Source organism: Xiphophorus couchianus, chromosome 14 (genome assembly GCF_001444195.1).
Source record: "Xiphophorus couchianus chromosome 14, X_couchianus-1.0, whole genome shotgun sequence".
Classification (NCBI taxonomy): domain Eukaryota; kingdom Metazoa; phylum Chordata; class Actinopteri; order Cyprinodontiformes; family Poeciliidae; genus Xiphophorus; species Xiphophorus couchianus.
In genome coordinates this window covers 15,324,801-15,385,748 of record NC_040241.1, presented here as the reverse complement: position 1 = coordinate 15,385,748, position 60,948 = coordinate 15,324,801, and the positions used below count along the sequence as shown (strand labels likewise).

Here is a 60,948-nt window from a genome sequence, read left to right as displayed (position 1 = left end):
TAATACACTATCGACCCACCTAGACATGCTTTGTCAATGGAAGGTGCCGCCATACCAGATTCTCTCCGGGTGGTATTGATGCAAGGGCACCAGAGGAAAGCAGTAATGGATACATAGCTGACAATAAGAACCTCAGCCAAGCTTGGTGAGCAGGAGAAGAGGATTTTATTTTTCCATATGTGCTATCCTATAATCTTATAGCTCCTCAAGGGGACTATACAAACCATCCTTACTGGCCTTTTTCTCAGGCCACATCCCACAGCCTGACACAGGGTTCAGGTTTCTATTTTAGTTCCGGGGTATGATGGATTATTTTCCGGATCTTCTCCTCCTCCAGTCCCCAGCCCTGCATCCTTGGCTGCCATTCTGATTTGCCAAATGAGAATCCATAAGTTTATATTTGTGAGTTCAGAATTAGAAATGGTTGATGGAGAGGAGATTTATTTTAGCACTTTGCTGTCCTCCCTGATGGCTTCTCTGTCTATAAATAGCTCCAGAAAGCCACGTCAGGTGTTTGCGTGTTGGTGATGATGCCAGAACCAGTTGTCCAACTGTTTCAGTCAATTGAATACAAAGACTGTGTGAAATGAATGAAAAGGATAACTTGCAAGTTTGGATGAGAATGAGTCCTGTCAGAACAGCAGAGTACTTTCTCATGTTTCCTGAATGAATATTTTTGATAAAATAGTAATGATGCCTGTATGATTAAAGACCACTAATTTGAAGGTCTATGAATGCAAGTTTTGTGTACAATACAAGAATGTGGGGGTGTGCACATCCATTTTACTTTATTCCAGTAACATGGCAAAATGCCATTCAAAAACAAGTGAGAAAGGCAAGTTTTACACTATTGGGATTTTTATTGTTTTATTACTCATTTATTTTTTTTTCTCCATTGTGACAACGATAATCTCTGCATGATGTTTACAAACGCCAAAAGCTAAAAGTATCTGTTCCATTGAAGCAATAATAAATATCAATCTCTTAAAAAAAAAAAAAAAAAAAGACTTTGATTATTTTGTTCCATTTGGCAATTTGGGCCCTGAAGGAGCCAAATATATATATTTTTTTAGATCTGTATTTGAAATGCTGCTCTGAAACCATAAAATGCTTTCATTCCATCTGGATTAAGTCAGTGATATAATCTATTCCTAGAAAAGACCTTTATAAATTTTATTGCCTTATCATCACTTTTGATGTGAGAAAGGTAAATACCGCAAAATATCACCTGCCATGTAGCATACAATAAAACCTTCAAACTCTCTTTAATTTCCTCATGATGGCTACCAATGAGCCAGATGTTGTGGTGATGGATTGAGATGAAAAAGACAAAGTCCAAATAAAATATTTGAAAGACCATTGGCAAGCCTACTTGAAAGTCAGCTATTATAGCTCAATAATCTCTTCAGGATGTCCTAGAACTACTTCTAATATTTGTAAAACTAATTAATCTAAAATCAGCATTGCTGCAGCTCATTGTACACTTGTATTTGCTGTTTTAGTCAATTCCATGAAAAGTAATTGACTGATTTCTCCACACGTCTCTATGATGTTGCACGGGAACTGTTTATGGTCTGTGGCATTTATATTTTTTCCCTGCTTTTTCCTGACCTCCTCTGAAGCCTATAATAGCAGTTTTTATCGATCAATGGTAAAACATGAGGAGAGGAATGAGAACAAAACCTTAGCAAGTTGGAATGCATCTCTGAAAGGAAAGGCTTCATGTTTCTCCACAGTGACAAGAATCTAAAAATTGCTTAATGCATACACAAGTAGAAAAGCTAGAGAAAAGGTGTCCAGCATATGACAGTCCCTCTGCGTTGTGACGTGTGCAGCATTGGTAATCCAGCAGAGGTCAACTGTGATGGTAGGTCAGGACTCTCTAACCAAGTCAGCGTCCCTTAGGGATGCACTGGTGTGTCCCATGAGAGATGGACGGATGGATGGATGATATCAAAGTAGCGGAAGGAGCTGACAACTTCAATTCCTATCTGCCACGAGTGCAGCATCAGCAAGCGTTTCATTCACTAACCTATTTTGGTCTGCATCCCAATGTTATTTATTTTTTCTCACTCTGCTGGCCACCTCCTATATCAGCACGTTTCAATCAGCAGACGCAGAGGTTACATCAGGCAGGTGGTGTTTAGCCCTCATGCGGCGGCACCCACCGGACTTTTCTCTTAATCTGAAAGGCTGAGTGATGAGTCAGCATGAAGAGTGTGAGATGTTGGAGTGAGGAGTCTGGCTTATCGGGGTGTCAGCCAGCAGCTGGGGGCTACATGCTGAGAAACTCTCACTGGCAGCAAGGAAAAGGATTGGCTTCATTAAAACATCCCGACGTTGGTGACATCAGAAGTTCGGCTGATAAACCAGCTGCAGGAAAGTGTGAGGATGCGACTAATATCTTTTCTTACAAAGGACAGAGTAGGAGCATATTCTCTACTTTGAAAAGTGGAAATTCAGTTTCTCCCAAAGCTAAATAGTTGAGATGGCCTGGTCGATGTGAGACATGTTCAGGAACTCCATCTAGGTCAAAATTAATGTTAACGTTCAAACATTTTACCATGTATGTAATTTTGTTTTATCCTGTCCTGAGAGCTTGGGCAATCATTACATTGCGTCTGGTTTACCTTGCAGTATGAAGGCAAATGTGTATATTTCTGTATGATGTGTCCAAAGGAGCGAACTTAGTCATTGTCTTAAGTTTAGTTGTGAAGGTGGTTGCAAAGGCACAGGGTGGACAAGCACCTTCACCAACTTCAGGAGTAGCTCCCTGAAGTTAGAAGATGCATAAAAAAGGCAATTGCTAAGATGGACTGAGGTCCAAGATAGGCTGAACCAAGAGGCAGACAAATGGCAATAACGAGGAAGCTAACCAGACAACTGAATGACTCATTCTACCCACCTAGGCAGTTCATGCCCCAGCCCAACTAAATCAGGGGACCCATCCCAGGCGCCACCGGGATAAGAAGGTTGAAGCTTTCCAATTCCTTTGAGTATGACTAAGCCCCAAGTGAAGGAGCAGCTCCTCAGGTGTGACGCTAAAAACAAAACACAAGAGCCTGTGACCATGTGGCAGACAAGGGGCAAGACTGATCAGGCTGCCCAAATCTGACCCCTGTTGCCTCATAAGTCCACATTTTTACAGTACACATCACAGATCTCCTATCCCACCCTACTGATGAAAGCTGAATAAAATATCTTGCAACCACAGAGAAACTGGGTTTGAACACAATGATACCTGAACACCGCAACAATAAATTACTTGTGGCCCTAACATAACCCATCCCCCATAAAAAGGCCCACAAGCAGCCAACAACCCCTTACCTCGGACAGACAGATCAGGATAAAACTCAGGACCCCTGGCACCCAAGTAAGGATCAAAGCTCCAGATCAAGCCCACTCATGTTCTTTGAGGTTGAATTTCCCCATTTGAAAAATGTTCCGCTTTGACAAGCTATCCAAGCAAACCCCTAATTTATATGGATTTGTGTTTTTTAAAATATTTGTTATAGCAAATGACAGGATGCCCCAAGGAAACAGCTGGGTCTCCTGAATGCTAATGAACTTCAACACAAAGCTCAGAGTTCAGGGAATACGAAAGGCGAGTTTGATTGTTGGAAGATCTCCCCTCGCTCAAAGTTTTTCTTCTGCTCTTTACTCACTTCTCTTTCTCCTCTCTTATTCAGATGAACTTCTTGAATATCATAAATCTTAACACAAAAATGTCTCCCAAGCAGAGTGACTCATCTTGAATTATACTCTGCATCTTATGCAACCAAGCTTTTAGCATAAGTGTAAATTCTTCAATGAAGAAGGTCATTATTTCAATAATAAACGTGAATCTAAAGGACCAAAACCTACCTACACAAAATGATTAAGATGGCGGTAAACAATTTCACCTCCTAGTTTCAATCTACAATGTGATAGGCAAGTTGTAAGGGTGACGTTTGAAAATCTTCTCCATCTTGATGGGATTTTGAGGATAAACTCGTAAAAATTTCTAAGCGGCTAACTGAAAATATTGAGTGGAAGAGACTAATCAAATGATCCCAAAAACTTGTCAAGGTTATGTGGACAGATGCAATGCTAAATTCAATTTTACACTGTCGCAGCTTGAAGGCAGATTGAGAATCCCCAAATAGAGTTCAGGTCACATGCAGCTGCTGCAGTCACCTCACTTCAACCCTGCAGGTAACGCCTCACACTCCTCTGACAAAGTTCCTTTGAGTTTAAATAATAAAAATGTTTTGAATCCGTAACATTAACTCCTCTGTTCTCTGTGTTTATGAAATATTTAATGTATATCACAGTACTTGCTAGTTGTTATGATTTTTGTGTTGTTGGTTTGAATAATTAAGATAATAGCAGCAAAATACAGTATTTACAAAAGGAGGAAATGCGTCAAAATTAATCAAATAAGAAACGAACAGAAACCTGAACTGAAAACGATCATTATCTTCGTCACCCCTTGTTTGGCCTCTTCTTAGCATCCGTCATGCCTTCTGTATCTTAAAGCAAAGCAGCAAACTTTAGAGGTCAGAAAAAAATAGACAGGCAAATATATCCACATATGTGTACATACACCTACTATTATTATTACTATTCATCTTAATTTCATCTCTTCTTGTGAGCAAGATTCATATCTATAAGTATCTCTTTCCCAACAAGCTCTATCAAAAATGCATAAAAAGTTATATGGAAGTTTTGAGGGATCATTTGAATCCTTTTGACTATTAGCCATCCACAGCTTTTCTAGGAGAACAATCAAAAGGTGAAGACTGCAATTTTTTTTAAAAAAGGAGAAATTTGTATATTTTTAGAGGATTTTAAAAAATAAGAACCTGCCACCAGAAGACCCGAGGGTTCAGGGGGGGAAAAAAAGAAAAACAACAAAATTAGATGTATCTTATCTCAAAGTGAATGATGCCGACAAACGAGGTCGGTGACACAGATTAGAGATTTGCCTTTGAGATTGAGCGCACATCAAATGATAAACGGATGGGAAACAAACAAGAGCGCCACAGTTGGTTAGATTCAGAGGGAAAAATACCACAAGTTGGAGTGAATCTGATTCTGAAGTGTGATTGAGTTTGACATGAGGGATATGCAAAGTTGCACATAACGTGGGCGTGTGTGTGATCTTTTGGGGAATGCTTGCCCATGTCATTAGTATGCATAGGAATGTGACTGATGACTTTCATTAACGGAAGTGCACAAGGATTAGGCCCCCTTCAGTGTTGCCGGTGTTCACCTTTACTTTACTCTAATGATTTTCTCCCTACATCCTTCCTCAAGGTTGACCCTGTCACTCCAACAGCCTTTCTTCCTTTTTTTTTTTCTCTTCCAGTTTCTTTCTAACCAACACACACAAACACAACTAAGACCCCCACACACATTCAAACCCCCAGTTTGGATTTAAATAAGCTATGCTGTTTGAGTGTGTGTGCTTTGGGTAGGTAAACAAAGCCAGGCTCCTTTTATTATCAATGAAGCATAACCAAATCGATTTATAAACGGACTTATGTGCTCACAGGAACGCCGGTATCCCCAGAGCGATTAACTCCCACAGCCATTTAACTCTTTGGATACATAACTTCCATTTCTGAGTCGTTTGGGTTACTGGCGAAAGGTGGGATGAAGTTGAGGGAGTGAGAAATTAACTTCATTTGGCCTCATGTGTATTCATTCCACACGTGCGCATAGGTGTGCGAATTTGTTTGGGGAAAAGTCTCAGCTGCGCCACGCAGGTAAACCCTCGGAGATGCACGCCGAGGCAGAGCGTGGAGAGGAAGAGCGAGCCGGAGAGGAGGAGGAGGAGGGGCTCTGGGGAGGGCGGAGGAGTGAATTTCGACATGTCATTTCTGAAATTGAGTTTTGATAACTGACAATTTGTTCAGCTAGTGAAATGTCAAGAGTCCAAAAAGATTGATGAAGTGCATAATAGATGTCTCAGATTGACTCGCCGCTGTGGGCTTGAGTCCCACGCAGACCACCAAAACGATACAGAAATGAGATCTTTCGCACATACCCCCCCGCCCCCCTCCCACACACACACACGCACGCACACCCGACTGCCAAAGAGCACCTCTGATAGAAAAAAACTGCTCCACGTCAATTTAGTTGTGGTAGATGTGATTTCTGCCTGAACACGGAAGTGTCATTCAAATGATGGTGGCCACTGACTGGGAGCTTGTAGATTTATTAGGGCTCTGAGTTGTTGTAATGCTTCATGTAGTTGTGTGTGTGCTCGCGTGTGTGTGTGTGGGATCACATTAGGGTAGGCTATATTTTTCTGATTACCAATGATGTGCTCTGCGTGATCATCATGAACTTGAGGAATAACCTGCTGCAGGTTTCACAGCTGAAGTCAAGTGCTTACAGCTGTGATTGTTTCTGTATCTGCAGCGGTTTCCAACACACTCTGGTGGTTAAGCTTTGGGACTCTCTTTCTATCCTTCATTTTGCATGTTTTTTTTTCTGAAATAAGCCATCAATCAAGTTCTCAGACTGACAGTGCATGCATTGCTGAATCAACGCAGATTGAGTACATGAAATATCTTAATATGTGGTTGCTAAGTCTAAACTTTGAGACCATTCAACCCTTTGCTAAACTCTAATCTACAGCTGAGTTAGCTGTATGTTGTTTCCTTACAACTTTATTGTTGTAAGTTTTGAGATGGAAGCAAACGCTGCACCTGTCATGAGGCATACTGATTGATAAAAACAAGCTGTTGGGTTTTGTACATCATGAGTTGGTGCCGAATTGGCTTAAAATCTTGAGTGTGCCTGGACAAAATTGTCTAAGCTTATGATGTCACTCTTAAAGGACATTCTTCGCTAGAGTATATCTTGACTGGGATGATACCTTGAAATGAACAAAGGCCTTTCTGAGACCAGTGTCTGGAATCAGATGATTTTAATCTGTAGATGGAAAATAGCTGCCAAACTTGATGGCTGGCATTTTTTGATAAGTATCTCAAACAGACTTAAAGTTCTTCAAGTAGCAATTTGTTGATGTGTGTCTGTCTTATAGATATGAAATAAAAAGCTAGGATTTTCCCCATAGCAGATCCTTGCAGGAAGTGTTGCATTAATTACAGGGTAAGAAGTATGGTACAATGTAATGTAATGTAACAAAAATATGAGAAACATCACATCAAAAAAATGACATTTGTGTGCTTAAAGGTTCATTAAACATTTAATTAAAAGGTTTTTGCCATTTGTCACATATATTTTCTTCAAACTGCCAGTGTTCTCTAAGGTAACATGAACAAATGTTGAAATATGTATTAGCTAAGGGTCTTGTGGTGTGAAACTCACAAGCTGCAACATATGCAAATAAAAAGCTAATTTATGGTCATGGTTAGAGAACATATCCTCATTTTAGTGAAGGCAAAATTTTAAAAAGAGATGAGCAGAGCTTTTCAAAGCTGAACAATGACCTCAGCATATGAACATCTCTTAGCTCTGTTATGAGCCGCCTCTAATTTTATTTGTCTTGCTAAAGGATGCAGCTCACAAAGGTCACACCCGTCATGAAAACTAAGGTGTGTACAGATTTTCTCAAAGGTGACACTCACCCTCCTCCCTGCTTAGCTTAAGTATGTTAAATTTTGTAAACGGAGAGGTCATTTAAAAGTCAGTTCCAATCATTGAACGAAAGAATCTTTTGACTCGATGACATAAATCTGTTATGCCGTGGGTACGAATCCACAGTGAACTGAACAGCCAGCCTCCGTAATGTCTCACTTTAGGGAAGAGGTCCAACTTCGGCTGTTATCAGGGATGTCCTTTGTGAGGTTGTGCGGATGCAGCACTCCAATAAGCCTTAAGGATATTGGGAGCCATCCAGGAAATCTATTTGACATAACAAAGGCGTTTTGAAGAGCAAAGGCAAACAACCTTGACAGCACTGAAGAAGTAACTTTTTCTAGTTCATTTTTGCTTTGGACGTTGACTCATACGGGCACAGTGGTGCAGCTGTTACTGAAAGAAGATGATCCCAATTCCATTTCTTCAATTGACAAAGAAAAACTGAATGAATTTTTATATTTATGGAATATAAAAGAGCAATAAAATACATATGTATGATATGACATTTGAAGATCAAATATCAGGACCAATTATTGGTTAAATATGCTAATTAATTTTACAGTTAGTAATGTAATGCCAACAAGTCATTAAATAATGAGAAGAAAAGATAAAAGATTCTGTCCCTAGACATTCCTACACAGTTAAGCAGATAAATGCAGTGCAATTGATTTGTTGCATTTCATGTTGAAAGCCCTTTAGAAATGTTTTTGCACAAGAAAAAATTCATTCTGCTTGAGATTTAACATGCACAACCAAGCATTACCATCACTGAATACCGTCTGTATGTAACACTATAAACTCAGTCAGCTAGCTTGAGACGGATTCAGGAAAAACAAATTCATTGCTAATGATTAGTTGCTGCAATAACAGAAATATCGATTTGCAAAAGCTTGGCATTTCGTTATACTTTTGAAAAAATACACATATATTTTCCTGGTTCTGAAGAAATTATCCAGTTCTCTTGTAACTGCTACTTCAAACCTCTACTACAACAAAAGGAAGTCAGACTTCTTTCACGCCACAACTGGAGCTGTACTGAGATCTAACAGTGTGAACAGCTGCCTCCAGGACAGCATTTTAAAAAAGTGCATATTTCGCAAATTTGATGTGCACGTGTGGGGCGGTCTTTATTTCCACACATGTAGAAACTCTCATACTTTAAAGTAACACCCAAATAGAAAGTAGGTAAAACCTTATTAATACAGCACCATGTAATGAAATACAGACCAAATAGTGCTTCACAATTAACACCAAACAGGAAATGTGAATCAGAAGCATATTTTAAAAAAACTGCTTTTGCTGATCTCAGCACAAAAGCCACAGAAGTAAAGGCTTTGTCTCCTTTTGTTTTCAGTTTGTTCTGGGGGACTGTCGGCAGAAGCCGAATTTGGGATGGAAAAGTTCTCTGATGCCCATGAAGATCTCTCCAGGTAAGAACAAGAATCCAAACATGCACTCTGAAATGAATCAGGAGCCACTGTAGTTACATTAGCAGTTGAGTCACATGTGAGCCGAGTAGTTGCCTTATGACAACCTGCATTCAGTCTAGGGGGGTTTTGGACAGACGTGTTAATTCATTATCATAATCTAGACATAACGCACAAAAGCCATATTCTAGTTCAGGGTGAGAAACAGTGGAGCTAAATAGTTTGGTAATTACCTTATAACCCTTCTTAGATTGACAGAGGGCAACAATTGCTTTTCTGAGTTATTTGTTGTTGTTTTTCAGCCCTGGCATTGTTGAAGCATAAATGTGTGCTTTTAGAGAGGTAGGTGTTGACATTATTGGGAGTTTTCATTTTCCCCATTCTGCAAGTACTTTTGAAGGGGAAAAAAACCCAAAAAAACTTTTTGCTGTTGTTGGAAAAAGAGAAAGCGGAGACCCATTTCTGTTAAAGATCTCACTGTAGACCCTTTGATTTTGTCTACTTCATGCAAAAACAGAATAAGCAGTTTAGAGCAGAGGAGCTTGTGCCGCTCCCCTTATCTGCCGTCGATGCCTCTGATGACTCTTGATTGAAATGCCAGCTCTGAAGTTCTGTGCTCAGCCACACGTGTAAACGCCACATCAAAATGTAACTTATTCCCTCAAAGCGCTTGTTTTCTCTCCCCAGGCAGCTGCAGATTAGTTGCTTCAAATTCTGAACGAGTGCCTTTGTGAAGAAAGCTGTTTTTCCAGGAGATGCGTGTGGAAAAATTGGCAAGCGAGCATTACTATGTATAATGAATTTTGTTGTTATCCACATATTTGAGCAGCGACGGGGGACGCACAGACTGAATTCGGAGCTCGTAGAAAACCAGGGACAGCATGTGGATCACTTTTAACATTTACATTCCAATTCAATTTACTCAGCTGGAATTATCTGGTTCCCCTTCATGGCTGAGATTAATTCAGCTTCCTTGTTGTTCATTTCTAGGTTTAATAACTTAACCCGAAGGTATTCTTGTTTCATTGAACAGAGGACGTTTTCTGCGCTGTCTTCGCAGTTGTTTTTGTTTCTTGCCGATTTCAAATTTGTCCGTTTTCCCTGTGCACCAATACATTAACAGTCTTCTGAATATCACAGCTTTCACATCTCAGCAGGGCACCAGAACTTCACAAGACAATTGGGCTTTGTAGAAAGTTAAACATCACTTCTCACAATTTATTTTTAGAGTTCTTTAGGTTCATTCCCATATACAGTACTGCGTAAAAGTCTTAAGCCCGTTACAGTTTCTTTATATTTAGCTTCTAAGTAGCTGGACTTTGTTCAACTTTTTTAAAGTTGTCTTGATCAATAGATTGCCGTGGTTTGCATCTTCCTTCCTTGTGTTCATCCCTGGAGAAATGACAGAGACCACTACTGTGGTGTGTTTATGGTTATTTAGTTTATACTGTCATGTTAGGTTTTTTGATTCAAATGGCATTTTATGTTATAATCCCAACGCATGTTTGCTGTGTTCCCTATAAGGCTTGTGGAAAACTTTAAGCTGGACTCATGACTTATAGCTTCCGTTCAACAATGACTTTCTTCTTGTCACAGTAATAAAGATTGCTGGTACGATTGCTGGTTGTCCTCAGAATAGCTCTCTTAAACAGTGCGCCATGGCATATAAAGCTTGGAAAATTGTTTTATAAACAAATCCCTGTTTTAAACTTCTTCTTACCTGTATTCTTGATCTATCAGCTGTGTCCATTGGTCTTCATCACAATGTTTCTTCACAAATGTTCTCCAACAAACCTGAGGCCTTGAAAGAAAAGCTAGATTTGTCACTGACACATTACACACAAGTTTGCTCTATTTTCAGAGAACATGTTTCCCCTGGATTTTATTGAAATGCCTCAGACTGAAGAGGGCTGAACATCAGTACATTAAACACCCCATTTTTAAATCAAATTTTCCCTCAATTTCTAATGACGCTCGATTTGTCTTCTCCATATTGGCACAACTTTGTATAAAATAAGAATAAAATGCGCTGAGGTTTGTGCCTGGAATCCAATAATACGTTAAAAAGTTCAGTAAGTTTGAATATTTGAATAACTCTGCAAGTAAAACTACATGCAAGACATATTCATAAAATTGGAAATCACAGAACAAATTATAAGCAGAAACTAGGACATCTGTTCATTCATGTCTTCTCAGAGAGGAACGATGTGACAGCTGCTTGTTGCACTATGCTACTTCAAAGGACTTCTTGGTAAGTGCACACAGCCCGTTTCCAGGTGTCTGGAGGCCTCGGAAGAAGTCGTCATTTGTTTCATAGGTGGTGCGAAGCACGTCGGGGTCGCTGGCCCCTTCTCTGCCACCCCCTCATTAAGATAATTAAACTTTCTCAGCCTGCTGCACACAAATGGGGAATTTCAGCAGCCCCTCCAAGTTGTAGAGATAGTCTGCAAATTGCCTCTGATTCGCCACCTGATTGTGCTATGATTATGTTGTCACTGGATGCTGTGATTATGATGGCCTGTAATTGCTGGTGTGCATTAGCTGCTGCACGAAAACCCACCTTCCCCGATCCTTCTGTCGACCTGTCTCTCTATCTATTGACTTGGTCTCAGTCCATAAATCTTAGGATTTTTCGCCTCACTCTGTCAAGACTTTTGGGATTTTTATTTTTTTTGTTTTTGTCGTCCTAAACTAATTCAAACAAACACAAAACGATTCAAGTTGTGGATCACTTTGATGTTCTTTCATGCAGGGCTGCACGCTCTTCTAAGAAGCTGTTTGAAATTTGCACTTCTCAGTGTACTGTCAGCCCTCTGTTGATTTCAGAGCTTTTGCCACAGGACAAGATTAATCTACTTTATTTATTTATTTTTTTCATTTTCTATTTCTATTTGAATTGCACTTTATGATTAAACATCTTGTTGTTTCTTTTAATCAGCATATTTGCTTTTTAGAACTCATGAATCTTACCTGAGTTACATAATGACTCAGCTTGAGGAGTGTCAACCTTTTTTTCAATGAAGTGTCATTTCGGGTCTTGATTTACAAGATGTAAATCAACGCACGTGCGCCACTGATGCGCATGCCAACCAAGTGCTTCCTCGTGGCGCAGAATGTTCATTTTCATGAAAATTATTAAGTCACCTGCAGCAAGCCAACGAAATGTGCCAGATCTTGGCGCAAGGGAAGCTATTTGTTTGGAGAGCTGTTTGCTTCAGCTTGTTGGACTGACAATGCCCCCCATCCTCCCCCCCTGAGCAACGCTTGAGCTGTCAGCTTCTGAAAAAATAGGGACTAATTTGCATCCCATTAATCCCACCTTCCCCACCAGACCTTCTTTCTTTTTCTGTCTCTTTGAGCTCTTACTCTGTTTTGTAGCACATTACCGTCCTGAGTCAAGTTCATTAAAGGACTCCACTTTTCTTCAATTCAGAATTGTCTTAACTGTTCTCACTAAATGACTGATGGACATCTGTTTTTTTTTTCTTCTTTCTTTTACTCTGTTCAGTTTTAGAAGTGCTTAATTAAAGCTATGACTTGTAGCCTTGATGAGCATATGGATTAAAAGCGCTCAGTGATTGTCCGGCTATTCCACCCACTCTAATTGAAAGCCTAATGTGCGCCAACCACATATTAATTAAAAGCAGAGGTTATAGGCCCTTGGGGCACACCGTTTAGGTCTCTCATTAAAAATTAATAACCTCAGTTAATTATTATTGTGGTGTTGTGACTCACATCGGCAAATAAATACGACAATGAAGTCATCTTGCTTTGGACCCCCACCCCTAACATTTTAGCTGGATGGGTACCAGACAGCTCAGTTTTCAATCAGAGAATATTTACCTTTAATGACAATGGTCTTCAAGCTTTCAGCTCCAAATCGATGACACAAATTACAGCATGAATTGAAAAGTCAATCCAGAAGTCCACTCAATGTAGAGTGTAGAAAAACGTGGAGTAAGTAATGATGCTCCCAGAATGTAATATAGCTCCATTGTCACCCAAACAGCTTGCTATCCTGGCTGCATTGGCTCAGATGGGAGGCTGCTAACTGGATTAGCCAGGCTGTTAACTGGATTAGCTAAGATGGTCTCCACTACACTTTCGAGTGATGAGTAGAATAATACTTCCTCACACTCCAAAAATAAAGTTTACCAAGAAAAAGCGATAACAGTTTATGATGCGAATGTTGCACTGGGAGAAGGATTTTACTGACATTAAAGGAGCTACATTAAGCTAGAAATTGTTGTGCACACAGAGAATACAGAGAGTTACAAGACATGCTGTGCTTGAGGAGTGAGGAAAACCCTGAGTTTAAACTTGTCCAGAAAACGTTTGGATAATACCTCTTATGGATCCCAGTTTTAATATAATTTGTGACTTTCAACCAAAGAATGATGAATTTCTTAAGGTTAATGAGAAATGTGACTTGCTATCTTGTTCTCCACTGTTTGAGAGATTGCAAAAGGGTTCCTTCAGAGTTTCAGCTCATCTGCATCGTTTGTTGTTTAAAGAGATTTGCACTAACTCCTTAACACTGTTCTACTGTGGGTACAATGCATTTACGGCTATAGCTGTGGGGGGGTTTATAGCGGCTTTTTTGTTGCCACACTTCTGTAAAGACTAGATTTGTAGAGTGCATTAGTTTTCCTGTGGATATCTGAGTTGAGGATCTTTGAAGCTTCTTGAGAGTAACCACCGGCCTCCTTAGCTGGGTGTCTGTCTCTTCGTAGGTTTACAGTTGTGTCATACCTAGTTCTTTTCTGCTCCACAACTCACCTGTCTGCTGTATTCCTAGGTCTTCCTGAAAGTTTGTGGTTGTAACCAAATGTGGAGAACTTTTAAGGAGCAATAAATCTTTTACAAGGTATTGTAATTCGTAACAGGGCTGCACAGTTATGTTGAATTATCACAAAAAATTATGGGTTTGTGATAGTACCCCTACTTATACTGACAATGGTCAGCAATTTCATAGTTGTAGTTCTATTTGCGCGTGGGTTCTCTCGGGGTACTCCGGCTTCCTCCCACAGTCCAAAAACATGACTGTTAAGTAAATTGGTCTCTCTAAATTCTCCCTAGGTGTGAGTGTGTGAGTGCATGGTTGTTTGTCCCGTCTGTCTCTGTGTTGCCCTGCGACAGACTGGCGACCTGTCCATGGTGTACCCTGCCTTTCGCCCGAAACATTCGCTGGAGATAGACACCAGTACGACCCCACTAGGGACAAGGGTGTACAGAAAATGGATGGATGGATAGTTCTGTTTGCATTAAATAAAGTGTGTACAGAAACATACCTCCGAAACATGTGTATATTTCAGCACGCATCTTTGGCATTGCCATGACTCTGCACTTTTATTTCTACAACCAGCTCAAATTGATTGATTATCTCTTGCTTTTTTTCTTTCTCGCATATCACTCAGTGCTGATATTTTATTCATGTAGATTGTGGATCTGTGTTAGAGGCACAGTCTTGTTGTTTCACTCTACAAGTGCCGTATTAGATCTGGGTGGAAAAAAAAACACACCTATTTTCATTTCAGTTATTTTATTCCCTCCCACTTGAGGTTAACCTGTGGCGGAACGGCAGGATGATTTCCATGCATCTATATATGATTAATGATGTGCCGACATCACTGTCAAGTCCAATGCCACTCAGCACTGCCTGTAAAATAATAAAAAATAAAAAGATTATCTTCACCTTGCCGCAGATGATAAAAAACATGGAAAATGAGTGGAACCATTTGTTGCGCTCCATTTAATTATTTTAGCCTTATTTTATATAGTCATTAATCTCCCTTTCTCTGTGAATAATGATCACCTCACTTACCGGCATCATCAAACCTGTCAGCCTTTTTGCCTGGCTATGATGTTCAAAGCGGGCCAGCACAAAGCATCTGTTTACGCGTTTCTTTTCTAAGAGATCAAAGACACAAACAAGTTCAGCAGATGACAAAAGGTGCCAAATGTTTCCTTGGCATCGGATGGGCTTGCATTTTACATTCAGGGCCAAACCTTCCAAACGGCAACACGAGAATTTCCCTCGAGGATCCTCTGCCTCTCTTCACAGTCGGGAAACATCCTCGGGTCGAGAGAGGACCATGTCACGTGAAGCTAAACGATTTTGAAGAATTCCAATCACAACATTTGAGTGTTGCGAAACAACACCCCCACTCAAATAACGTAAAAAAAAAATAAAAAAATTGAAGGAAAGGGAATGGAAAAGATGATACAAATTATGGCACAATGGTGGAGATACTGTCGGACTCCTCATAAGTATTATTCAAGGAGAAATAGCACCTGGCCTGGGGGAAATCACCACCGCCTTCAGCCGTATTACTCCTGGCACAATCCGGACACAGTCTTGTTTGAAGTCCCCCGCCCATCCGTCTTGTATGTAGTCTTTTATCTCACTCTAAAGTAATATAGTCTTCACTGAAATTCAATAATGGCCCGGCCGAGCCTGTCAGGCTGCGTTTGCCCGTTATCTCACAAAGGCCTGTCCACTCCAGCAACGAGCCACCCGATATTCGCGAGTGGGCGTGTGCATGTGGGTGTGTGTGTGTGTGTGTTCACCCCTACACGCACTTCATGCTTGTGTATGTGATTGTGAGTATGAAAGACAGAGAAAGAGGGAAGAGAGATGCCAAATCAATTGATGTGTGTCTGCACCATGTGGCAGACATGGGGTAGGGTGGGGGGAGTTGCGGGTAGAGACAGACGGTCTATTTATCCTTCAGTGTGTTTGTATGTGTGTTTTGACCGGTTATCCTACTTGAGATCTAAATTAAGAAATAGTGCGGGTGATGGGGCAGATGCTGTGGCCAGCACCTGTGCATGTGGGTGTGTGTGTGTGTGTGTGTGTAGCTGCATCCTGTCAGCACAAGTGAAGGGTTTTAACTCATTTCCTAATTGGATGAAAGGAGCAGATATGGCCCGGTGTGACCCAAGCCTTGCTGCAGGACAGTAGGAACCACAGTAATTTACCCACAGAGTGACAACCACTCTGATGTGCTCAGGTTTCCGCTGCTGGATTCAAGACATCAGCGCGTCAGATGGCTGCGCGGGTGAAAGATTGACTGATTGGGACAAAACACCATTCCGTGAAGGTTTTTATCCTGATAGGTTGACATTAGGCATGGGCTTCTATGGGATTCTTACAGTCTTATAACTCATCAGATAAATTCACAATGGTTATGATGTTAAATTGTGCTAAAGTTGCTGAAATTAAAGTAATGACAGTAGCCTCTGTCAGCCATGCCAGTAGTTTCTATCATGTCATTAAAAGCATTTTAAGCTTTGTGAAGGGTTTGATGAAGACAGTTTCCAGTTTTAAAACTAACTTTTTAAGACTGTGTTGTGCTTCGACACTGCAACCTATGCAAGGTTGATTTGCGGTTAAACAGAATGTATGAAGCAATCAAGAGGGCGAAAAATACCTAAAATATGTGGATATCTATCTCCCTAATGTCGGGTGCTTCTTTGTCTCCATCTGCATAAGCAAGCAGCTTTCATTTACCTCACAGTCATGAGGCATCGTGTCCCACAGCTCATTCAGTGCATGCTAATATATGGCTGCGCAGGCCTCCCCATCATAATCACCCATAACACTAAAATGAGATGCATGACAGTAAATTGCAGTCGAGCCTTACAAAGACCATTTGGCATGGGAATGATTTTTGTTGCTAGCAAACACTTGAGATGCCAATAAATAAGACAGATTTCTTTGATATATGAAGCTGCTTCTTTTATAGTCCTGCTTGGGCGCAGTTCACGCATGCAAATAGACATGTATTTACAGTACATACGGATGTGAGGAGGGAGGGCGTGAGAGAGAAATGCAGTTCCGGGAGTCAGATTGCAAATGGTGTGATTTGTTTTTTTGCAATATAAAGCAAGAGTTTGATTTAAGAACTGCATAAAAAAACAAAGCATAATTGAGCAAATAGCAATTTGAAAATGGGGCTACGCGTTCTACATTATTGTTCATTCAGTTTAACATAACTGAATCCCCACATGATCGTATCATGCATGCTAATGGTCAGTTCACACACCAGAACCTAACAGCATTGTTTGTTTTGTCAAGATGGTCTGCGAGCATTAACGTTGTCTCCTGATACACGCTTGTATTATTTAACATACCAAACATGAAGCAGCCATATGTGCACAGTGTGAGACACGCGGCAAGGGTCTGCATATAGAGCTCACTTGTGCAAGCATCTGCACGAAGCTGCACAACGGAAACACCCCACTGATGTCGGGGGCTCTGAGGGGTCAGCTAGACTTAATTGCACTGAGGGAACATGTGTGCCAGTCCAAGCTGGCAGAGTCACTCGGTAAGGGGGTCAGCCATCTGCCACCCTGCACCTTCAAAGTCTAAAGAGTTTTGTTTTAGTAAAAGGAAACGACAAAATTATCAAAGAGCAGAATGTCATTGCTTGTAGAAAAAGACTTGATGGCGTGGTTTACATTTGAAACACATTTCAGACTCTACAAAACAGATAGTAAGAAACTTCTTTCTCATTTCCATAAATATTGTAAACAGCTTTTTTGATTATACAAAGGATATAAACCAAGTAATATTTTTACCATACCTGTAAAGTCTCCTGTTTTTTGGGGAAACTACCATATTTTACCTCCCTCTTCCACTGTCCTCCCGTATTCATATTTGATTTGTGTTACCCCCCGCTCTCACGTCAACTTCTCTCCCTCCCCCCGTTTAAGGAAGTCTAGTACCCTCTTGTACATTACTAGCCCCCACCTGCCCCCCTAGCCCCAACCCGCTCTTACGGTAGTATCCCCCCACTGATAATAGCACTGAATGGTTCCCGTATTCTCAAGTCCAACACTTGACAGGTATGATCTTAACATAGGCATGGGAAGTTGCCTAAGGAATGATTGTAACTTCTAATGGCTAGTTCACACGGGATGTATGTTACTTAAATACATGCCGAGTTTTGTCTCGATTTTTCACTTCCTTTTATCGTAAGGACTATTAAGGATTATTGGGACGGCTGTTAAGATAATCTTAAGAGATATTCTTGCCATGTGTGGTGTACTAAGAGTGATCTGGTCTGCTTGGAAAGATGTCAGGACTGTGCCTATCTAAAATCAGGCATATTCAACATGTTAGATTGTGTTGGCCTGAAAGTGTGTGGTGGTCTCCGCGGACAAACGAGAACGCAGTCCATTGAATGTGAAGTGTAGCCAATCAGAAAGCGAGGTGATGGAAACACGGGAGAGGAATTTTCAATAAAGAAGATATAGCAACTACCATGCTGCACCAGAAAGTCTGGCAGACGTCTGAGACATTTTTTCTTTTATAGTTATTCTTTTTAACGCACTCCACAAACTATTGCCATTGCTTCTTCACAGTCGGCCATATTTGTTTGAACTCCTGTTTGGTTTTGAGGTTTTGCAAGATTTTCCGTCCAACATCTGAGTGAAATTATTTTGTGTGTCGTGTGCTGCTCCTGCCATGTGGCACTGTACTACCAAATCCGGTTTCTTTAACATCAGTATTAAAGAATGCTGATTCTGTTTTAAAAGGTTGTGTGAACTAGGCATTAGTCAGCATTGTCTCTTCCCCAGCCTGTCTCCAGAGTCTCCATGGTAACCAGCTGCTACAGTGTACAGATCTACAGTTCTAATTGCATTGATTAGTATTACAGAAGCTTGTCACAGAACCAATGTGTTTTTCCTGCTTCAAAAGGTGTTAGCTGACAGTTTATCCAGCTGGATTCTGAACCACCAGTGACAAACTATTATTCTATTATTTGCTGGTGCAGAATCCATCTTATTAGCATCATGGTGATCATTAGAAGGAAAAAATGCCAAAGTAGCTTCATGCATATCTATGCCTCACTTGGCATAGATCGTGACTTGGTCTACTCAGTCAGCTGACCAACCAATCAGTTGGTCAGCCCAGCAGTTTTCATTAACAAAATGTTTATATTATTTTCATTGCTGAAGGTTACCTCTTTCCATAATGATGTAGAGAATTGTTTAAAGCCAGAGATCAAATTTTAAAGGGAAGAACTGAACTGGTTCCATCGCTAGAGCGAGGCTGGGTAAGAATTAGGAAAAGACACCAACAACAGCCAATTGATACATCTTTTGACTACTATACATACACTGTATGTTTCATCTTTTTACATTGAAAACAGCAACAACATTGAAGCACATTGTTCAAAACAAAAACAAGTCAATATATTATCTTACCTGCGTATTTGATTTCATTGTCTCTTAAAACTGTCCAAAGGTGATTGCCTTTAAACATACCAATACACTCAGTGAGAAGATGACTCAGAGCCTTCAGAAGCTTGGCAGAGATTGAATCTTTCAACATGATATTGATCCACATCACACTGCCAAATATTATACTTCTAAAGCAGGGAAAACTATGGCCCATCTCACCTGATCGGAATTCATGAGAGCACTTTTTATTGCTTTTAAAAAAGCAATGTAGAGCAAAACAACCCCAGCAAGATGTCAAACTGAACATCTCTCCAGAAATTTGGATAACACTCTGTGGGTTGAGAATGATTGAGTATCCCCATAAAAACTAAAATAAACAACTTTAAAGTATTTAAAATATGTAGAAGTTATTGCATTGAGATTTGTGTTTTGTAACTCAGCTAGTTAATTTGTCTCTGATTTTTATAATCTACTTTTCCACTTGGACGTAATGCGTCGTTAAGGTTAAAACCATAAGGGGGGGATATGATATTGTATGCATCGCACACTGTCACCTGCTATCTTTAGCTGATCACAGACCCTCCATTTCCTATGTGTATCCTTGTAGATTTGTGTTTGCCTCTCTGTATGCGGCAAAACATGTCTCCTAAAATAAACTTCAACAAGCTAAAGATAACCGTTTGGACACAAAAAGACACAGCTATGTGAACTGATAAGAGGTGCAAGTCTCCAACTGTCAATGCCACAGTAGCCTGTTAAAGCTCACATTCTGACTGTGTGTCTTTGTGTCTATTTTTGTTCTGCACCCTATTCATTAGGGCTGATGACTGATAGGCTACTTTGTTGGCAGCAGGAGTCCATAGCATGATGCAGTCACCTTGGGTCTGAGTTAGGGTGACTGGCTTCTAAATAAAGAGATGGTTGCCTCTCAGTGGATCTGCCTATTGTGCAGCACTCAAGCACAATTATCTGGGTAATGTCACATGCTGATGAATGCGTGAATACTGGTGGTTGCATCAGAGATGGGACTGAAGAAAGCCAAACTGACAAGAATTTAACAAATGCAATGGAATGATGTTCTCTTTATCACTAGGCATTAATTAAACCCTTCAACATATTGCTGTTACGCATAAATCCATATTGAGATAAAGTCAGATTTTAATAAAACATTTTGACTAATTCAACATACATATGTGGAAAGGCTCGTCTTACAATGAGGATTGTTCTTTAAATTCTTTTTGCATTTGGGTCTAAACATCTATGGACAATTTTCAAATTTCATACCAACAGCATTAAGTTTATTATGGAGCCACCGACTTTTAATTTCAGAATTCAAACTTCATGGGATGTTTGAGATGCTTTTGACAACCTGGAATCAGAAATCCCAAATTCTTGTAAAAATGGGATTCACAAGTGTAAATGTTTTTTTATTAGCATTTTATGTGGTCAAGCAACACAAAGTGCTGATTGCACTTTGTTCTGAAAGCCGTGAACCTGGATTCTGACTGTGAAAGCTAAACATTAGAACACAGTTGTATTAAAGGGGGGTATTATGTCAAATTTACATTTTGAAGAATTTTATCATAATTTTAACGTTATTCCATCATCAAAAACATGCCTCAAGTTTTGCTTTGATTCTTTCATAATGTTTGAGAAAGCCTTTAGGCTCACATGACAAATTGGAGATTCATGATAACCCCTGAAGCGAGTGCCATTGGAGATTCACAAACTGTTGCACGTCACACAGCACCCCCAGGTCAACCCCACCAGACTAGCAGCAGCAGTAATGAGCAAACATCTATTGAAACTGTGAGTAGGCTGAGCGTGTTATACAAACTACTTTTCAGGTCGGCACTCCTAACTATGGTTGTAAATCATGGAGGAGCATGGTTGTGATGGCGTGCTGACGACGGAGTGTTGGAAAGCGTTTAGTTCAACTAAAATAAATAATTGTCATGTTTACAACAAAATAACTGTCTGGTGTTGGTAGAAATGTGGCTCTTATCAGTCACATAAACACCACCCTCCTGCCAGATTGTTGGTCCCTTTTCACATAAATGAGTCATTTTCAACTTTGAAAACCAGGTTTCATCAGAAACTAAGTGACACAAATGGCATATGTAGAGAATATTAGTCACTCCTTAATTAATCCACTCTAACTCGTTGAACTCGATGCATCTTATTGAGGGAAAACATATGTTAAGATCTGATTGCCTGATTGCAAAGACTGCAAAGCATTGCAGCATTGAAATCAATTCAGAGCCTAAGATGGTCTTTGGCAGCCTAACAAACTTTCAACATCCTGTTGCTTCTTGTGGATAATGTTCACCATAATGTTTAGAAAAAGGTCCAAAGCATAAAGACCAGCAACATAAGAACAAACAAGAATAGTCTTCATTTCATTTTATTCTACACATTTCTATGGCAGCCTAAATATCTAAACATTCTACATGGAAAACCATGAATAGCACCATGCAGAGAGGCAGCAAGACTTTTGGACTATATTTAGAGGTTATGACATTTGCATTGTGACGCTTTTTAATAGGTGTAGTTGAAAACTGTTGAGCATTTTTGGAATACTTTTGCTTTTTTAATCATTGTTAATAACAGTAACAGCAGAAAGCAGATTCAGAAACTAGGGCAGGGAACTGAGGTCGCATAACTTGCCCTTTTTCTGCCAGTTCTAGTGAGCTCTAAATAAAAAAAAAATCTTCTGACTGCTCACAGCAGTTACATCAGCACAGCAGCTGAATGATTGCTTTTCCTGCCCTGGTTCTGCTAAACTAATTTGCATGCTGAAATTACTATCAAACTGACAACTTGCAGTTAGACTGCTGGTTTAGATATTATCCAGATAAGACATGCAGAAAAAGATGATATTGTTTAGAGTGCAGCTGTGAGTGCAGCTTTGTTATTTAATCTGAATGTGTCCGTTATGTTAAATAAAGCCGCAAAGGGGAAACGGAGCAGGTCCGGGTAAAGCTGCTGCTCTTCTGCATTGAAAGACCTCAGTTGAGGTTTTTCTGACTGTGTAGAATCCTTTCTGTAGTGTCGCCTTTTGGAGATTTTATGGGTAGATTGCTCTGGTAGGTGTTTTCCACCAATGTGGTTCGGAACCAGTTCTGTCCGTAATTGAGTTTTGTTTGTTTTGTTTTTTTTTGTAACTATGAATATTCTTCATACTTATTGTATTCTCCACATCCATACTGTTGGCTAGAATATTTACTCCAGCGGTTCCCATTTTTGTGAGTTTCCAGTCTTGTCCTTTTATGTCCAGCAATCAGGTACAACACCTTGCATGACTGCACAGATTGCACTCAGAGAAAGGGGAGTTTTAACCAAAGGGACCCTTAGCGTTAATATCTGTTTTGAACTGGGGAGGAAAGACTTAGGAATGAAAGCTTTCACTCATATAATATCGCTGCCCTCCCACTTCTCCATTTCCACTCAGATTTCCCTGACGATCCATAAAGACACATCCATTTGAGAGGGTGCATTGATTTTCAGGAATATCTGGTGATAAAATGCACTTGTGCACCCATAGCCCCTTTAACTACTCAATTTGAGGGCCCCTGATTTGGCTGGGCCATGCAGGAACAGTAAACAAAGCCACGGATTGGAAGGGAATACTGTAGACAGGAAGTCAAGACAATGTTGCTATTGAAGATGCTTACAGGCAGGGATGTGTTTATAGATTTCAAAATTTTCTAGAGTTGATGGAATGATAGTTAGAACAAAAATAGTTTTTCTCATCATTAACTTGTAAATTTGCTTCTAACCTCCCAAGAAGATTTGGGAAACAGGGGGGGAAATTGTGCATTCTACCAAACTAAAGTGAGTGCATGTCAGCCATATCTGAAAAAAAGATGTGTAGTCGACCATATTGAGCCGAAGGTAAGAAAAAGCGGTTTTGGTTCAAAAAAGCTCTGAAGCTAGCATCCCTTTCTAGCTAATAATGAAGCGGCATCCCAGTCGCGCCACTTTATCATGATCAATGAATCTCTGATTTTGATGCAATAGAAAACCATTCACTGGCAGCAGTCTCCAGGCAAAGCATTACTCATCATGTCTTTGACACCACCTACGAATTGGGTCATTCTTTTAAATTAAAAGGGCTCATTTGTAAATATACACTTGCAGCCAAAAAAAGGAGAGAAAACACTATATTCTTATTTTGATGTATGAAAGACTAAAGCAAAGGGCTCAGGTGAATTAATGCCTTTCCAGAATGGTGTGCCGCTTACTTCACCTGGGCATTAAAACTAGAAGGGATGGGTGTGCAGATGATCGAGCACTTTTGTTTAAATCTGGCATTTCTGAATTTATGCTGTTTATTAGAGTTATTTGTCTAAGCTAGTGCATCCTACTCACCATGTCAAAGGGAACATTAATGATAAAGTGCTGTGAGATGTCAATAAGATGCCAATATATGTTCCCTCTACATCCGTCTTTGTCTCATTTCTCCATTAGGTCTCTCTCCTCAACAATAGTCGGGTATAAATCTTTGTTCTCAGCTGGAGAGGCTCAAGTCAGGAGACTGAATCGTCGTTGCTCAATAGAGAGCCTCTGTCGTCTCATAGGGTCTGACTGTTATTGAGCACCTGGGGTGTATTCAATAAACTCAAAGTTTGTGCCTACTTTAGCCCAATAAAGGAGCCCTCTGTATCAATTTGCCAGTGAAATATGGCACACATAATTTGTAATGATGTCTTCGAAGACAAAGGCATGTTTTTTAGCTTCATGGAACGAGCTGAATAAAGGAGATTTGCAGTCAGTGGCTTCTAAATAATATCTATTAGGTATGATTTTCTTTTTTTAAGGTACTCATGTGTCGATGCTTTGTTGTTTAGATTTATCTGTTTTCAGGACAGAGTCACTGATGACGACCTTGGAAAACTTATTGCTCCTCTTAAGTCAATGTGTTCACTTTTTCCCACAGAAAGTACTTCTGGTTCAGAACTTCTGAGTTTAACTGTGTCTCTCCTGCTGGATGGAGCCACTAATTTTTTACAAAAACATCTTCTCATCATGTCACAAGGACAGGCTTCTCTCTGATATCTAGGCTTTCACAAAACTGCAATCAAGAACACAAAAACACACATGAAAGCCTTCAAAAAATGAAGCTAGCATCACAGTACCAAATGATTGTTGGACATCATCTACCCTGGTGACATGTGACTACATATTAGTTACCATTACTAAGGAAACTACTCATAAACTGAAATCCAGGGATCTCTTCTAGACTTCATTCTTTAGATTTCTTCACCATAGCGGCTAAATCTCAATCTGAAACTCAGGGCTGTCATTTATCCTTCCACACGTGGTCCAATCCATCTCAACACCAAGTGCTTTGGCTTATCCACACTTCCCAGACCCAATGTCAGACTAATCAGGTTATTTCCTCTCGATCAATGTCGCAGTGCTGCCCTGGCACAACTATCATCAGGACTTGTGTCATTGAACGTGGGGGAAAAGCCCCAGACCTTGAGGGTTAGTCCCCACTTGAGTGTGGTGAGTGCCGTAAGACTGTCACAAGTTCAGCTGTTGTGTATCATGTTGGTGGTGAGACCAGCAGCCACAAGAAAACGAAACACGCAAAGATGGAAGGAAAGGAGGGGGAAAAAGGCCATTACAGCCCTCTGACAATTATTCCATACCGAACAGGCTCTTTGCTCAATCCAATAAGGTTGCTCCAGGATAGCTTCGAGTGAGAGTAACAGTGATATTTGTTGGGCTCATTATTGGCAGTGGTTGGCAGGAATGGCTGTATGAAAGAATACATAAGTGAAAACGAATGGCAAACTATTGTGGTGCTGTACAGTATGAGGGAGTTGGGGAGTTAGCTGTGGAATGCTAATAAGCCTTCTGGGGCGTTGAGCCGCAGCAAATCAACTCCTCAGAGCGCATCATGGCCCGGACTGACATTAAAACCCCCTTCCCTTCACCCCCATGAAACACACATTCTCATCTTACTACAGTCACACAAGGAGACAGGGTGGTGAAGGAAAGAGGGAAGGAATATGAAGGTTTATGAGTGTGTATGGGTGTGTGAGGTGTGTGATAGGGATCCAAACAGTTAAGAGAGGAAGAAGGAAGGTGAGAGAGCACAAAAAAAAGCAGCAGAGAAAAAGAGAATACAAAACAAAGCAACAAAGTTTGGGGAATTTAGAAGAAAACAGCTCAAGTCGGAGCAAACATTTTGGGCATTTCTTATGGCCCACTGCATTTCAACTACCCATTTGCTGTCTTTTATGTGCTTTTCACTCAACTATTCAGTTTTCAGTGTGTGCATGGCTCATTTGGTGTCACATAAGATTGGTTACAATTCAAAATTGGTGAGTAGCAAAACTCTGACCCTCAGTTTCAGTGAAACTACTGTTTTACTTTGCTTACTAATTAAACTATTTTTTTATTAGCATACATATCCAAAAATGCAGCTGACAAAAGTCCATCTGACAGAATACTGTTGAATCAATCCTCTGAAAATAGAGCTAGTTACTTCAAACCTACCAAGACATGGATATCCACCTAAATGTAGGAGAGCTTTAATCGAAGTAGCAGCCGAGAGCTTCAAGGTAATTCTTGAAGAGCTGCAGAGATCCACTGAATCGTTGAAGAGATCACTATTAGTTGGCAACTCCACAAATCTGTCCTTGGGGGATAACTTTATAGAAGAAAGGAGTTGGTGAAATATGGCCAATAATGCCCATTTGCAGATTGCTTAAAGCCAAAGATGCTCTGGTCAGTCAATCTGGCCAAAATGGGACATTTTATATGTGGAGAAAAACAGGCCTGTGGAGCATGCTTGAAGAAAGTCAGGGAAGATGCTTGAATTGATGGAGCTAGCTATATGGTATCTTAGGAAGAAAACCCAAGTTGCAACAAATTGGAGACTGCTGCTCAGATTCACTTTTAGCAGGACAATAACCCTAAACACACAGCCTGCAACAAAGTGGTTTAGATTAAAGAATATTAATGTATGAGAATCGTTCAGACCGAGGTCTAGTTGAAGAGTTTTGGCAAAACTTGAAAATGTTAGTACACTAATGATTCCCATCCAATATGTCTGGCTTTCTGCAAATACTGAGGTGTCTAAATATGCAAAACCGATAGAGACATGGACCAAAAGCACTATTAGCCACATCCCAGAATTTCCTTCCACTTCACAGTTATGCTCTACTTTTTATTACTCTTTCACCTAAATTACCAATAAAATCTATCGTTTCTGGTTGCAATGTGACAAAATGTGGAAAAACATGTTAGTACTTTTGAAAGGAATCGTTTGACTGCACTGTCCTGGTGAATGTTTTGCTAGTGGTCAATCACCTAATGGCTTTATAGTTCTAGCCTCTGTTCCCATAGTTTGAAGGGTATTCATTTTCCAAAGCAGTTCTTTTTGTTTATTTTATGTGTTTAGGAGGTTTTTTATTATCATTTTCTGTTTTAGTCAAAGAAAAAGATATTTAGAATGGAGGATCAAAATAACCTGTTCTGGGATCTGAGCCAAGGAAGGTCAGCACACAAACAGGGCAGCAGACAAGACATTTTATTATCATTTTTAGTCTATTGCAATAATTGTGCAATGATTTTATGTCAAATTCACCAAATTCTGTTTAAAAGTCCACAAAACGTCTTATCTGGTGGCTGACATTTCCCTGATAGCTATCAAATACTCCAAACCCCTTCTGATGAGTTTGAACGATTGCATCAGGTTTCGTCCTCTAGGTAACTCCATACCTGCACAGTCATATGTGAGTGACAAAATGGGCGATTGCGCCATTCTTGAACGCCTGCATGAATCCATGCGAATTTGCCGACAATCAAAGACAATGACACACAAACAAATTGCTTCGCTGTGTTCTGCTCTTTTTAGAAGACATGCCAGCATCAGCATGCTGAGCCCACAGCATCCCTTCTCACCTGGGAGCTGTGTCGGACCATTGAGGTGTGCTAAGATACTACACGCTCCAGGGCGTCCATGACCTTTGCAGTACAGCCATCAGAAACTCTGAATGTGTAGGGGAGGGAGACAAAAAGAAAGCCATGCAATAAAAGGAACAGAAGGTTGTGTTGCACCAATTCCACTGACAAGTTAATGTTGCAAATGACTCCCTCCAAAAAGCCCCTCCATCAACCAGCATAAAAATCATGTGTTTATAGCTGCCTCCAAAGCATCAGTGCTCTTACGTGTAAGGGTGCTCAGCGCCCTTTTCTGAACCATAATCATGTTCGTACACCGTATACTGATCCCATTTATGTCCAAGACTCCGGGGACTGTAACATTGTAGTGGCTCTATCTCTTTGTAGTGTTAAAGTACCTTACAAGGGCTGTTACTTTAACAATGACATAAAGGGAATGTTATGCTGATTATTTAGACAGTGTTCTTTGAAACAGCGTTCCACAATTCTTTTCATTGAGGTGGTGTAGAACAAGTGTCTAGGAAGTTGGTGAGTAGACCGCATCAGCAGCAAATTTATGTTTCATGTTGGTGGAATTTATTCAATGACATCTTCATTTCTGCCTTTGTTGATGAGAAGGAAAATGATGCATACTTGGCGTCTTACAATTTTCCTTCTTAAGCTCTTAAAATAAGATTTCAAACATGATTTGACTGAACTGGAAATGAATAAAATGGATCAAATAAAGTCTTGGTCTGTTCACGAGTACAACTCTAGAGTATGTATAAAACTCCAATAACAGGGAATTTCACATTACCATGCAACTTACAAAATACCTGTACTTGTGAATGGTCATGACACGACCGGAAATAAGTCTTCCTGTGGGTGTTTTGAGTCATTTATAGACTCTCAATGTATGGATTCTAAACTTTCCAGTGATGTCAAACACATTTTAATACAACAAAAGGAAGAAGATATGGCAATTTGAATATTGGTGCTCTGCAAACACGATCAGGGAGAAAGCAGCCCACAAAATAACTGTCCCCAAATCTGATCAGCTACCTGGTGGTGTTAACGGAGGCTGTTCATTCACATCATTTATCAATAGCCCCACCCCTTAGCATTGACTGTCAACAGGCATAACTGGGAAGGCGTGCAGACAAAAGTGAGCTTTTAGGGCAGGCACGGAGGGAGGGTTCGCTCTGTGGGGCGGGAGAACAGCAGGGGAGATTCAAGGATTCCTCAAACATGCATGTATCAGTCAAAGCAGCACTCCAGGTATGTTTTGGATGAGTGAATAACACTATTACGTGATATAAAGCACAAAAAAGTTGATTTGGCATAATACCCCCCACACACACGTGCTCCCCTTTATGAGGCAACAAAATTAATCGTAGAGGTGCCAGTTGTTTACAGAAATGCATAATGCAAACATTTTATTCATGTGACGGCTCTATTGTAATAAATGAACCTCCCTTTAGTTCTTTCCTAGAGATACATTTATCGTCTTCATTTGACAAGCAAACGTTTGCTTTTAAGAATTCATTTTAAGCAAGAAAACCTGAACATTCTTACCTGAATGCATTCACTTTGTCAATAACTGAACAAGGCAAATAAATTTTCTCCTTCTAAGACCCATCAGCGTGCAACATAAAAACACAAATCTGTCTCTCTTCCCCCCCGTTTTCTTTAAAAAGGTGGTGCTGCGAGGTTCCCTGAAAATACTCAATGTTTTGTTACTCCCACGCACACAACAGCAGCGACCGTCTCCCTTATGATGGAAAGCAATCTGATATCTCTAAGCCTGCTTCATTTAAAATATAGTAGTGTGCTGCTTCGCTTCTGAGAGATGCTCCCTGTCTTGTGCATGCGTATGTTTGTGTGTGCCTAAGACTCTGAGATGATGCATAGACTCTGACAGTTTGACAGATGAACAGATTTAGAGAGCTCGAAGGACCCCGCCTGTTCAATGTAGGCAGGAGCAATAGTGTATCTGTGCGCGCGCGTGCGGGTGTGTGCGTGTGTTAACACTAAGTTTTGCTAAAGGTGCATTTTATGCATTTCATTGATACAAAAAATTTAATAGCTAGACATATGGAGGAGTTTTACCTACGCCTACTGCGCTACAAAATATGTAGCGAATGCAGACATGAAGGTGAGCAAGGTTTTTAGGATGGACCAGCCAAAATTAACTTGACTTTTTTATGGAATGATTCTAGAACAAAACACTTCCTATATGCATATGTTGCTGCCGGTAATGTTGAAAGGCTTGACACAAATTCATCTTTTGTTGCGCTGTCACAATACAATAATAATGGTAAGTTTCTGTTAAATGTAGCATGACAAAAACTGTTAAATTTCAACCATTCAAAACAACATTTTTTTGACAAATACGCTTTGCTCTTCTGTCCAGTTAGCTGGATTTTGATGTAATCAAAATCAAACTAATTTACTCATTAGTGTGGCTCTCTCAAAATAATGTTCTTGTTTTTAAAAAGAATTTTTTTTTGAACTATTACTGAACCATTTTCATTATATAAAAAGCATTCCTGTGACTAGGGTCAATGTTGAGTCATTCTAAGAAGCCATAATGAGAAGTTTGTTTTTTACGCGATATGATATCGTCTCTTTTGGCCACTTGTTGGCATAAAAAAACCAAAATCTGCTCCTGATTAGCTGATCAATGCCTTCTGAGAACTCTTCTCCCGAAAACTGGAAACTGGAATCTATTTTGTGTCGTGAGGCACACAGAGAACTGGACTTACTAGAAACCAGACTCATTAGGCCCCAGTGACTTAGTCGTTGGTGCCTAAAGCGATAAGCGTTTGGCATTACAAGCTCTGCTAGTCTGAGTGACTCTGTTATATTTTCAAGTCACTGAGGTGTGTATAAATCTTCAGTAATATTTCAAAGCTTCTTTAATTATTTATGAATCCAAAAGGAGGAGCCTTCGGACATCTAAACATTCAGTCCCGAATAGAAACACTCCACTGCAAAGGTGACCTGCCGGCTGAGCAGCTACTTTATCTAGGTTTTGCATCCTGAAACCGAATGTGTGGAAAAAATCGATGTGGTTCCAAAATGAGAGAGGAACAGGTAATGGACCAAAGTAAGGCATCTTTTTCTAATTTATCCCTGACATCTTCTGATAAATCTATTGGCAGGAATGAGCTATAGAAACTGACTGGGATACATTTGACCAAAACATAAACACATTGCATCTTTCAGTAATATATTGTCCTAAATTGTGAGTAAATTCGTCTGGTCAAAATAACATGGTTGTATTTTCTAATATGCATTATAATTATTAATTCTCTTATACTTCTTGTTTTATTTTCAGTTCTTTTAATTGAAATATACTTGAGTTCATTATGTTTAATCATTTATTTTAAGGGAATAATTTACAAAACGGTTTCAGGATCAATTTTATGTTCAGGGTAATTCATTGTTCTTCAAGTGGAGAAAATGTATATTTTCTCAAAATGAAAGTTTGAGTTTTAAATAACTGATTTCGGTCTCAACCAAAACACATTTTCCCCATAAATGAACAACTCTAAACACTGGGGCCTAATTAATGCCATCAGCAGGTGGTATTAGTTTTATTGACGAATTACAAGACTGGTATATTTCTAAATAACGTGACTGAGATTTAAGCACTAATATCATTAAAAGTTGCTGATTTCTGCCACTTGAGTTTAGTTGCTGCATCTTTCAGCCAACACAAGGAAGATGAATGGAGGCTGCCTACTTCATTTATTTAGTTTCTGCAATGTGCAACCTTCAGCAGGCATTACACACAGAGAACAGAGATTCTCATTTCCTTTATGATAAAAACGCTATTTATGTGCATTTACTTTGTCATAGCAAATGGGACTAAAAGCTTACAGTTGTGTTTAAATATGCATTTCTGTATTTTTAGTTTCTCTCCACATTTAGTCCTAGGAATTATTCATTCTACATGGAAAAATACACCTCGGATGATCAAAGCGGGAAACCTAGGCATAATATCTTCTTACCTTTTTCCTGCAGAGGGGAAAAATATTGTAGATACACAGTAAAATGCTTACGACTGCTGTCTGCTTCAGCTCCTCCCAAACCTTTATAATATTGCAGCTTGTGGGAGTGTTTCCTCACAAAACATTTTCATGTGTCCAAAAGGATCACAGTTGTTCAATGCTGTGTGACAGATAACATTTGAAGGCGTGGTATTAGTGTCTGCCCGTAAGGACAACCGAAGTTGTATTCTTCCAAATTCCCAAATCCCAGAGACATTGACACAGTTATCTGACACACAAGTACTAACAAAATATTTTGGAATTTAAGAAGAAAATGTCTTGCATTAATGAGTCATCAGGCCTACTTTGCGTCCCCCCCTCCCCCTCGTCTATTCCTCCCACCCTCATCCCCTCCTCTCAGCTTATCATGCTCAAGTCCCAGCGTCCTCATCCGGACACAATGTTCTCCTGTCAAAAACTGCAAGACACAAACAAAACGCTCACTTTGTCTGGCTAAGCAAATAATTACTCCGATTAATTAGCCATGCCGCAGATAGCTGAAGGCAAAACTTCCATTTAAGTGAAATAATTAAATAAGTAAGAAAAGAAAAAAAAAAGAGTTAAAATACTGCAGAAAACAGCCGCAGCATCACCACTGGAGGGTGCGCTCTGGTGCCCTTCTCTGACAAAGCCTGGGAAAGCAGATGATGTATGGTATGGGCTTTGTTCAAGCAGGGAGCTCTTTACCTACATTTTTTAAGTTGACTTTTTGTTGCTGTATGTCTCCGAAGGGTTTGTTCTGAGTGAATTAATGGAGAGAGGAAAGTATATAAGATGAATGAATGTTTTTGTTTTATGAACAATGTTCATCCAAATAATAGTATTTTTTGCATTTCCTGTAATCTCATTTAGATTCTTAGTAAGCGGCTAACATTTAAACCATGTTAAAGTTTTAATTAGAGCAGAGTGCCTTTATTTAAATAGTTCATTATTTAGTATCCGTCAGAAGCTACTTGGCTAGTAGAAGTTATTGGCAACCATGAAATATCGTAGTGGCAACATAATAATTTGGAAATGCCTGCATTGAGCATGGATAGGGAAGATGGCTGGAGCTAAATATGTTTTTCATGTTATTACATGAACAGCAAGAGGTGGGGGGATTTCAAGGTTTGCAAACATTTGTTGAAAGTGCTGTAAATATGCAAACTTTCTGTCATAACTAATGCACTTATATAAAAACTGGATGTGAGCGTATTCTGCTTCTTTCTGTACGCAAGATTATCAGAAACATAAAAAAAAAGCATAGTGCAGAGTGAATACTCATACTTCTGATTTCAGTTTCATGGCAGGGAATCCACTCAGAGAGACATCTGCAGTCATAAAGAGCTGCTTCAGTTAGGTTTCCAGTAAATGTGCAGCATATAAATTCATAGTTGTGCAGTTTTTTGGGGGGGGGTTCTTATTGCTAGGTTTCTATTACATGCTTTGCTGTACTTCGGTGGGTTGTCTCTCTGTGTTTGCTGCAGAAGAGAAATCCCAACTTTGTGACTGTGTGTGCACACTATCCCTTCAAATACAGTGTTTTATTTGCTTGTATAAAATGTTTCACTTCTTTTTATTATTGTTTTTTGTTGTTGTTGTTGTTGTTGTCTTTCTGTGATCTTGTGTCACCCTTTGGCTCCATTAGCTGATTTAATACTAATAACTCTTGCAAATGCATATTTGCACCAAAGAAACCATTGGATTCTGACTGGGATGATGCACCAAAAACTTTGCTGCACCAACGCATGGATTCATACTTGGAAAAACAGCAATATGATACACTATTGTTTGTTTGTTTAGAACATTCAGTCACATTAAACAGAAATCTCTTCCTTTTTCGTATCTAGTTTGTCCATCTAATATTTTGCCTAAATCGGAGATAAAATGCTGATTTGAAGTGGAAGATTTCCCAGTCCAGAAGAGGATCAAAAGCTTGATTTTATTTTCTTTGGGATCTTTGGGACCCACTACTTTACACCTCCTAGTGGATCTTTAAAGAAGCTCAGTCTGTTTCACTAACCTGAAATGTGCTTTCTCCCTTCTGGCTGGTATTCCTAAGAAGTTTGCGATTTTGATTATTGTGACAACTAATTCACTCCACTAACTAAAATGTATCTAATTTCACTTTGAAACGCTGCATTGAACTCTTTAGCTTTTCAGTCCACCTGCTCCATGTAGTTTCTGTTTCCTTAATTTTGCTTTTTCATCATCACCAATATTCCAAAGATAATCCTCAGAGCTTGAGACGCCAGCTTCCCACTCGCAGTTCACATCACACTTACAAATGATTAACAGAAACGGCATATTACCGTTTCTGTGTCCCAGCATAGGTGGGTGGATAATCGAACCAAACATATTTGCGGTATTAAGACGCCTGGTAACCCTGTCATGGCTGTGGCAAACATAATTTAGAGCTCTAACAGGTGTGACAGAGAGAGCTGTGCATATGTGTGCGTATGCACTTGTTGATGTATAACCCAAGTTGAAATGAGAGTCTTCTCACATAACGATGCATGACCCAACAGCCGGATTCCTATATGTTGCATATTGCCTGTGGTCAAATAGGTGTACTGTATCTTCTCTCCAGAGATGCATCTGGAATTGGTAAGGACAATTTTAAGTAAAGTATCTTCAGTGCCTTGCAAAAATGTTCATGCTACTTTTTCATATTAAAGCCAATAAGTGAGAAGCAGATTTGCTGTAATTCCATTTGTTTTGGGGGTATGTAGGTGTCTGCCAAACTTTCACATCTAGAGATTTGAATTTTTTGCCTGAGTTTAAGACTAAATAGAGAGTATCTGAGATCATCAAAAGACTTGCTATAGACACTCATTGTGGATTTAGGCCTTGACTTGGACTATACCATTTAATCACATAAATATTTTGTAAGACCATTGCATCATAGCTTAGGTTCAATAGGCTGCATGATGTCACCATCAAAGTCTCAAGTCTCTGCAGTCTCAAACAGGTTGTCCTGTATTTGACTTCCTTTGTGTCCCTCGGCCATAAACAGCAGTTCTGCATGGAGTGGAGCTAGAAGTTGTCCTGTCAAGAGATTCTCCTGCCTTAGTTGCGGATCACTTAGACTTAGACTGACTTTATTGTCATTTTGCATGCACAGGGTGTATACAGAACGAAACTTCGTTGCATACGGCTCAGGATGCAATGAAATTTGCATCCTAGAGATGCCATGCGAGGGGGGGCTCCTTTGGTGTTTCCGTTCCTGTTTCTCTGATTAAAACCTGTCTGTTTAGGTGGATGGATGTGTCGTGGTAGATTTGCAGTTGCACCAGGCACTTCTTGCTTTTCATGCTGTTTTTTCTCATGTTTTCTCAAACACTTCCTTTTGAGATCTTCGCAGAACAGCTGAAATTATATTAAGATTACAGGTAGTCTCTATTTATTAATTATGGGACGTCTGAGGAGTGTTGGCTGCAATGGATTTTATTTAGAGCTTTGAAAGTGGTGTGAGTACTTATACTCGCCATGCTTTTTAGATTTTTAACAAAAAGAAGGATTTCTTATTATTCTACTTCCCATTTGCGTACTAGTACTACTGTTTTGATTTATCACATGACTCATAGCAGAATCTAAAAAAACACCAAGAAGTGTAAATACTTTTTTAAAGGCCCTGTATATTCACATTAAGAATGGCTCTTCAATCTCAACTTTTGTCTCTGAGACAAGCAGCGAGCAGCATTCGTCTTTCTGACTTTGCAAAGAGACTTCATGCTCATCTCCCGCGCCCCCCACCTCTCCAAAATCTCTCTACCCCCACGTCAGGCATCTCGTCTTGATCCAATAGATGGACCGCTTATAGCACCCCCCAGGAAACAGCAGAAGCCATCTTGATAAAATCTGTCATCTATTTTATTTTTTCCTTATTCTTATTTTTCAATTTGGCGGCTGGGGAAAGGTCAGGATTAGTTATCGACGTGACTGTGTCTAAGCCAGAGACAGGAAGCTACAACCGCTGCTGTGGGCCCCTAGAGCCATTTTCCTCAGCCTCAGCAGTAGCCCTAATCTGTGTAGTTGTGTCAGGACATGATTGTCCTAGCACCTGTGGGTTTGTGGTTACAGTTTTTGTTGTTTTGTTTGCACTTAAGACGAGTACTTGTGTATTTAATTGGAATCATACTTTCATCTGTTCTTATTCTGCTCTTGATGCTGCTTTCTTGTCCAAGCTGGGTATTACTTGTATGTTTCAGCACAACAAAACTGAGGAAAGCCATTCGTCGCCATCCGTCATTAATCTCAAGTGCCTCTCAAACGCTGTTGTTTATTATTTAAAATCAGCGTATGGACTCAATTGCTGATTTGTGTCAAAGGTTCCTTAAAGTGGCACCATTCTGCTGGCCAAAACTGATTACATTTCCACTTTCTTGCAACATCCCACTTTTCTCCTTTTACCTTCTGCCATCCATCCCGAAACGAGCGGCGATTCCCAGAGTGAACGGCTGCTGTCTCACAGTCCCAGACCTGTGAAATGATGATGGAGGAGCAGGGGGTCCTCACCCATCAGTCTTTATTTCTGTTTTTCGCCCTCCCTCCCCACCATGTCCACACCCACCCATACCTAAAGTATGCCACATTGTGCACTGGTTCTGGTCACTCCGACGGTGACAGACGTTCCTGGTCGCACAGTTTTGGACACCCATCCTCCCCGAGAATCCACCCCGACCCTATTTTGACCTGCTGGCCTGATCCCCCCTCTCATGGCATCTCTAGGTCAGAGGTGAGAAAGAGAAGACAGCAAACATTATTCGGAGCAGAAGACTTGCATTCGCCTCTTTTCTCTTCCTCAGATTTGAAGCTATCGCCGTAGTAATTCGTCTCTTGCTACCAATTTGTTTCGAGCAGAGCATTGCATTATTTAGACGATGCTTATCTCGCCCTCAAAATCGCTATCTTGTCGAGACCGGTGCAAAACGCCGTCCGTATCTGTGGCGCTCATCATCTCATTTATTAACTAAAAGGAAATCCGAGTAGAGGCAGATATGCAAGAGTGATTAGACATTCAAAAATGTTGATGCTATCTGTCTGCAATTGGTTTTTTCTTCATCTCTCAGCGACTGGTGGATTTTAAAAGACATTAGCCACATACTGTAAGAAATAAATCAAACAAATGGATTAGCAGAGCTAAATAGTTGTCAGGAGCCTCAAAAGGCCTTATGAAGACAGATCTGCCTCTTATGGAGGCAATCAGGTATGGAACTTATCATAACAGAAATTAGGACTGGGGCCCATTTTTTATTCAACAACCCAAGGCTACATTTCCATAAAAAAAACTAATGGCCAAGTATATTATTCAGCTAAGTCGAGCTACTGCTGGCTCCCTTATATTTTTAAACGCACACACTCTCATATGTATATATGGTATGATATGATGATGATCTTTTAACTAAATGTTGTTAGCAGGCCTGATGAAAAGTCTTAACTCCAGAACTATATCTCTCCTGCTTCAAAATGAGACATGGATACTGGTTGTCATCAATCGCCTTAACTGAAGAATCAAACTGTTTATTAGATAATTATGGAATTATTATATTACATATAACCACATAAAACAAATGTATACATGCTGACAGTTTACAATTGCTACATATTTAAAATTCCAATAAAAAATATTTGTCTTCCAGTAAATTCAAGTCTAAATGAGATTCTGTACGCGATTCCGACGCCAGAAGAGCTGTCGTAGTCCAACCATCGCACCGCAAAATTCAACAATCCTTTTTTCTCCCACAAACCCTCACAAAACGCCGCACAATTCAACACTGTGCTGCTAGCGCTTCACAACAACTCATAGGTGGAAGAAAGAGCGCTGCCCACCACAAACAATCATCCGGCCGGAACACGGTGCGCTACATAATAAAACGTAATTTCACAAAGCTTTGAGGCAAATAAATTTTCCTCAAGGAATTTTAATAATCGAGGTACTCGAATCATTCGAGGAATCGTTTCAGCCCTAGTAAGTTTTTATATTTTGTGAAAAAGACGCTTCTTAGAAGTTGATTTAGAATTTTTAGTAAAACTACCATGACCAAAAGACAAACGCAAGAAGGATTTTGAGAAAAGCATTCTTGTTTACTCTGTACTGTTTGAATTAATTGAAAAAATATATTAAAAATTCATTTCTTTATTTGTTAAGCAGATGCTAAATTAGGTGCAGATTTGGACATTTATAGTTGATATGCACACAACTTTAACTTTCTAGTAGAAAAGTGTCTCTAATATAATTCTTGGTGTTTGCACAATATGTGTCAGTCGGCATGAAGGAAATACCTATGTCACCTTCCCTGCATTAAGACAAGTAGTGATGTGAAACAAACTAACAACAATAGTCTGTGGTGGGTAAAAGCACTCAAGTTAATTTCCAGGGCTCCGAACAAGGCCTATACTTACAGTACATCCAATAAAGAAGCAGCATACTGACTATAACTGGACAGTCTTCACTTTGAAAAGATATATCATTTTAGTCTCATTACACCTCATACTCCACATATCTTTAAGTCATTATTCAAGCTTTACCACTGTTTTGCCAAATTGAGGTTTAGGATAAAGTAGGCTTTTGATTCTGAACTTCTTGGTTTATGCAGACCTGCCAGTGAATGCTCCTAAACTACAGAGCAAAGAGTCTTTAGTTCAGGAACCTGTTTCCATTCAAGCGTCATGCATTCGTAACTTGGAAGATTGTTTTTAGAGTTAAACTCCGACATTCAGACAGCTGGCATGTGAAAATGTCATCACTGCCCCCACATGAAAATGGGAAGAGAAGGGAGGCAAACCAAAAGGCTATTAAAATCTGTGATCATTTATTTCCACTCCTTCGTCTAATCCATCTCTCTGGGGAATGGTTCTGTCCTTATCCACCCAAGGCTACCAATCTATTCTCCTGTCTGTATCCATGCATCAAAATGAACCTGTGAAACACTCAGATGTTCTCCTTTTTTTTCTTCTTCTTCAACCCTTTCTTGTCTTCCGTCTCTGTCTCCGGATGGCTCAGCTTTCCTGTTCTGGTTACTCCCCCCCCCCTCTCTCTCTTCCTTTTCATTCACCGGGTTTCTGTTGGGCTCTTTGTCTTTCTGTTCTCACCTTTTCTCTCCTCAGCGCTCGTTCTCGCTTTCTCTCTCTCACCCTCTTTCCATTTCATCGTGTCAAAAATGTCTTCGCAAATCCAATCCAAATCGTATCCCAACAAAAAGGGAGCAACGATGACACTTTGTCAATGCCAATTTAATCCGCGGAGAGCAAGGTGTATGTAATGCTGTGCGTGTTCCGGGAAGCTGTCCGACTGCATTTGGATTTGTGCAGATCTGGTACCTGTTCAGATAAACAGAGAGGAAAATTACACACACCAGGCTCATTTTTCATAATGTACCTTTATTTTCTTCTTTTTCTTATGCATAATTTTAGAGACGTATCTTTGTGCGAGTTTTGATAGATTTGTTTTCCTGGAAGATATCGGAGCACTTGAGGGCATCGGCGTGGAGGAGGAGGAGGCGGCTTCCCTCCCTGACTAACCTTGTATTTTGGGATGATAAGAGTAAGAGGTCTGAGGCGTGCGGCTCATCAGTCAACACCTCACCAGTCATGAAACGGCAGAGGATAAAAGCGTTGCCTCAAAACCAAGGTCCAACTCCCCATCAGGCTCGCATCCCCAAGGTTAGCCACACCATTGCGCTGTCACGTCAAGAAATAAAAAAAGTACCGCCTGGCTTTTTGTCCAACACAAAATCCTTTCGCTAATGCCTGCCACAAAGTCCCAATAAACACTCTGTGAATATTTATAGACCATTAATAACCTATGTGTAAACCGCTAGTGTCACCAAACGGGTGAAGCGGTTGATGGGGAAAGACTGCGAGAGCCTTAATGTCGACCGAGGCTATCCTGAAGGTAGATAAATGAGCCTCGGCGTCTCGGAATCGCGCGCACGTGGGATCAGTTGCCAGGAATCCCAGACGGAGAGGTCTGTGATCTGCGCCGGTCCAAACTCCAGCAATATAATTGGCGAAATTGTGTGATGAATTGCAGCCATTTAGCTTTTCTTTTACTATCTGCAAGCTTCAGCGAAGTTTCCTGACTAATGTACAGCCAGCTGGGTTTCTAAGGGTAGAGTTGGGAGAGGACTGGGGCGATGTTAAATATGTACAATTGGGCAAGTAATTAGATTAAAAAGGCCCTAAATGAGCAGTGGACCAGGAACTGAAATCCAAAAATCCCTCATCCTTTGAGAGACCAGAGCACAACTTATTGGAGTATATGCTAAAAATTTAAATAGAGCATTTTTTAAAAAGTTGGGGTTTTTTATGTTGTTTCTTCTCTCTGGTTTTGAGTCTTCCACTGCTAATCTCTCTGCTCCATCAGACTAAGAAAGAGATGTTCAGGTCTCAAGCAATAATGAAGCAAAACCTGTGAAGCCTTTCAGGGTAAGAAGAAAACAAGTCCTTTTAAGATGATTTGCATTTAATTTATCACTAGCTGCTCAAGTTTTGTGTAGGATCTTGTCTGGTTTTACTTATTTACAGTACATTATAGATTCCTTCAGTACTTGGGGGATTTTATTGACTGAAATGCATATAGAGTGTTTATACTGAATGCAAAGATTTACTGCGATTGGGAGGCTGCACTGTTTGTTTCAAATTGCTAAAGTTAATCTGCCAATGCTAAATAGTCTGTATTTAACCGGTGTCTGAACAGTTTGTTTGAATTTAAACTTTTATTTTAGATTCAATACACAGAGAGTGATGCATTTCAAAAATGTGTTCATATAAATATGGCTTAGTGCTAATGAAGCCCAAAGTTCAGATTCAAAGACAAACTTAATACAATATCAGTAATGTAGAAATTACTATCCACATAATTGCAGACACAATAATAGGAACTTGACAGTTATCCAGCAGTCCCTGATATTGTCCACAGGGAGTAAAAGTCACCAAGGATGATTGAAGAGTTGGCATGTCAGATTGTTATACCAAAGGATAATGATAGAAAGTTGGGTGGAAGGAAGAAGTGTGGTAGTCATGAGATATCATTAGGAATCATTCCTTGCCCTAACTCAGAGTGATATCTTTCCTAGGCTAAAGAAATGACTTGCTTAGTTTCACAGTTTCACAGTCAATGATGATTTTAGGAGCCATGTTTGTGTCAAGGTCTTGGGTTGTTTTGGGTTCTTAGTTCTGATTTGTTTCCCTTTCTTATTCTGATTAGATCAGCCTGTTTCTGTTTTGCTTTGGTTCAGTCCTTTCTTAGTTACTCTAGTTTTATTAGGTTTTAATTTTACAACAATCTTGTATCGAAGCAGGAACGCAATGGGACAAATAGAGCCAGGGCAGGATTTAGAAACATGAAAGTGCTCCAGTTCCTTGGGGGCCCCAGGTTTTCTTTATGAATGTGAAACAATATTCGCGGACTAACATGGGGCGAGAGTAGCAGTCATCAAAGGTACCCCATACTTCCGCTCATTTCCCATATCCCCAAACCCTCCCTCTCCGCCAGTCTTCTTACTTTTCAGAACTGGCATGGATTAATTACATCGCGGCACAATTTACACACCGCTGGAAGTGCGGCAGAGAGTAAAGAATGGTTGAAATGTGAGCCCGGTGACACAGCGTTACAATGCTAAATTGCTCTGTGTGCCGTCCATGTTTCGCCTCTATTGCTTTTGCGGGGAGCGTGTTTACGAGGCCTGACTCGGAGGTAAACATCGGGGCTATACAGTTAAAAAAAAAAAAAAAACTCCCTCGCTTATATCAAGACAGGCGCAGTGTTTTATGTTCACGCTGGGTCTTGAGCTATTTTTGTTTTTCACATGCTGGAAACTGCTCTATTGCTTTGTTCAAATTACAGCATGCATCAAGTAAGAAAAAAAAAAAATCCAACATTTCAGATTTCTGCCTGTATTGCAAGTATTTATATGTGCGCTTATTGGTAAGAAAGCTCTAGTGGAAAGCTCCTCCAGTGCCAGCATGGAGCTGCCTCAGAGGTGTCAGGAGCAACTGGCGAAGTGGGCTTCCTGCCAGCTCCCCTGGCTGCCCTGCCTATGAATGGTTCTTTTGTCAAAGGTGGCAGTGAGGACACTTCAGCAGGCAGCAATTAACACCACCTAAAATTAGAACACATGACCAGTGCATCTGGTGCTTAAAAAAAAAAAACTAAAACAAAAAAGAAAAAAAATATTTTTCTGAATACAAATCATTTAGGACATTAAAAACGAGCTCTGTTGCTGACACGAATGTGATCTGAGCCGTGTAAATGGGGGCAATCACATGTCGAAGGCCAGAGGGCCAAAGCCCCTGGGTAGACTCACCGAGTTCAGTCAGGTGAACTGAGAGAAAGCAAGCGACACAAGCGAACGCAACTCTGTTTAAAGTGACCGCTGGATCAATGTGCTAAAAGACAATGTCAAAGGTCAGACTGCTCTGACGGTGGTTGCTAAGGGAATTATTGTGACAGCCACCAAGATGGAAAAATGCTTTCTCTTTCTTGTGACCACATGTATAGATTTATGTATAAAAAAATTCCTTTTACAACTCTTGAGATTTTTCTATGAAATGTTAAACATGCAGAATACAGACAAAACCAGTATAAAAGTATGAAATTATGAAAATCTTACTAAACCTTTCCTGTGTTTTTGTCAGATAGGATTATTAAAAATAATTGCACTTAATTACATGTTGGAAAGAATCAAGATCCAATTTAACGAAAATGTTAAATATGATAACAACAGATGTTGTCTTGGCTTTGCCAACTTCTGATTGGCGAATTCAATATGCTGAAGTTATTTGACAGAACAGTTGAGATATATTTTAATGCAACTCAAAATGTGTTACCTACTAACCCTGCCTGCTGGTGTGGATTGATGGGGAAAATAAAAAAAACAATAATGTTCTCAAGATTTCATGTAGAGAATTGTAGATTTCCACAATTCTCTTGGTTCATCGTTGGGAACAATTTCCAGATGTTTAAAAATGTGAGGTTTACATATGCACACAAATATATGCAGATATAAAAAGGGTGGCAATGTCCAGGTATGGACATGTTTTGGTGAAAAATGTGTGCATAGAACAACAGCAAATGTGAAAATGCTGAGATAAGAAGAGTGTCATTATCCACTGTGGAACCAGTCCTGTCCTGAAAAGCCTCTCCGAGAGGAAGAATATATTATTCTAAAAGTAACAAGAGAAGTCAATATTCAGTTTACAAATGCACTCCGTGGCACAGCTTTGATATTTACAGAAATGTTCAGAGTCAAGAGGGTTGATGAAGCTGAAATTCAAATATTTGAACACTATGGCTGCCATTATTTTGTGGAAACAGGAGAAGCTTGTAAACCTAAAACAAGCTTCACACCCAAAATGTGAATTATTTGGAGTATTTGTAGATGTGACATCATTTGATTTGATTTGATTTGAAAGAACTTCTTCTCTGACCAGCTGTAATTCAAAACAGACAGTAGGCAGAGGGGACAAATATGAGCAATTTAAGATCTGGCATGCTGGCAGTCTTGAATCAAATAAAACTGAATCTTGAAATTGAATCCAAACACGATTTTTTTAAAAAGAGGTTTGGAAATCATTTATTTTGGTATACGTTTATGTTTTAAAAGTCTTAAATTTTACCATCAGTTTTGTATCTTTACTTTGGCTTTAAACATACCTTAATAAGTAGTATATCAATCTTATCTAGTGAAAGCCTTATGTTTTTCTGAGCTCATATGAGAAAGATAAAACTACTTCATCTGAGTGGCAGTCCTCACCAAGAACAGCAGCACTGATTGTAGGCAAACAGAGAAGGGAACATTTGGTCAATGAGATTCACATGCTAAGAAGAGGAAACGGTAATCCTTTAACTTATAGTTATTGCTGCATATTTGAGTCCTCGTCGTCTTCTCTTTTTTTTTTTATTGTTACATTCTCTTTCATCATTTAGTCTTTGATTTTTCCCTTCCTTTCCTAATTTCGTTCTCCATATGTCTGCAATCTTTTCCCTTATTCTTCTTCTCAGCAGACTGATATAAAACTCCTTCATAAATTAACTGAATTATGTTTGTGTGGCAGGCAGTGAGACGCAGCTACAGTACGAAATAAACAAGATGCCCGTGGAATTGAAAAGAAGGACGCTTTCCTGCTGTGCATTCAAATTGCTCTGTGCGTTCTGACAGGCCACTGTCTCCAGCACGTCTGGGATATTGGCCGTTGTGGAGATGCTGTTTATTTGTGTCCGTTCAGTCTCAGGATATCTTCAGGTTTGTCCACAGCTTATCGTCCCCTTCCTTGGCAGGTGCTATCATGCGGCTGTGCTGTCAGTATACTGTGTTGCTCCTAGAATGCCTTAAACCCTTGAGTCATGCTTTGTTCTAGTTCGTTTTTATTCCATTTTTGCCGTAAAACAGTAGTTTGTCATTGTCTTATTTTGAATCATAATGGTGTTTAATAATATCTAAGTGCTCACCTACTATATTTTTGTTTGCAAAGGTCAGCCAGTGAAATACTAAATCGCGTAACTACACAAAAAATAACCAAGTGTCTTAATCTATCTCCTGTTTTGAATTGTGCTGCAGAAACACGGAATTGCCCCGCTTCGAACAGCCTCTATTATCCCCGGAATCGCCGGACGACAGAACAGGCAAGAAAAATGACCGGCGCGCTCTAGCTATTCCCCGGAGAAGTGAGTCCTACACATAGGGATGCAGCTATTACTTATCATCATCAAAAAGTGCTTGTTTGCTGATAATAAGGGCCTGGGATAGATATCTCAGCTAAAGCGAGGGAGGGGAACTACCTGAAGTAGGAGCTGAGGAATCCTTCCCCTGCTTACTCCAGCAGTTTCTGTCTTCCTGCAAAACGGAGGGCCAGCTCTAAGACCCGGCTTAGCCCTCAAATAGAGGAAGATAGGAAAACCTGCTATTAGCCACGGTTAAAAGGACAAAATAAGATAAAGAATGTCCAAAAACAACTTCAAATGTGCTTACTGTGCAGGAGACAATCGCCGCGGAATGTATGGGAAAGGTATACAAAAGCATGAGGTCGTAGAACCTTGTCTGCAATGGTAAATGGTGAAGAAATAGGCACTGAAAGGCAAGCTGGCACATCTTTACAGTTGCAGTAGCTAGCTTTTATAAAAATATATATTTTTGTACATGTTTAACATGCTGTCACAAAGTTATAAAGGAAGACAGATAATCTGTGAAAAAAAAATCAAGTTTCTCTGTCTTCTCCCTGTGGTTCTACTGCTATCTGCAGAAATGCACCACTTCAGGTCAGAAACCAGCAATCAGAGCCAGCAGGAGGGTCTTACCGCTGTCAATAATCCTTGTGAACGCACTGCTCACACCTTCCCCTCTCCGCTCTCTACGACTCAACAGCAGCAACAAATTTAGCATCTTTTTTCATGTGTTGTTGGAGTTTCTAACTCAAAAACACATTTTGTTCTTACTCTATCAAAGTGTATGTGCTGCTCTGGGCTCCCAAAGCACTAACAGGCAGCCCAGTCCTCATGCAGCAGTCCCATCCAGCTGCAATCAGCTGAAGTGATAGTCCCTTTGTATCTACACTGCTGGGGGATTGCACATGTTATCGCTGGCTGATTCACTTACCTTTAGTGCAGGACGTAAATGCAAGGTTTTCTTGCATTTACGTCAGTTCAAAAAACTTTATTTATCCCTAGTTAAAGCACACGCTCAGCATGCATATGTAGGATTTGAACTCAGGAGCTATCATACAGTCAACATGCAGGAAATGTTGCATTTCCTGTTTGAGTCGCACTGGATTTTAACTTTATATCAGCTGATACTATTAGTAAGAACATTCTCAGCAGTAGTCCCTGCATCCTAATTACCTTCTTCTGCAAGCCCCGCACGTTCCTTGTTTGTTTTTTATCTGTCGCCATTCAGCTATTTGAGTTTGACATTGGGTTCATGACCACTTCAATTCACATCCCGCTATCTGATGATTCCGTCGCTCACACTCCTCTAATGTATTCTGAGGAGAGAGGGGATACATGTTGGAGAGAAAGAGGGAAAAGAAAGCCCCACGTTTCATCTGATTGCAAGGTCTGCTGTGATGAATCATGCTGCTGTGGACATCTTTTGGTTTTATCAAAGAGTGCTTTCCACCTCCCTAGCGTGATTAATCAGAATGGGACTTTACTGTTGCCATAAAAAGTCCCTGTAAGACTCATTAAAGTGGGTGTTTATGCACTCTGCAGATGAAACTGAGAGCTGAGTATAATGGAACAATTTATAAAACCCAATGATTTCAAAGTGCGAAGTCAATGTTGAATAATTTTAGCAAGTTTGAAACAGAACAGAAAGCAGGGTTCATTATATATATATATATATATATATATATATATATCTCCTTCTATCCTTGATTTTTCCTCTTGCCTACCCTTCCCTCCAATCATCCATCTGTCGTTCTTCCTTATTTTCTATCCTCCATCCTTTGTTGCTTTTTTCCTTCTTCATGTCTTTCCTTCCTTTTCCTCTTCTTTTCCATCTTTTGATCCTCCATTATTGCCTTTTCTTAAATCTTCATTTCCTCCCTTCTTCCTTCATTCTCTTTCCACCCTTCCTTGCTTGCTTCTTTCTCTGTCTTTTCTTCCATCATTTGCTCCTGCCCTTCGTCTTTGCCTGCTTCTTTCTTTCCTTCCTCCTATTTGCTCATCTTCCCTTTTAGACGATCCTTAATTTTTCACTCCTTAGCTCCTCAATTTGCTCTTTCCTTGCTCTTTTACTATCCATCCTTCATATTTTTCTCCCTATCTTTCTTTCTTGCTTGCCTCTTTTTTTAATTCAACCTTCCTTACTTGCTCCTTCCTTCAACACCTCTTCCTTCCTTTGTTCCTTCCCTCAATCCTTTTTTTTTTCCTTCCTGGTTTACATCAGGAAATGGAGGATGGAAGTATCCTCCATTTATTCCTTCCTTCCTCTACCATATGCTTCCTTAATTCTTTCCTCTCATTCTCAAACTCTTAATTTTCCCTCCTTGCCTTTCCTCCGTTAAATAAATGTGTGGAAATCCTTGGAAAGATGAGAGGGAATGATTCAAATTCCTTGAAATGGAAGAAATAATTGTAAAACATTGATGGAAATTCCTTCCAAGCTGAGCTTTTCTGTTGTGTTTCGATTTTCCCACTAGTCGGAAGCAGAAAGAAATACCTGTAGGACCGAAGGGATGAGGAGAAAAAAAGAAAAATTGAATGAACGAAATAAATATCTACTTAAAAATAGCCTCTCAGCATGGCAAGGAGAGATTTGGAGATATTATCCTCAAAGGCTGCTGTGAGTGAGGCTGGCAGACAGGAAAGCTGTCTACAGTGAAATATGAAAAGCACATACTCCCTGACAGCCTATGGCTTTTCCTGATACTGCCAACACCAGCCCACTGGAGTGATCCATAGACCCTTTGTGGAAACTTGTGATATAAATGCTGAGGGCTAGATGTTAAAGATCCTTCGCTTGCTGCAGCCCCACCCTCCCTCGTCATCCTTTCCCGTCGCCTCGCTCGCGCAGCATGGGAGGAATTTGTTATGTGTTCCCTCTCGTCCCGCTGCCTCAAAAATATCACAGGTACGGACAGAGAGAAAGTCAACTGACTTGTCCTTGTCCCTTTTCAATTTGACAAGGCAAGCAGCCTTAGGGACTTTCCAGTCTATTTTCAAATTGACCATTTATAATCAGTTTTCTAAAGGAGACAGAGAAGGGGCGGAGGAGTCGGGCTCGGCCCTCTAACGCTGAGGACGGTTTAGAGCTGGGGGTTGGTGGACAACAATACAGCACCATGTTGTCAGATGTGTCAGCAGGCAAGATGAATGAAAATGGGGAGTGAATGCATAAAGGAGAAAGCACAGCAGGGAACTGACCTACTAAAAAAAAGAGCGGGAAGACGTCTATATCCTTAAGCATACTGTGGCTTGCAAAACTATTCATGCCCCTTGAACTTATTCATATTTTCCTACATGACAACCACGATGTTAAATGTAGTGATTGAGATTTTAGGTTATAGACCAACACAATAGGATGCATAATTGTAAAGTAAAAGAAAAGTATATATCAAAATGTAAAATTTTGACAGTTATCATGCGGCATTGATCGGTTGATTGACCAACTTTAGACATCTAGAGACAGCAATTTTTAACCATTCTCAATTGGATTGCATGGAGAGAATCTGTGAACAACAAATTTTCTGTCTTGTTAAAGATTCTCCATTGGATTAAGATTTGGGCCAGATGGGCTGATGTTTATCTCCTTCAAAATAGTTCAAAATAGATTATAAAGCGGACTTGATAACTGGAACCTTCTTTAGGCGTCTCCACAGCATTATCCCTGAATTCATGTTTTTCTTGGTCTTCATGACGATGCTTGTTCACTCAATGTTCACTATCTCACACCCAGACAGGACAGAACACCTAGATTCATCCGTATTACACAAAGTACCTTTCTGTTCAGATTTCCATATGTAAATAAACATACTGAAAAGTTTGAATACTTTTATAAGCCACTGTATAAAGCCTCACATTGAAATATGCAGCACCTTTCCATGAACCCAAAAGAGAGGGGGAAAAAAGATGCACCGGTGGTAGCTAAAAACCTTCACAGAAAGACGACACGACCGTTGTCCATTTGTTGAAACCAATGTGGTTGCATACATCAGCACCTGCAAGGTCAGGCCAAGTCGGGCGTGCCGAGCACGGCGAGGGTCCCGTCCCCGGAGACGCTACGGTATTCTGTCACACTGCTTGCTCCATCACCACCACACGATGACATTTCCACAAGATAGCTCTTCTGAATTATGCGGCCCAGCGGAAGGGTAAGAAGAGAAAGGTGGACGGGGGAGTAAGCTCATTTTCTGGATGTCTGCTCCCGACCTAAAACCGCCACTTGTTTTCATCAGCGCCTTTTGCTGCTTATGCAAAGTGGCGTGCGGGGCAATAGGGGAACGATCGAGCCGGCCCACTGTTCTTATTCTGTGTGCCACATTTGGCTCTCTCTCTCTGAGCTGTAATGACAAAGAGTCACCTCTACGCTGGCCCTCACCCACCCCATATTAATCCCAATTTGGCCATCGAGCAAAGGCCCCTTCAAAGGTGCAGGGGATGGGTAATTGACATTCTCAGGTGCATGAGTTTTGTTTATGTAGCAACAGTAAGCCAAGGCCTTTCACTTTGGATGACAAGCAGACCGAGTTTGCATACGCCGCTTGATTTGAGAGCTCTGCATGAGTGACTGCTCAGTCGCCCATGGCTCCGTGGCATTTCAGCAGAGGACGTTCCGGTAAAGATCGCCTCAGGTGTCAAGTGGCTCGGAAGGTGCGGGAGGCAGCTGGAGGTCGTTTGTCCTGCACATTGATTCCATCGTGACCCCCTCGCTCTCTATAGCTATTGATCCATCCCCCTGGACCCCTGCATAATGCCCATTCCACACCAGGGACTAGGATCCCCAACATCCATGTGGACTTCGCTTAAAGAAAAGAGCGGCATTCTCAATAGGATGTCACACATCACTATAGGAAATGGGCATTGCTGTAATCACTTATCTCTAAGGTCATTGAGACAGAAGTCCATTTTGGTTATTGGGATTCTATGAAAGAAGGGCGAGAGGAGTTTATAAACGGAGGAGCATACTTTTAAGGGGAATTGACAGTAAGTCATTACAGCTTCCTGGGGTGTGTGTATGGACTATGGGGGTTTTGGCAGTCATTTGTGGAATACCCTTCCCTAAATGTGTCATGGGCTGATATCCCATGCCTTTTAGCATGTCACCCAGGTCCATGAATCACTATTTCAGCACGAACATATTTACCTGGGAACCTCGCAGACTTTTTCATTAGAATAAAAGGGAACCTAGGCAGGGACAGGGTTGCAAAAAGAGATCGACTGTGTTTGTGAGAGGGAGGGTCAGGGGGCTTGGGGAGAGTGGGTTAATTACAATAACAATGGGGAGGCCAAAAAATAGAGAAAGGAGGAGGAGGAGGAGAGGGGGAGAGAAAGCAAGGGGGAAAAAAAGGGAACTGGAGTCATGGCAAGGCTGAGCTGTTCTCATTTGTTTCAATAAGCTAAATTGATTCTTATGTCCTTTGGTTCCATTAGCATCGCTTCCATTTTGTGCACACTACTGGTCCCGGTCTCCTCCCCTTCTATTCAGTTCGTATGTGGAGGGCACAGCAGCTTCGATGGTCTGGCATTGATTTTCCAGAACACCAGACTCAAAAAAGACAGATCCACACAGTTCAAGTGTACATATACAATCTTATTTTGCCGGATTCTTAAAAACATGGAACACACATTATATAACTTTACAGAGGCATTTCAAAATTAAGAATTTAGACCACTCCCATAATTAAATACATGCTTCTCACCGGTGTGTTCCCATTTCACCAGTTGGGTGCTTTCTTGAAAATAATCAAATTTCTTTTGTTGAGTTTTGTCATAAGACAACCCAGTACATGATAGACTTATGATCATCCAAGTATTGATTTTATATAGCAGTGGTGAATTGTTAATACACTTAGCAATACTTTTATACGCAGTGAACCCCGGCCTATTTGCAGTTCAGTATTTGTATATTTTCCTGTGGAGCATGACTCCAAATTATTCACAGAAAATTTGCCCATTTGCAGATTGTTTTCGGAAAGCCATTTCTAAAATATTCAAATAAAATGGAGCGTGTGAAATTGAAATATCCGGGATAATATTCCTTGACATGATGTTGATAAAGCAGCCAATCCTAGAGCACCTTTTTTTTCAGGTGCTGATTGGCTGTACCTCAACGGCCAAGATAAGTAAAACTAAAGATGTTAGCTTTTGTGATTCTGCCAAGATGGTTTCCACTCTGCATACCAATACATATTAAGGTTTATTTGATGTTCGAACTATTAAATTAGGCTGTTATAAGGATTTTTAGAAGGTCTCCCAAGTATTCACAGATCTTAGTTCTTTGCAGATGACTGGTGAATACCAGGGATATACTTTACTTTGGTTCTTCCATCTCTTGATGGAAAAGTTTCTAAGCCACTGATTTATGTCTCAGAAATATGACATGCAGTATTTCTATTCTGGTGTTATTGTCATCTTGTTCATGTAACAACTGATCCATCAGGTCAAGACTGCTGTCCTTGTGATGCTCAGTGACTCCAGTGTGGCTCACAGCCATGGTCAGTGAACACGGCTAACCAACCCCACAGTCAGGGTGGTATCTTTCTTCCCTCTCTTCCTCTTTGGTGTAACACACTCGTCTGCTTTTGGCACACACGCCCCTCCATTTCCCACTCCGGTCATCAGTCACCGTCGGGCCAGATAGGAGCAGCCATCAGGCGTTTGAGTGACGACTGGATCCGTTACCTGAATGCCTGCATGACAATGGGCCTGTGCTAGAGAGAAGCTGCACCTCCAAAACACGCACAGATGATGCAACATTCTGGCAGCTCTTCGTTGTTTGCTGTGTAGGTAGCTGTAAACAGCTGATGTAAAGATGCTTCGTGCAGCGCACCTGCCCTGGTAACATGTAACTGAATGCTGTATACCTGCCTCTACACAAGCAACAAAACTTTTCACCTGTAATGTTTTGACATTGAAGACACACACAAGAACTATAATATGCGCACCTCTTGAGCTTTTTCACTCTTTGTTGCCTTACAGTCACGAACTGGAGCGTATTCTGTTGGGTTTATATGCGACAGACCACCGCAAAGCAGAGTGAAAATAAATTGACATTATGGCTTTCAAAATCCTTTACACATGAGATTCTAAAACTGTGGCATGCATTTGTTTTCAGATATCTAAATACAATCCAGTGCAAGCAATTGGCACAAAGCAATATGCCATGCTTACAATATTTCATAAAGTACGGCTCAATTCATCATCCACAAATGGAAACAGTTCCCCCAAAACAATTCAGTTAAAGTTTGTCAAAGGTCATGAAGAGGACATGGCCAACAATTAGGAAGGAGGAAAGTGCTCTCAGTACATGAAACTAGTGTGAATGTTTTAGGCATACATTTAAAACCCTGTGAGTGGAGGAAAACTACCGTGTTACATTACCCTAAACACACTATCCCCACTCTGACGTGGCATGCTTTTCTCCAGCAAGAATGAGGATGAAGTCAGAGTTGATGGGAATAATGATGGAGCTAAATACGGGGCAATCCTGGAAGAAAACCTACTAGAGGCAGCAAAAATACATAAAACTGTTGCGGATGTTTACCTTCTAGCAAGACAGAAACCCCAAACATTCATTGTAGCCAGAGCTACAATGGAATGGTTTAGATCAAATCATATTCATGTGTGTTAAATTCTAGGCCTGCATCCAATAGAGAATTTGTGGCAAGACTTTAAAAATTTTAACTGTTGGTCTCTATATATGCAAAGTTGGTAGAGACATGCTTGCAGCTTTAAATGCATTGAAAGGAGGTTCTACAAGGTACTAACCAAGGGGGCTGAATACAAATGCATGCAACAATTTGCAGATTTTCTACTGTCACAAATGTTGAAAACCATGTATTGTTTGATTTGCACTTCATGGCTATGCACTCCTTTACGTTTATCTACTAGTTATTACTTCTTATTATCACCACAGCTGCAGAATATAGTATTTAATTCATATTTGAATAGGTAAAATGTAGCACAAACCCACCTTCTAATTAGAAATAGCCTAGTTGTATGTTTGCTATGTGCCTCATCCAAACAAATCCAGAATAGTTTTGAACTGTTTGAAAAAGTCAAGTCTAAACATGTCCTTTAATCTTGAGAACAGGTGGTGGAAGGCTGCAGACCTGGAGGTACTGACCCTCAGAAGCTTCATTTGTGCATTTATACGGCAAATATTGCTCTCGGGATAGAATTAAGCATTCTAAGCACACCAGAGGGTTTACAACAATGAAAGTCTTCCCAAAAGGCACCAAAATGCACATATTATTTCATACGTTCCCTTGAACTGGAGCTGATCTGCTATTTGTTACCTGAAGCACTTGGCAAAACACAAGAAAATAGGTGCAGCCTTTAGACGTGAAAAGCTTTACTGCTAATGTCTCCCACTAGTGCAGTGCTGTCTGGCTGAGAAACATCATCACAACAAAACTGAAAATACCTTGATCCAATTAGAAACGCAGGCTTATTTGGTTGAGTATGAATGCTTAAATCAGTGATACCAGCAGGTAATTATCAAATTTTCCCCCAACCCACCCCCTGCGGCTTGTTTGTATGGCTCTGACTGAGTGCAGCAGGTCGGTCTTGTGTTTGAACACCAGCGGATGATGATTATGCTAATTTAACAATTCCAAAACACTATTGTACGTCGCAGACTTTTGTTGCAGCCCCCGTGACCTTATTAACCTTCTTAATCCTCAGCTGAGTTTTCATGATAAGGGACTTTGAACCACACATAGAAGCATTCATAGACTTCAGAAGCCCCGTCCTGCACACCTGAGATTCTCTGCACATTATCAACAGAAGCCCTGAAGTAATCCAAGACAATTAACACCACCTAAGATCAACAGTGGGGCGGGGAAGCAAGTGGATAGTGACGCTTGGAGCAAGGGGTTCTCCCAGGGTGGGCACATGAGAAATCAGGTCTGATTGGTATTAAGTGGTAAGATTAAAAAGCCAATCTTACAGGTCAGGTCGGCCAGCGTTCATTTGAATGCGTTACCAGCTTCTGAGTCTAGATAATTCTCTCATTAGTGCCACTCACACCCTGAGTGACAACACGGGTGAGAAAGGAGCATGTCTTACAACACTTTGAGTTAATTAGTCCACACACTCTGTTGTTCCCTCTCCCATGCCGCTACTCTAAGCTCATCCTCTTCAAATGGCCTTAACTTGAAGCATTTTTTTTTTTCAAAGGAACCACTTGTTGTTTGAGGGGGACTTTAAAAATTAGCTTGTTTCAAGAACAGGCTAAATTCGCCACAATGATGAGCCCTCCTTGTAATGTGAAAGGCCTTTAGGTAAATGCATTGTTTTTTGCAGGAAAATAATCTCATCTTGAGGTATTTCTTTAATGATTCTTTAAGTTTATAGCCATTCCCAGTACTTCCTGTTTCTCCAGTAAAACTAAAATCGTGTGACACAGATTTTACTTTTAACCACTCTTCAAAATGGGAAAAACACTGGTTGATCAGGAGGCATGCTTTAGGGTGGAGGGAGGGGGTACATTTTTATTTTACTCATCAATTTAATGTGTACATTGATGAGATTTTACTATGAATCAGATTTTTCAGCAACAAACACCCCATGTGAATCTGGCATGAAACAAATAAACATTTGGGAAAAGGTGCCAAATTTCAAGTGAAGTAAAAGATATGTGATGCTATGGGCCTGTTTCTCTAGCAAAGTTTCTGACTTTGGAGAAAATGGCTTAACTACCTTTTTGAAGGACCAGAATATTTTAAATAAGTGAGTGGATAATGATCCAAAGCATATTGCCAAATGTCTCACCAAACTCAAATTACCCAGAAATCCATCCTACAGAAAACATGAGTGAGCTGAAGAGAAGAGGGATGTAAATGGAACCCAGGACAAAAATTGAATGGGACTTGTGAGAAAACTGAAAACTTGAACAAGCACACCTTACAGGTCCCTCCTGGATGCTCTCTACTGCACTACATCTTTCCCTACACTCCAGAACTCCAGAAATGGACAGATTTCCTGTAACATTAAGTTATTTCTGCAGATGGCTGCAGGACCACAAGGAGGAAGCAGAGGTGACTGAATTTTTCACAGCTTATCTGTCTTACATAATGTCACAACGTAGTGAGCGTTTTAACGACATAGTGACAGTTTAACGGCTTTAAAATACAGATTGGGTATTTTCTTAAATTTATGAAAATTTTAGTCTTTATTGATGATTTTCTCTGTTTGGGTTTTGGGAGCATGGAGGTATGTCCACGCCATGAGTCTCTCTGCTTGCGTCCAAATCTGTTAACCATCCAATCTAATAGGTATGGTCACCTCAGCTCTAAAGGTTTTATAAAGTTGCTTCCCTGCTTTTGCACGCATATACGCTCCTGAAGTTTTCCCATGATACACAGCATTAGGATGAATGGTCACCACAACACACACACACACACACACACACCGCTCAGAGGGGGGGTTCTCCATCGCTATCACTGCTGAGTTTACCCTCCATGCACATTTCCCACCCAGAATACCAATCTCTGAATCTGCACCCCCAGCGGAGCGCCCAAGGAGGGCTGAATATTCCAGGAGCTTTCAATTTTTCAGGCAGGTCTGTGAACCCCCTCCCACAGCGCAGCACCATCACACTCAAGGGAGTTGGGAGTTTTGACAGTCATTAGCAGGGTCATCTGCTCTCCCTGAGGGAGGGGACTTAAAACAAAGGACTTAAATTGTCTTCCTTTCTGTTTATTCTCTCTGCTTCTACAAGGCTCTCAGTATGGGACTGGCATTAGGTCTTCGAGGCCTGGTAGCTTTAAACCCCCCCTCAGTTTTGTCTCTGCCACCAAAATCCATCAATCACGAAAAGGTCTCTCTCCCACAGCATCTTCTTATAACTCCAATGTCATGCTTCTTACACCACTGCAGGAAGTGGCGACAGCGCTCCGAAGTGTCGGCTGTGCCACTGTAAGGCGTTTATCCACTTGTATAATGTGCTGTTAGTGGTGGGGGCACAAATTCAGGATGCGAGGAAAATGGCCTCCAGCTGAAAGAGAAAGACGAGAGTTTTTGAGGAAGACATAAGAAGCAGTGGGGGGAAAAGAGAAACATTTTTTCTTCAGACTTTTTCTTTTGGCTAATGTGAATTCCCAGAGAAATGTCTGGCAAAGTAGGTCAATGGGATTTAAAAAGTTTGTGCTCTTTTTTTTTTCCACCCCTCTCCGTCTCATTCTCACTTGTCAATGGGAAATGAGCAATGCGATTAGGAGAGGGGAAGATGATGAGTTGAAGAGTGGAAGAAAAACAGCAAGAGAGAAGGGGGAGGGAAGAGAAGCAAGGATGGGCTGAGTGGTGGTTTGGGGGCTCTCGCAGGTCCCTCACCAGCTGACTGAGAGACCGAGACAAAGGAGAAGAGGGAAGAGATTTGTATCTGTGCTCCAGAGAAAGGGAGTGGCACACATCTCATCATCTGGATATTGAAGCAACAATCTAATTATAGCATTCCTCAGGGGGATCCACATAAGAGAGTAATCAGTAAATAGAAAAAGGGGCAATTATTTTCTAAAACTTGCACACTTTGCACCTGTAAGTTCTGCACTCACACATCAGTCGGCACCGTTCCCAACGACAGTAGTTGATTATTACAAATTAACCTAATAATATTGGTCCTGACTCAATGAATTCTCCAGTTATTGAATATTTCATAGTGTCTGCCAAACCATAATGAGTTAAGTTTGGTCAAATACAAATGAGCCCCCTCAGTGTTTTTCAGGGGGGAGAGAGATCTCTGCCGGCGAATGTGATTGAACGCTGCAATTAAACGTGCCAATTTATTGTCAAGGGCAGCACATCTATACACGTGATATATCTGACATTTAATTGGAGAGCACATTTGGAAACGGCTCGTTCTGCGGCTTTCTTCATCACGGCCTATAATCAGGGTAAATTTCGCCGGAACGTAATGAATTGAAGTCGAACGTTCACATTTGGGCTGTTAGAAGAGACTCTAAGTGTGAATTATTTAAATGCTAATTAATGTTTTAAGCTCTCAGAGTAGCAATAGGCACATATTATTCTCCAGCTCCTTTTCAAATGACTAATTTTCAACATTCGCTAAGTGCAGGGTAACTTCTCGCTCATATTTCATCCAATCAATTCAGCAGCAGTTGAGGTTCTTCTACCTATGGCAGGTACTGCTACGCAGTGATAGAAGATGGAATCCATCAATACTGGGAGACAGCTGCTGGAATTACTAATCAACTCCTAGCTGGGAATTCAGAAGAGCTGGAAGAATGAGTCAAGGGAAGCCTGATTCAAAGCTACTTGACTTATGATGTTGATTCTGATGCATTTTTTTATTATTATTATTCCTTCCAGTTTTTTCAGCTTTTAGATCACATAATGCTAATCTTTGTGGTTGTGCAGTTCACACATTCTCAAGGTCCTACTCTTGTGCTTTAAAGAAATATTTGCTGTATTTTGTTCCTATTCTTTGTTTTACTAAACATGATGCTTGTAAAAACTATTAGATACAAGAAAAAGTGGAAGTTTTTTAGCTTTTATACAGAAATCATATCATTAGAAACAGCAGATTTCTAAAATATTTTGTATTTCGCCTGTCACTCCAAGTGTTAAAATTATTTCAGTTTTATTTGGCTTTCTGTTACTCAAATAGAATCTATAAAGGTTGTCAACCTCATGTGCCTTTTTAAGATACTGCAAATAAATGTAGAACATGCAATACATTCGAGTTACTCACACACATTTAGAAAGATACAGATACTTTCTGATCCTTCAGAAAAATATCTAGAGTCTTTAGATTTGTCACGCAATTTAGAAATCAAACGAAGGCAATCTATTGTAGGAAGCAGTTTTAGGCATTTTTTCAAACTTTGAAAAAAAACATTACAGTTGATCGACTCCCTCACAAGATCAGGTTTCAGGTGTACTAATTAGTGCTGAAAGACTACATGTGGCTCAACTCTGTCCTCAAGTCATCCTGCAAAGAAATCATGATGCACATAGCAGCACCAGCATTATTCATGTTTCCACTCTGAGCTTGTTATTCATCACAAGACAAAAGAGATTCTCACTTGTCTTGACGTAGATGGAAACGGGGCACGAGGGTATTATTCACATCTGTTGAAAACGATGAGCACAGCCAACTGGATGTCACGATACACACCACGCTTATTAATGCAAACAGAGCCCCCGTCCCCTCTACTCAGAATATAAATGGCATTTTCCTTCACATTGAAGCCCTAATATTAATTGTGGTAAATGTGAGATGTATTGTGGTAAGAGAGCTACTTCACTTGTGTATTGTTTATCCAACATGTCATAAATCACCACATCATGTCACACAATATTGTCGATTGTGACACAAGGAGTTGAGGGGTTTAATTCTGAGCTGTACTTCCTGTTTGAACCACAAGGTGGCAGTGTAGCCTCACAGATGCTATCCACGTCCTGATTTCTATAAAAGCTCTTACTCTTTCTTACTAAACATGTCCTTAAATGCATCATCATCTCAGTCTTTATGGCAAATAGATACAACAGGCTCTTAAATCTCCAAGGGAAAAGCATGTTGATTTTTCTATATTGTTGGATTTACCAGGTTTTAAAAAATTAACTAATCTTGTTTGGATTCGCTTGGGTGTATGTCCATGACCCTGCAAGTATAAGTGGGTATAACGAATAAATATAAGTCTGCAAGACTATTATTAATTTGGGGATTTTAAATATTTCTTTCAACCATTTTGTTTTTTGTTTTTTTTTACTTTCTTAAAAACTAACATTTATGTTAATTATAATATAACATAAATTATAATATGTTAAAAATGTATGTTAAAATTATAATTTGTTAAAAATTACACATAAAATCTCAAATATATACATAGACCCCCAATAATACCAGGATAGATCTCCAAAACCAAAATGTTTTAAGGTGGAATCATATGAGCTCAACAAATCTTTACTTTCTGTACCTTAAACTCCTCACTTACAAAATGCTTCTTGTATTTTTTTAATCACCCCGCTGTAATAGTCAGCTTTAAAAAAAACAAAAAAACATCCACTTTGCCAACTTCTTCTCATGCGGGTCAGACAGATTTGTATTTTGAGATGATCTTCGCATATTCCCTCCCAGACTGGTAAATGGTTCGTCTCAGCTCGGGATCGGAAAAGTCGACATGGAACAGGCCGAAACGAACGCTGAATCCATCTGCCCATTCAAAGTTGTCCATCAGTGACCATGCAAAATACCCACGGACGTTGACCTCATCCTCTTCTATAGCTAAACACAAAACATAAGAAGGACATGAAATATGGGACTTTTTAATTTTTATATTCTTTGATTAAATATTCACTCATCGGTTTAAACAAGTCAGAAGACTATCACCATGCAGTTTTAGGATATATATATAACAGGAATATATATAATTACTTAGTTTTATAATATACAGAGTTGCATGATATTCTGAAATTATGTAATTGCAATGTTACTGTTGCATATTGCCACTGGACTGTACCACAGCCTTCTCAAAAGGCTGTGGTACATTTGCAGCTCTAAACTTGTTTTATTTAGCTGGTCTGAGGGCAAAATGGCTCTTTGGACTGTAGACTATGCTTACCCCTGGACTTGGCACAGGCCAGTTACTGGCATCAAGCTTAATTCTTCTGTTCCACAACCTCATAAATGTATTGCTTATTCAAGAAATTCTGTTTAAAAAGAAAATGTAGAACTCCACCTAAAGAAAACATTCGATAAACTGCTGCAGAGGGAAGAACAAGTACTGTCAAGGTAAAAAGAAGTTACACCCCCCAAAAAATCTAAAGGTGTTTAAAACTTTGTTTCAAATTTCTTTTTTTTTTTAAGAAGTATTTTGTCTTTACTTAATAAAGACAAAGGGGTTTACACTTGAAATTAAATCCAAATATGGTGAGGTGAAGACCAAAGCAATGATTCATAAAAGGGTGTACTTTTTTGTTCTTTTATGATTGTACAGATCTAAACGTCTCATAGTTATGGATTAAAAGCGAATAAAAAAAACAAATATACTGACCATTGGCTGCCCTAATTTCAAAAAATCTAATCATGTGAATTCTGGGGGTTGCTAAAGAAGTATGCTAAGATCTTCAGCTTTCAACAAAAACTAAAACTAAACTGAGTTCAAGTATACTGTCACTACAGTGTGTAAGCACTTACTGGGGAATACTTGAAAGGTCTGTGCAAGATTTACTCTGAAACATAATTTTCATGTTGGACAACCACAACTTAACTAAATTCCTCCAATTCACTTTTTTTTTCACTGGTTTGAAAAATGTTTTCTTCACTACAGAGCAATTGTCAATACTACCTTTAGCCACTTCCAAAATGGTGCTTTTGTAAAACTTGCATCGTTCAACATCCTCAATTTGCAGCCGGCCGACCTGAGCGAAACCATTCTCCGTAATGTAGATTGTCGGGTTGTTGAAGACATCCTGGAAAGTCACAGGGTAAATGTTTTTGTCAAGCAAGTCATCATGGTTGTCAGGCATTCAGAGAGGAGACAGATTGGCTGCTTTTAACAGTGCCAGGTTCAAGCTAATGGCCTGTGACGAGCCACAACTGCAGGAAATTGCTCGTTTGCAAACACTTTTTTCCAACAAAGTAACCGTTTCATACGATGTGACAGCACTAATGAGGCATCATTGTGCTTCTGGAGGTGATTATTGAAAGGGATGAAGTTTTATTTTACCTTTATATATTTAAGAAGTTTCCTTAAGCCATTTGGGACAACAGCCAACCATGACACCCCACAAATGGGCCAGGATGGATCTAAAATCTCTTCTGCATCCAAGTCCCTCTTCATACTCAACATCTGATCGTTGCATCCGCCTGACTTGACCTTCCGGGATGTGTAATAGTTCAGTGCAAAGAAGTCAGCAGTTCCTAAAATGGGAGGGTCATCGATTGAAAACCTGGGGAGCCTCAAGTCATCACTGTATCCCATCATCTTGGACTGAGTTTCTATGGAAAATCTCATCAATTCTGGATAATCTCCGGTAACAAACACAGGCCAGGCAAACCACCCCAGAGTGAAGATGAGGTCACGTTCAGCAGAGGTGACGTCCTCACTACAACCTGGCTCTAAAGGCTCAAGCCAGTCGCTGTTGAGGGCCAAAGACACTGCACCATTCTGTGTTATCCTGTACGTGGAGTTGTAGCTGTGCCAAGCCATGGCGTGAGCTCGCAGCATGTTGTGCCCCACCAGGTAAGCAGCGGTGCCTTTTTCTTTCAGCCCCGGGGCATGGATACCAACTTCGTGACCTAGTTTGGCACAAACTTGTGGCTCATTGATGGTGATCCAGAGTTTGACCCGATCCCCAAACGTCTGGAAGCAAAACTTGGCGTAGTTATCGAAGAGAGTTGCTATACCAGGTGATTTCCATCCTCCAAGGTCTTGAATTGCTTGGGGCAGGTCAAAGTGGTACAGAGTGACCATTGGGGATATATTGCATGCCAGCAAGTCATCTATCACTCTGTTATAGTACTGCACACCTGTTGGAGAAACAGTAATATTGAAATCATCCTCTTTAGAGTTGGGTTTCATTCTGCTATCAGTCTTTTAAGAGTATGGTATTACCTCTCTGGTTGACATTTCGCGTTGTCCCATCAGGCAGGAGGCGTGCCCAAGACAGAGACAGGCGATAGTGCGTCAGGCCAAGCTGTTGGATGCATTCCAGGTCTTTCTCCCACAGCTCATAGCTGTTACAGGCCACATCTCCATTTTGATTTCCAAAAACTCGACCTTTTTCATGACAAAATGTGTCCCAAATGCTTGGTCCCTTTCCATCAGTTTGCCATCCACCTAAACCAGAACATATATGTAAACAGAAGAAGTGACTGAAGGTACTAACATGAAAAGAAACTATTTCTACAAGTGTGTTATTATATATACCTATACTACGGTGGCCGACAGGTGCAAATGCGCAGCAAAAGAGAAAACATGCAAACAAACAAAAAACACGCGCACAAATTAAATGCGGCAAGCAAAAAGCGAATGAAATGCAGCAAACAAAAAGAGAGACGCAAACAAAAAAGAAGACACCCCCGAATGAAATGCAGCAAACAAAAAGAGAGACGCAAACAAAAAAGAAGACACCCCCGAATGAAATGCAGCAAACAAAAAGTGTTGAAAACGGA

At 40.3% G+C, this 60,948-nt stretch overlaps 1 protein-coding gene and 1 long non-coding RNA gene across 4 annotated transcripts in view; one reads left to right on the top strand and one right to left on the bottom strand.

The window, feature by feature from the left end:
* Positions 1-8,950: 8,950 nt before the first annotated feature.
* LOC114156780 (uncharacterized) lies at positions 8,951-43,817 on the top strand. The gene is made up of 3 exons (XR_003598015.1): positions 8,951-9,026; positions 43,208-43,395; positions 43,711-43,817. It is a non-coding gene; the product is annotated as an uncharacterized LOC114156780 (long non-coding RNA).
* A 5,560-nt stretch (positions 43,818-49,377) lies between these two features.
* Positions 49,378-60,948, bottom strand: part of gba3 (glucosidase, beta, acid 3) — a 13,059-nt gene continuing 1,488 nt past the window's right edge. The window contains exons 2-5 of one of the 3 annotated variants that reach the window (XM_028039306.1): positions 60,389-60,613; positions 59,501-60,303; positions 59,120-59,243; positions 49,378-54,807 (exon numbers count right to left, since the gene is read on the bottom strand). In XM_028039306.1, the coding sequence (XP_027895107.1) occupies positions 54,761-54,807; positions 59,120-59,243; positions 59,501-60,303; positions 60,389-60,613 (1,199 nt within the window). In that variant the 3' untranslated portion in view covers positions 49,378-54,760. Of the gene's footprint in view, positions 54,808-57,686; positions 58,057-58,393; positions 59,244-59,500; positions 60,304-60,388; positions 60,614-60,948 lie in introns of those variants that run through there. The other 2 variants (XM_028039305.1, XR_003598307.1) reach the window with 2 other exon arrangements.